The following is a 61,332-nucleotide window of genomic DNA, read 5'->3' on the forward strand; positions in this document are numbered from 1 at the left end:
TAAAAATTATGCAACCTGTAGCATAACCATGATGAGGGAAAGGGGGTAGACTGCAACTTGCACAGCTAATATTTAAATACTGCAGATCAAATAGGAGTAACAGCCGCATGTTCTCACAGTGTGATTGGTCATGGAGAGGTGGGCACAGTTTTCCGCCCCGCTATCACATGATAACAAAGTCACAGGCAGTTTTATTGCTTTTGAGCCATCTGCTTCTACATTGGCCTGTGTGACAGTTTCTCTTCCTGTAATAACCACAGTCGTCTTGATTTCTGGGGCATGCTGCAAGCAGAGAAAGGGCCTGTACACAGCATGCAGGCAAACCACGTGTGTCTATTGTCTATGTCATTGCCTGGCCCTTGTTAGTTTAAGGTTTGCCAGAAGCCAGGGTGAGGAGCAGGAGGAATGTCAGCAGGCCTGGTGCAGAAGTGCAGATGGGGGGGAGGGAAGTGGGACTGCACATGGGTACCTGAAAAGAGTGGAGTGAGAAAGCACATTCCTTGGGTGCAAGCATACAACAGACACCGTAAAGGCATACCCCAAGGAAAGAAAGAACTATGTCTCCCGCTGCTGCATGGACAAGGGGACAGGCATGACACAAGCCAGTAAATCCATCATGATGGTCATGCCAGCGGCAGTGGCGTTAGAGGAGGCTGTCGCATCCCAGAGAGGGTTAGCTGCAATAATTTTGGCATCACTAGCAGCAGATGTTCTTCTTTCTGGGATCTCCAACCTGAACCCTTGGTATTGAGCTCTGCTCTCTTCAGAGAACAGCCTACATTTACTACTCTGACTCTTGCCTGCATTAACCTATTTTTGCCTTTGCAACTGAGGAAAGTCGTCAGAGTTTATTTGTAATCACTAAGCAAAGATGCCAGATGTTTGGCAGCTTTATGCCACTGGAAAAAAGTTGAATAGCCTTTATATAACCCAGAATCAGCGTCGACATCTAAGCCAAGGAGTTTAGGTTGGTGCTGCCTCTGTGACCTGCTCCTGCTGGCAGGTGGATGGTGACTCACAGCAACAGCTCTGTTTGCGCATGTGCTCTTTGAGACAAGATACTCAAGGGGTAATGAAAAAATGCAGGCAATGCTATCACTAATCACAGCAAGAAAGGGGCGTCCATATTTATTCCTTTGCAGTTAACATCAATAACAAGTTCAGAGAAGAGCATTCCAAGTTTGGAGCAACTTGGGCGCCTGTGTTAAAACGTCTGTTAGCTCTAAGAGATACGGATATCTCCCAGCAGCAGCAATTCCTAAGGAGAAAGGTACAAAGAGCCAACCGTCTCTTAGGCGCAGGTGACTCACTGTCTCTAGGGTACCAATTACTATAGAGGCAACAGGGAAGTCTTGCTGTATTACTGTGCTAGCACCCCTTAGATCAGATCATCTCAAGGAACAGCAACAAGCACTTTTTGGTGGCTGTCTCCAGCCTGTTGATACAACAAAGCTAAGATCTGATATTTTTTCGCATGCGCTGCTTTTGCCCAGCTTTTTAAGAAAACTTTGCCGAGATTGATGAGCGTAAGGTAGGCTTCCACAGCTCATTCAAGTCAACTTTATAGCCCTAAATTTGCTTCTGTATTGATAATGTGCTTTGTCCTGGTTTGAGCAACACAGAACTAATTTATCTTTCAGTAATTTTATTTTTCAGTAAAGTATCTTCTAATGCTTGGGAAAACTGTACTTTCAGAAGACTGTAGTAGCTGAATTTGTGAAAATATTTACTTTGTAGCCAGCTATGGTGTGTGGGTTTCAAGGTCTCAATGTTTTCGAGTTAGCCAGGTGTAGGGATGAGAAGGAGCAAGACCTGAGCACTTGACCCAAGCTGGCCAACAGGACTATTTTATACCATGAAAGTCACATTCAATATAAATTAGAAAGTTTGCTGAGGAGTTCTCTCTCTTCCTTGATGGCTGCGATCCTGAGAACTTCTTGCCTTGGTGCCGGACCCCTGAGCCCTTCCCTTTCTCCTGAAGCTGTAGTGCTTGCAGTGTCCAACATTTACTGTCCACTGCTGTGAGTGCACAGCTTCCTACTGATAGAATTGCCTAAGTATAATCCTCATATATCTTACACTGGTATCGGGATCAATATTGGTTCCTTAGTATTATTAATGTTAATTATTTAGTCTTATTCTATTAAATCTGTTTACATTTCAACCCTCGGGTTTCCTTTTTTCCCCGATTCCCCTTCCCAGGTGGGTAGGGGTGATCGGGTGATAGAATAATTGTCTAAACAACAATAAATTGTTGTGAGTTCCTCAAACCATAACACGCTTGTATGCCCAAGGCCACACTGAGAGGAGCAAGGAGGAAAATTAGGATAGAAATCCATTGTTTTGCCTTGTTCGGCAGTTTTCAGGACTGCTTTTCAGGGCATTTCAAAAAACCAATCCTTAAATGCCATCTAGTGGTAAAAGTTACTTAATTTTTACATTTCTGCTTTACAGAGAAACACAACTGGAAAAGGAGCAGTGTGCAAATTCATGGTTACACCCGTTTGGATTTTCTGAGTTTCCTTCACATTCTTGTCCTTGAATGTAATAAGGTCAGAAGCAGGAACACTGGAAACATGTTCACAGGACTTAAGCTCTGCAGTGCCATGTACTGTGGTGTCTTGCTGTCAAGTTCCTTGACATGGGAACAGGATCCCTAGTTGCAAATGAGGAGCCTCTCCTTGCACTAGGACAACAGGTAGGTCTCCTACATGTAGTAGGTCTCCGTCTGAACCCAGAAGCATCAGGATGCTGGGAGGGGAGACAGGTACACATTATGCAGAGACAAAAGGAACCTCACATGCAGAAACTGTAAAGCCAAGATATGCTTTACCTTATTTTAAAACTGGTTCAAAGATACTGCAGCAAGACTGTTGCAAGCAGTACCAAGCAAAGTACCAAGACATAGTTCACTGATTCTATTTAAAATTCCTGTGCTGGCTCAAAACAAGCTATCAGCATTGGTTGAAACAGTCTACACAGCATGAATTCCAACTGAAATTACTGACCTCTTAGTGGTACCTTGCAGCCTTTTACAAACACTTCGTGGTCCTGCTTGACAAAAACCCTGCGCCTCAATGTCCTCCTTTTGATTTGATGCTGAGACAAAAGTTTCACAGAAAATAAGTCACCCCTTTCTATTCAGCAGTCCAAAAGCAGGCTGCAGAAGCATGGCTTCAACTTTGTGGCCTGTATCATGACATACTGCAAACTTTAAAGCCCTCATCCCTTTGGAGACTCTTTCAGCATAGCAAGAACCAGAAGTCAAAGAAAGGCCAAAATAAATAAAAAAGTTATATGAAATACATGTGAAATAAATATATATGGAACATATATAAGAAAATGTATGGAATATATATATGTGAAATATATACAACATTTCCTCCAAAAGTGAACACTTCCTCTAGAAGTGGTGCGTTATTCGGGACATATTTGCTAGCAGGAGTAGATGTCCATGTATGTAATCCAGTCACTATTGTCAGGCCTAAAAACCATAAGGCTATGACCTACTTTGATGTACTTCTTATTTCTGGAGCAAGGTGCAAAAGTGACAAAGGATATCATGTTTACAGTTTGTTAACAACTGAGAAGCGTTGTGCTCATCAGAGACAAAGCATACTTAAGAAAAAGAGGCCTGTGAGGTGAAGGTTTGAAAATTATCCTATTGAGATATGATGGGGGGAAACCCCAACACTCCTCTACAGCTGCCTCTAGAAATCCTAGCAGCAGAAATTTATACAGGACTGCAATACTGCAATTCGCAACACAGATATAACATATTAGCCTTGAAGATGGCTACAATTGCAATACTCTCCAGACAACGCAATTTCTAGCCAGGAGATGAAGCAGTTTGCCACAGTAAAGACTAAGAAATCTCAAGGTGGGGGGAGAGGGAAACCAGGCAAAACTGTGTTGTACTTTTTTAGAACAGCGTACGTCCCAGAATTACTTTTCACCCTGTCATGTGTTACAAGTGAAACCTTGGGGTACTCCAACACCAACACGCTCTCCCTGGCGCGACCAAGCACAGATGTGAACAGATTTCGCGCACTTGCAGCCCCGAGGCCGCCACATGCAGGTCCCGAGCTCAACACCCCGCTTCTCTTCGGGGGCCTCCGGTCATCCCTCCGCTTCTCTCCCACGCCGCCTCCCTGCCACTAACCGCACTGACTCCCAGCTAACGACTGACAATTCTCCCCCCGGCAGTTTCCCGCCCGCAGCTGGTTTTACCGAACCTGGGCCCTGCCCGCCCCACCGCGTCGCCTGGCAACCACAAGCTGGTGCGGTCCGCATGCGCAGTTCCCCCATCCCGTGTCACTTCCGGCCTGTCCCGGTCTCTTCCGGGTTGCGCCGCGTTCCCGCCCCGCGGGGAAACTTTTCCTCCAGCGGCGCCGGGGGAGAGGAGGAGACGCTCGCTCACTCGCTCGCTCCCTCGCTCGCTCCCTCGCGCGCGCGCGCGGGGTAGGGGGCTGGGGCGCGCGACCCCGCCACTGCTGCCCTCGCGCCCGCCCGGCCGGGCGCCATGGCCGGGGCCGGCGGGCGGGGCCGCCGCCGCCGCCACCACCACCGCTTTGTCCCAGGCGCCGGGTGGCGACGGGCGGGCGGGCGCTGAGGAGCGGGAGAGCATGGCCTCCCCGCCGGACGGCGAGCAGCGGGCTCTGCGGGAGCGGGTGGCGGCGCTGGAGGCGGACCTGGGCGCCTGCCGCAGGCAGCTGGAGCGGGCGCAGCGCCGGCTGCGCCGCAACGAACGCCTCTACCGCGAGGCGCGGGAGGGCAGCGAGGCGCTGAGGAGACAGGTAGGCCCCCGCCCCGGGAACCGGCTCCCCGGCCCTCTCTCCCCCTCCCGGCCCCAGCCCTGTCAGGCGTCCCCGCTGCCGTCACCACCACCGCCTCCCCCCGCCCCGGGTATCCCGCGACCCCCCCTGCAACGCGAACGTCTTCTCGACCGCAAAGTTGGTTTCGCAGTCGGAAGGAAAAACTACGTTTAGCAGAAGGAAAGCGGCTTAGGTGAGGTAAAGGAAGGGTGGAAGAACTGCCCCAGGGATGCTTATCCCGAAATAGGGAAGTTTTGTAAGTGCCGCAGTTTGTCACCGCAGAACAGTGGTTATTGCGTGACATTCAACTTTTCAGGATGGGCCTCTTAAAAATAACTGTGGTTGAGTTTTTCCTCCCAAGTGCTTGCCTTTATTGTTATACCCTCTATGAGCAGAAATTATGTTTTTCTTTATCCCAAGCGTTCGAGGAGAAAATTGTCTTGTGCAAAACGAAGATGTACATCTTCCCTGCTCTGGCAGGGGGGTGGGACTAGATGATCCACTAGGTGCTTTCCAACCCTGACCGTTCTGTGATTCTGTGATCAGCTGAAATAGCTATGATGCAGTTATGTTTTGTTTGAATTACAGAATGTAAAGTAGGCTGATATTCTTTTTTGATGTAGATCCCTAAAAAGCAGCATTATATTCTGTAACATGCTGGGTTTTTTTCAGGTTGAAGAGCTCACTAAGGAAATCCATAATAGGAAGGCAAAAGATACATCTGATGTAGAAGTACAGACAGAAGACTATGCTGCGTGGTCACAAGCAGGTAGAGAGGGTGGTGATTGCTTAAACAGACATCTACAACAGTATCTTATTTTGGATTTTTTTTTTAATATAAAATACATTTCAAGGCTGTATTCTTAGCTGCATTACAGTCAGTAACCTGACATTGTCTTTCAGACCATTTCCTAATGGTCTGTAGCAGAGCCATAGTATTCAGTTACATAGTAGTCTCATACATTACACATATACGTGTTTTACCAGGTTTTAGAGTATGCTAAAACAAGGCATAATTTGTTCAGTAAGAATAGAATAAATTTAAAGCGGAAACACTACCTAATAGTTTATTTTCATTAGACTGCTTATATGCATAGATTTCCGGTTTAAGATTTAGGATCTTTAAACTGCATTGTGTAAAATATCGCTTTGCTACTTGATGCAACTTCAACTTTTTTTTTCCACCCCCTGCAGATTATTACTACTATGAAAATTATTACAATCACGCTGATACTCAGGATTGTGCATCTGAACTGCCAGTGCAGCACAATCATGGCACTGAAGGCACTGAGCATAATTCCACAGAGGAATCGCTAACAGGTGCTAGTATTCCTTTAAGGACAGATAGCACTGAAGTTGCTGAAGGTGGAGAAGAGGAAAATTTCATCCAGAATTCACAGGTTATAGAACTGTTTGGGGTTTTACCAATTTTGAAGCTGGCACTCTATTAGTATTTCATTTCATTTAAAAGATGCACTTTTGGTCTTGATGTCATTATGTGAAATTATATGAAATTATTTTTTGTGATGGTGTGGTGCTGATGATAGCAGACAAACATCATTGTGCTTTGAAACTTGACTTTTTCTGTAGTATGTTCCAAGTGTAACATGGTCCTAGATTTGTTTCCAAAAAAAAAGCACATTCTAAAACATGTCCTATGTAGCCTGGACGCATAGTGGGTTTTTTATCAGCAGAATATGTTCAGTATGGCCATGCTGACTTTCCTAAAGTATACTTTTTTTTCTTTCCTCCATTGCTATAAGGAGGCAGCATATAAGGAGAAGAAAGTTGTTGGGGGCTTATATTTGTTTATTTCATTGTGTTTTTTTCCCTGCTATGCAGCCTTCTCTTAGATTACTCATCTCACTCTCTTCACTAATTTTGTGCCTTAGTATCTAGCAACTGAAATGGAGTGGAGAGCAGAAATCTATTTTAGAAATGTACTGAAAGATACTCGCTGTGTATATTTTTGACATGAACCACTTTTGAATGAAGTCTGGGGAAAACGAAAGGCACAGGATGAAGTCTTGGTCCCATTGAAATCAGTGGGAGTTTATCAGTAGACTACAGCTAGATTTTTGCCTTCTTGTTTAATAGTTCTTGAATCGATCCAAGTCCAGATTGGATTATTTTGTTTTATTTTAAATAGAGCATTGCAAAATGCTAAAGAGCCAAGGAGGTTCGTTTTGCAAGAAAATTTGGTTTCTTATTTTTTGTTGTCAGGAGGCAGAAGATACTTCAGTACCAGAGGGTTCTTTGGCAGAGAGCTTGAGAGCTGCTGCAGAAGCTGCTGTTTCACAAACCGGATTTATTTATGATGAAAATACAGGATTGTACTATGACCATAGCACTGGATTCTACTACAATTCGGTAAGGATCATTTTCAAAACCCTTGGCATTTTTTTCTCTCTTGCAAAGTTTTAGTAGTAAAAGTTGATGTGAGCAAAGAACTAAGATCCAGGCTGACTTTATAGAATCATAGAATGGTTTAGAGTTGGAAAGGACCTTGAAGATCATCGAGTTCCAACCCCCCTGCCATAGACAGGGACGCTTCCCACTAGACCAGGTTGCCCAAGTCCGTGTCCAGCCTGGCCTTGAACACCTCCAGGGATGGGGCATCAACAACCTCTCTGGACAACCTGTTCCAGTGCCTTACCACCCTCAAAGTAAAAAATTTCTTACTAATGTTTAATCTAAACCTGCCCTCTTCCAGTTTAAAGCCATTTCCCCCTGGTCCTATCACTATATGCCCCAGTAAAAAGTCCTTCCCCAGCTCTCCTGTAGGCCCCCTTTAGGTACTGGAAGGCCGCAATAAGATCTCCTGGAGCCTTCTCCAGGCTGAACAGCCCCAACTCTTTCAGCCTCTCCTCATAGGAGAGGTGCTCCAGCCCTCAGATCATCCTCGTGGCTCTCCTGGACACACTCCAGCAGGTCCATGTCCTTCTTATGTTGGGGACTCCAGAGCTGGATGCAGTACTCCAGGTGGGGTCTCACAAGAGTGGAGTAGAGGGGCAGAATCACCTCCTTTGACCTGCCGGCCGCACTTCTGATGCAGCCCAGGGTACGGTTGGCCTTCTGGGCTGCAGTCACACATTGCTGGTTCACGTTGAGCTTCTCATCAATCAGCACCCCCAGGTCCTTCTCCTCAGGGCTGCTCTCCAGCCATTCCCCACCAAGCCTGTATTTGTGCTTGGGATTGCCCCGACCCAGATGTAGGACCATGCACTTGGCCTTGTTGAACTGCATGAGGTTGGCTTGGGCCCACCTCTCCATCCTGTCCAGATTCCTCTGGATGGCATCCCTCCCCTCCAGCGTGTCTACCTCGCCAAACAACTTGGTGTCATTGGCAAACTTGCTGAGGGTGCACTCAACCCCACTGTCTGTGTCGCCGACAAAGATGTTGAACAGTACAGGTCCCAGTACCGACTTCTGAGGAACGCCACTTGTCACTGCTCTCCACTTGGACGTCAAGCTGTTGACTGACCGTCCAGCCAGTTCTTTATGATTTGAAAAACATGTTGCTGAAGACAAAGAGTAATGGAAGTTTGTTAATTAGTTGTTGAATTATTTCAGTCAAATTAAAGATAGCAGGCTAAGATAAAATTTGGATTTTCTTGCAGTTCTTTTTGATGATCTTTTTAAAGATTTCCTAGATCTTTAACTTGCTTGGCAGTGTAGAAATTTTGTGCTATAAAGCTGCTCTGTAACTTTCAAAATTAAAAGCTTGAGCTGAAAGATGATGTGCTTAGAAAAAGACAGATTGTTGAACTAAATCAGTGGCTTCTCCACAGTGAACAGCATGTTAATAGAAAATATACAAAATACTTGTACTTTTATGTGAGTACTGTTACCAACTAGTTTGATGTTTCGGAAACAAAAATACTTCTTTCAGAAAAAGATGTCAGACAGTGGATCAGAATTTCATAATGGTTAATTTCTGCTATACATTTTGTCATAAGAGAGCTTTTAGGGAAGTTTTCTTTTTGTCCTATGAGGTATGTGTATGCATACATGCATATATAGGTAGATACATACACTGCTACAAATCCTGGTGGAACTTCTGTGATGAAAACACAGGTTTTGTTTGCAGCATTACGTTCAACTTGATTAAAAAGAAAAGTGCATGTGGTACACAAAACTCCTTGTTTTGTTTTCAGGGGTGCTTCTGGACTTAATTTTTAAAGTCTTAAATGATACCATTGCTTTTGACATAGTTTGTGGATATAGTTAGATACATAAATATTTGGGGCTATAGATTACAGTTTGTGGAACAATTACACAAAAGAATATATTTTTTTTGTTCAGTAACTTTTATGAATTATAGGAAAAGTTCATGTATTGGATTTACTGGCAAGGTTTTGGTAGCGGGGCTGGGGGCTGCAGAGGCGGCCTGTGTGAGAGGAGGTCGGGGTCTGCCTGGACACGGCTGGTTCCACTGCAGGACACAGCTGAGCCCATCAGAGAAGCTGGTGGTGCCTCTCTGAAAGCATGTTTAAGAAAGGGCAAAATGCTGTACAGTGGAGTGTCTATGTGTTGGGGAGCGGGGTGAGAAAGTCAGGGACAGTGTGAGAAACAACCTTGCGAATGCCAGGGTCAAAGAAGAAGGGGCAGGAGGAGGTTCTCCAAGCACTGGAGCAGGCAATTCCCTGCAGTCTGTGGAAGAGGACCACGCTGGAGCGGGTGTCCACACTGCAGTCTGTAGAGGACACCACACTGGAGCAGCTTCTTAAGGCGCTGTGGCCCATGGAGAGCCCATGCCACAGCAGGTTCCCTTGGCTGTAGCTGTGGCCCATGGAGGACCGTGTGGCCGTTCTTGAAGGGCTGCAACCCATGGGAAGGACACAGGCTGGGCAGAAGAAAAGTGTGAAGAGGAAGGAGCAGCAGAGAGGAACTGTTATGAACTGGCTGCAGCACCCCCACTCCTCAGCTCCCTGCGCGCTTGGGCAGGGGGAAGAGAAGTAGAGGAGTTGGGAATGAAGGATTGAAGTAGAGCTTGGGAAAAAAGAGGCAGGGAGAGGACTGTCGTCTTTGTTTCTCATCTTCCAGCACTCTTTTAACTAGCAATAAATTAAATTTATTTTCACCAAATCAAATCTGGCTTGCTCATGATGGTAATCTCCCCATCTTTATCTTGACCCATGAGCTTTTTGTCTTATTTTCTTCCCCAGTCCTGAACAGGAGAGGGATTGAGAGAATGGCTGGGTATGCCAGCTAGGGTCACGCCACCACAGTTCTTTAGTTTGGGTATTTTTTTTTTAAACGTAGTATGTGCTTCTTTGTGTGCTTCTTTGAACAATGTATTTATTGAAGTAATGATAACATTGTTCTTTATGTTTCTTATAAAGGAAAATCAACTGTATTATGATCCAGCAACTGGAATTTATTACTACTGTGATGTGGAAAGTGGACGATACCAGTTTCATTCACGAGTGGATCTGCAGTCCTATCAGACCTCTGGTAGTCAGCACACCAAGGATAAAAAAGGGAAAAAGAAAAGAAAAGAACCAGAGCGGATTACTACAAATGAGTATAAGGTAACTTTAGAACTGGCAGACAGAAAATGCAAAATCTGTTTGGGTTTTTTTAATGATGATGCAATTTATGGGTTGTGGGGTTTGGTTTTATGTAGCGGATGTATGCGTATTTTCTGAAGGATTCATATATCTTTAAACTGTATATAGCAGGTTGCTAACATGTAGTTAGTGTTCAAATAATTTTCCCAGTGAATGATTAAGGATGAAACTTTAAACTTGGATTCCCTCACTTTTTCAATGTTACTTTATTACAATACAACTGTAGACAGCTAAAATTGAGTGTCAGTGAAGCCCTCTGATTAATAAGGCACACTAGAGTGAATTCAGGATACTGTGTGAACTGGATTTACATCGGAAATTCAGTGTTACCTTAGTGTCTTGATTTTAAGGTTTTGGCTTGTGGGTTTTTTTGTTGTTGGCTGTTGATTTTTTATTTTTTTTTTTAATTCATGTGATGAATCAAAAAATTACTGAAGGTTTTGAAAATGCATACACACACCACCCCTTCTCTGTGACTGTGTATTCCAAGGCTCATTCCGTTGACATTTTACTATCTCTCTGCCATCATTTGGGATTGATGAATTGCCTGTGAAGTTCTAATTCTTTGTATGTTATGCTCTCCTGTTGATATTTTATTTGGTCAATGCACTTTTGTTGCCCATAGTGTGTGGATAAGCTGTACATAGGAATATATATGCATGGTACTTAACTTGTATTTTAAGCTGTAGAAAACATAACTGCTTTTCTGTTGTTTTTCTGATTGCTGAGAAAGCATACCGTGTAGTACATAGTGACTGCCTTTGAAAAACATTACTCGCTCCTAAACACCAGTAGTTCTATTGGAACGCAGCTATTAAACCTCAAGAAGCATTTTCTTAATGAACACTATTATTGATGTTAAATCAAATTTGTATAGTCCTATTCTGCAATCCTGTTTTATTAAGATTTAGCTGAATGTATTGATTTCTTTAGTTTGCAGCTCTCATTAGTTTGCATTTTTTAAAGCTATTGCTTTAACCATTTGTCCTGGTTTGAGGTAAAAAGGACCAATTTTGTTCAGTAAATTTACTTCTTAGCTGGGCCTCTTCTAACTACTGAAATTAACAGCATATTGTGTTGACAGTGTTTGCTCTCAGAGTGATAAGACCTATGCTTATAGCTGATGCCAAGGTACGGTACGGAGAGGCTCTTGCATATTATAATTATTGCTATAACACCCAAGGGTAGATAACTTGGTTATGTGCCCCATTGGAGGGTCGGAAGCAGAAAAGTGTAGAGGCGTCCCACCTGCCGGGAGGAGTGGACAGGACAGGTGGCCCAAAACTGACCAACAGGGTATTCCATCCCATCTGCCTCATGCTCAGTATAAAAGCTGAGGGATCAAAGGGTCAGCTTCTTTCTTCAGTGGCCGACATCTGAGGAGGACTCTGTCTGTTCGTCTGCCTTTGATCCTGATCCTGAATGCAGATCTGTAATCCAGTTCCTGTCAGTCACTGAATTCAGTCTGGGACTTCCCCAGTGCCAGCCAGTGACGTGATTGTCATCCTGGGAGCTTGATACAGTTTTGTACATATTTAATTATTTTCTTTTTATTATTAATATTTCATTAAAATAGTTTAGTTCCTTCTAAACTCATAAGTGTCTCCCTCTCTCTCTTTGAAGGGGGGGGGGGGGGGGGGCATCTGTCGCTCGCCCAGTGGCCGGTTCCACCCAAGCCACAACACTGTTGTATAATTTCCTTATGTAGGCCTCAGTCAAGCTGATTGGTTGAAATCTGAAATAATTAAATAATTATGTTAGTGTACAGGTACTCTTACATAATAGTTACATAGCATCAGTACAGAGTTTAAAAATTTTGTATCAGGAGTGAGGTCTTCAGAAAGATTTGAAAATGGAAACTCTTTACCTTAAGAACCAGTGAAGGTAGGTTAAATGGATAGTGGTGGTTGATTGATTACAGATTTTATAAATAGGTTGTGGCTAATGTCGGGATTTCTGTTCTTTGAGAAAACTTCACGTGCACCATTCCATTTTGAAAGCTTGAGGTAGGTACTGAGCAATACTACATATAATGATCCTTCAGACTTAAGAAAAGCGAGCTAATGCAGTTCAAGCTAGTTTTACTAGCATCCAAGTTCTGGGCATGCTGTGTGCAGCTGCTGAATTAACATTCTGTCACTCTCAAAATGCATTCATACAGAACTTTGTTCATTATGTGTCAGGAAAGTATCATGGAAAGCTTGTATGAGTGAGCCTTTATCATATAGTGCAATTAGTAGATCTCTTAAATTTAGTTCTGTGATGAACTCTTACATATTGACTGAAATCCATAAGTGTGTGTATAAAAGTTCTGTGGCATATATAGCTCTGACCTAACAAATAATTTTGACTGCTTTTTGGGATCTCATCAGAATCTACTTCTGTCATCTGATTATACTACAAATAGCTGCTTGTGTTTAGCTTGTGTTATGTTGATAAAATATTTTTATATTAATGGTCTTGTTAATGAATCTTTTGTATGAGGCTTGCACAGTCACAAGGTAGGAGGTAAACATCCACTTTTTATGGTGTGTTTTATTGATAGTGAACTGAGTGCTTTGCTTTATTTGTGAATTAATTTGACCAACAAGATAACAGGAAAACAGATTCTATAGTGCACAGATCTTTGCAACTGTGAAGAGTAAGTGAGTGTCATAGTAAGAATCAAGGCCTTTTCTCTTAAAAAAAAAATAAAGGGGAGAATACAAAGTGAAACTTAAAACAATTACTCTCCACTTCAAAAAGAAAAGAATGCCTTTTTGTTGCTGCAAGTTTATGTAAATGCACTGTTAGATTTAGAAAAAACAAAGCACCTTACTGTCATATTTTACTTAGCTGAGTTAAAATACTTTACTCTTGCTGTGTGGCTCTTAATCATATAAGATTTGTTCATTAGTTAAAGTTATATTACAATGAAAGATAAAATTTATTAGGATAAAAGATTATAGATTTTTCTGTTATAAAATGTAAAAAATAGTTTATAAGCTGCACAATCCATAGTTTCCTGGTATTTCTTGGCAATATTATTGTTGTCCAGTTTGGTCTGGTATTCGTAAAGGCACTGATTAGTTCACGTTAGTTATTTACATCCTAAACCAAACCCAGAAACATCTGGTTTTAGGTAGAACTTTGTAGGTGAAGTGTTATCTATTGAAATGCTTTCCTACACACTTATACCCAGCTTTTTCCTTTTGTTCCCTGTTCCACTCTTGACAAAAAAAAAATACAAAGTTAAAATAAAACCTATCTCTGAATACTGATTAAATTATTATTACTGATTAAATTAAGTTGCAGCAATTTTGAAGATCAGTACTTCGTTACTGCTTTTCACAATTTGTTATTAAATTGTGCTGCTAGTCTGAAAAATGCCTCCAAACATTACCAAATTTCTTGATCAAAGTAGGTTTTATTTTACTTTCTTTTTCTAGAGCCAGTATGTGTAGGAGAATAGTTTGGTTTCTTGCCTGGTCTGTGGGCCACTAGTAGTTGTAAATAAAGCAATACCAGGGTCTAATTCTGGGACTATGTCATACACCCTCTAAACGTTATTATTATTCCTGGTGAAGATGAGGTGGCTTGTGAGGAATATGCATGTGAAGCGAGGAAAGACAGCGAGCAGTAGTTCTAGAATCTCAAGTACACGAAACACTTAAGCTTGTTTTCTCTGTTTTTCAATAAACAGATTAAATGTAAACAAGTATCGATGGTTATTTAGTATTACTTAAAAGTTGTCAAATACAAGAAATAAGGGAATTTAGCCGTTGCGTGAGTAGATAATCACAGCAAATACTTCTACATAGACAGTGCTGGTAGCTATATAGTCTTTACAAAAACTGCATGTGATTTTTCAATTATTTATTCTGTTTAAACCAAAGTTAATCTCTTTTAATCTAAAAAAGATTGTAACTGGGCCAATCTGTTAACTTTCTGGTCACAGGAGGATTTTTTTAGGTGCCGTTTAGTTTGTAGCTATTGTGAAGAATTTGATGTGCTCAGCTATCTTACATATAGTATCTACTCATAAGTAGTAAGTTGGAATGCTTAACAGTACAGAAATGGCAAGTGTACTTTCCACAAGTATTGCAGCATTCTTGCAAAATCAATATAAATCTGAGCATCTAAAGAATAAAATTAACCTGTTATTTACTTTATTTTTAACAAGTTGAGTTACCAAACAAGAAAATACTAGTGAGCATCTGCAAAAATGAATGTACTTCTAATTGCAAAAAAAAACCAACCAAACAAAAACAAACAAACAAACAAAAAACACAGTGGAGGGGAACTCATGTGCCTATTATCTCCTGAGGAATGTTCCTGATTTATACAAGAACTTTCCTTAAGGAGATTCATTCTTTTCAGTCACCAAACTTCTATATTACCAATAGTTTTCTTTTGACTTGTGAAAATAAGCATGCTGCCCACATGCTTGCTTTTAATAGACGATCAGGAATTGTATTTGCCAGGATGAAGTATTAGATAACTTCTGTGCAGCTTGTATAAAGTGGATGGGTGGAATACTTTGGAACTTTCAGGCATATAGTTCAGTTCTGCTATCTTTTTCTAGTCATGGGCCAAAACCAAAGTGGGGCAAGTAATACCATAATTACCTCCTGTACAAAAAAAAAAAAAAATTAAATAAATAAATTTGGAAAAGTTAAAAAAAAAAATAATCACAAGGTGGCAAAAATTATAATGTAATCCCGTGCCCGATGTCTAGATCCAGCGCTTCCATAGAGGTTGGAGAACAGACTGTGTGCAATAGTAGTTCTACTAGTTCTACTTGCTGGATGGGGGCCGTTACAAATAAGTAGCAAAATTTAGATGCACATATGCCATTTTTTTCCCAGAAATTATTTTTACAGTGTATTCTTAAGATACTCTCTTAATAAATTTTATTTCAACATGGTGCTCCAAATTAACTTCTGCCATGTTCTTTTCCATTGTAGATGCATCCTAGCTACCTCTGTAGGAGAGACAGGTCTTTGGTATTAGTATTTCCCATAGAAATCTTGAAGCAGTGATTTTTATTTATTTTTATCACGTGTAGTTTACTTTTTGCTGATATTCGTCCCATCTTTAGGTACGTCAGTTGACAGAAACCATGGCTAATCTGAAGATTTCTTCTTTTGGATTGGCAGCTTCTGGTGAAGGTAGAGTTGAGACACCAAACACATTAGTCCATGGATGTTTACCTTTAACCTTGATATTTTTATTAAAGGAAAAATAGTATCTAGCAGTTGATGTTTAGATACCTGTTTTCCTAAAGTAATTAAGTTTTTTAAGCTATTTGATCAAAATCAGTTCATCTACAAAGTAACTTTGAACTATATTTCAAATACTGTATAAGTAAAGCATCTGAAGAAAACTTTGATGGCATTCTAGAATATTTGGGAAGGAACATATTTAGGATCACTGTATTAACATAGGGTGTCCTGACTAAACAAGCTACACGTTCTTAATGTAAGGCAAATTGATGTTTCCTGTATTTCAGAGCTGTCCACCAGCATATAAAATGGTTTCTTTATGATATAGGAAGAGCTTTACTCTCTTTCTGGCTTTTTAATTAGATTTTTTGCATTGTAAATTTGAGTATCGTGTAGGGTGAAAGACAGTAACTGAAGTACTTGTGGAACAGTGCCTGCAAGTGAAAGCTTAGTCAAGTGAAAGAGCTATTTTAAACTCTTTGAAAATGTTTCTTTAGTAAAATACTGAATTTCAGATTAGTATTTCAAATTGAGAGAAGAGGTCCTAAAGATGTAATATATTCAGCCCTTTAGATGAAGGCATTATTCCATTAAGTCACCTACTGAACTTCTAGTAAACCAAGAAGCAACAGATTATACACTTCTGAAAAATTGTATTTGTACATATTTGTACATTTTGTATAACATAAATTGATTTAGAAAATAACACAGTTTAAACAGTGCATTAGAATTAAACTCATCACAAATTTTAAGGTCTAATTTGTAGGCATGCTGAAGAGTTGCATGAACGTGCATGTTGATCAGGTATAATACAGAAAAATTTGAAGTTTTGAAAGACAAATGCCTTGCTCTGTCACAGTAAAGCAAAAAGTATAGTTAAATGCTTAAAATATTTTGAATTTTTCTTTAAAAACACTTCAGTTACTATGATCATTCATATATAAATTGTAAATAGGCCAATCTGCACTTCAGAAAGTCGTTGTAATCAGTAGTTTGTGGCCTATCCTTTATGAAGGAAAACCATCAGTTCCAGTCACACAAACATGATTGGTAATTCTTATAAGATGACTCATCGTGGGATACGTAAAAATCCTGACTTCACTTTCACTTTTGGCTGTCTTTTTCAGGGATGCAGAAATATGAAATGATTCAACCCTGTAGTTAAGAAATAGTTTATTATGGATAAGACTTTACTCATCCTTAGTGAGAGAAAAGCCCATGATCATGTGGGAATACTTAGTAGATAAAAAGTTTTTCAAAGCTGAATCATGTAAACACAGTCCCCCAACATATGACTGTTGGGGTAGGTCTACTGACTGTTCAGATATATCAGGCAAAGCAACATACAAAGGAGTGTACGTGCCTACTATCATATAACAAACATGGTTATAATGAGCACGTACTTGCATACTTTGTGTGTTGTATCATGAGTTTGGGATGAAGAGTTAAATATCCTGCCAGTGAGAAATAAAGTGCATTGCTAGTATTTGATACGTCATTCAGGATGATGTTTACGAAATATTCTGTTTACCACTAGTTTCTGGTTTTTAAGCAGTGGCTATATGGACACAAGGTATTAGGCACTATTTGTGTAGTTACACTTTCATGCATGCTACATACTCTATGTTAGTACTAGTAGTCATATATGATGGAAAAGGATTTCTTCAGCACAAGTAACGCCCCCCTCAAATGCTTTAAGAATACATTCAGCATCCCTCTCAGGCCTAATGTTTAGACATCATCAAGATGTGCATTTTTAATACAGATCTGTGAAATCATAACGGGCCAGATTCATAGAATCCATATTCTTTAGGAATGCGGTTTTAAAATTCTCAATTTTGTACAGGGATTTCTAAATGCAAAGATTACATTTTTATCAGTACTTAAAACAACGATTTAGTTTATTTGCTTCCTTAATGGTTGTTGTAGTAGTAGTGGAAAAAATACAGAAAATACTGAGGACAGGCTTACTGGTCATATTGGCAAAATGTGTGTACAGAATCCTTATTCTGCCTATATGAGGGTTTTTTAAATTCCTGTTTTGAACCCAGAACAGAGATTCTGCTTTTTAGTAGCTAGGCTTTGAAACAGCACCTTTTTATTTTCTAATTTAGAATATCTGAAGTAATGCCAAAACAAGTATCACTGGCTTCACTGTGAAGAAAGAGCTGAGCAGTGGCAGCATTATACTTGGACATCAATGCGTCACAGTCATCTGTTGCTTTGCCTCAGTTGTGATTGAGCAGACCATTTAGTTTCTCTGTTTTCAGATTAGATTAGTAAAACTTTGGTAGCTCACAGTATTATGAGAAGAAATAAGTTTTGGATTGTAGGGCACCTGGGTATATCAGGTATCAATCTAATATCCATATCAAACATAAATATAGACAAAAATAAATATACTGGAAAAGATCATTCATAGTAGTGATAATCAGATTTACCAAAAAGGTTTCTAATGGAATTAATGTGTTTGACATGTATGAACTATGTAGTCTTACTTTTGGTGGGATTGCTACATCTCTTATTTTAAATAAACAACGTTACGCAGTGACCTGGTGATCCTGTTCCTTCCTAGTTCCAATACTTAGAGGATTCAGGGAGGAGGGCTAGTGCATTAGAGAGAAACCCTAAACAAACTGATAGTCCTTCAGTTAAAGCATGAAGTCTTTTAGAATTTGCTGATTATTCCTGTAAATCTGCTGTCTTATTGAAAATATTTCAAAAGTACACTGTAAAGTTCTATCCAACAGCTTGACTGCTGGGCTGAGAGGAATTCTTGTGTTTGTCTTACAGCCATGCCACTGATGAGTTACAATTCTGAAAAGTGAAAGTGTGTTAATTTCCATGATGTTAACATTCACATTAATTCACGTATCTTGAAATGTAAAATGCTCTATATGAAAACTTACTGAAAAAAATCAAGGATGCTTTTATTTTAACTGCTGTGTTGCAATATTTGGTACAATTCAGGGCAGTTGTGTGCATTCATTCTGAATGCAAGATGGCAAATTAGTTAAAATCTGATATTTTTTAAAATTTATCTTTTAAAGCCATTTGTTGTTTTTTGTCTAAGGTGGTTATCAGGGCTACTAGATTGAGAATTTTCAAGGTACTCTGCCAAAATTAATCTGCCACTTTAGATTTCTCAGTTAAAAAAAAGTCTTTTCTGCTGATGAAATCAAGTGGCAATGGAAGAACCTGCAATCATCTAATCTGTTTGGTATTCAATGCAGAAATTTGTTGCAGTAGAAAATGAATTCTTAGTAGAACTGTTCCACATAGCATAAATTAAACTGAAGTTCTCCACAGTATCTTGATTAAAGGCTTTGTAAAAGTTGTAATTTTGAAAGGAGGAAAAGCGGGTCATAGGTGAGCGTGTGTGGGCATTCCAGATATTCTGGACCATTGTGGAAAAAAGTGAGAAAACAATAACAGGACGAAGATATGATGAAGATCAATTAAAGAACTTTTAAACAAGTTGCAAGAATTGAGTAAGAGAGGGACAGAAGTAGGTGTCGTTAAAGCAAAACTGGGAAATATTCAAGATGCTGTTGTACAAGTTTGAAAGCGAGGACAAGGATCTTAAGTTTTGTGTGAGAAAAGAGGAAGGAATAAGTGAAGTTTAGAAGAGGAGTGCAGTCACACTTTCTCAAATAGAAGATGGTCTCAGTCGTGTCTAATAGGATGTGAAAATGTTTCTACTGAAATGTTATATTGACTGCATGCACTGAACTTTCTGGAAATTTAACCATTTCTTAATAGTTGTCAAAAGAATTCTTCCTAGTGAGGAATATGCTTCCAGGCTGATAGCAGACTTTAGAATAACTCAATCTCCAAAGAATGTAACATTCTATAACTCCCCTCCAGGATTTGGACTCAGAAGAGCAGAAATCATACAACAGTCTGAATTGCTTATCCACTACTGAGCAAGTAAGTTCTGCTGAAGAAGAGGAGTCTCCAAATGTAAGAAAGAAGACTAAAGTGGACACAAAACCACGAAGCAATCTAACAGCCAAAGAATCACTTGCTACAGACAGTGTAAATTCACATTCACGCAAAAGTACACCAGATACTGCAGCATATACAGATGACAGTAGAACAGCAGACACAGAGAGTGAGCCAGAAGAAGGTGAAATTACAGATTCTGAGTGCGAAGCCTACAGCAGTGAGGATGAAGTAACAAGCAAAGAAACTGCTGATTCAGAAGACTCAGAAGAAGAAGGTGAATTATTGTGGCTTTTATGTATGATACTACTGTATTTTTTCCAGTGGCCCATTAAGAACAAACTACAAGAAAACAGTTTGGGTAATTAAAATAAAAATAAAAACATGTGAATTGAGATACTTTGAATTAAAAAATGCTTTATGTTACCAGTATTTGTTTCCCTCTCTTTACTTGCACAGTATCCAGAAGTAAAAATTGGTGTTTTTGTAAAAGTTGTTTAGGGGTGCTTCTACCCCAATGGTAGAATAAGATTGTTCAGATTAGGATAGTGACAGGAGAAAAGAAAGTCTATCACTAAAATAGAGACTCCAGTACAGACCTCACAGTAATTCTGTGTGTTAACTCTCTTCAGTTAATGTATAGTATTTCTGATACTGTTCATGAGCAGTCATGTGATTCAATGTAAGGTGAATTCACTGTGGTGAAAAGGATGAACATGGAGTACTCAGTACTATTTGAAATCCTATTATGTTTGCATTCCAGTGGCAATGAGTAAGAAATGGGTATAGAGAGGAAACCTGTATGCTGGTTTGTACAAGAGGTGGTGTTCTCCTAGGTCCTTAAGACTTCCTCAAGAACTGAATGGTCTCTGGGGGAAACAAAAAAAAGTAACCTGTAAAAAGCTTAACGGAACCAATTGGAGCTACACATATGCAAAAGATATTCTAAATCACAACTAAATACAACTGTGCCCTGCTTACAGTTAAATAGCTTGTTCCTTCTGTTTCCATTACTTTACTTGCTCAGCTACTCAGATTCTGAGTGATTTATGCCATTCAAAATATGCTTGCTACCATCAGGCTTTCAAATTAAATTTCCTTCTCTTACTATTTGCTAATAATCAATTCTGCAGTGATGCTGAGGCAATGAAAACTGGAGATAGTTCTGTTGTCCTAGTACCTTTTGAGCTAGTGTCTTCCCATCTTACCATGGCTATTCCTAACTAAGATCATTGGAGACTGTTTCTGCAAGTGCATATCCAAGGAGAGAATTCATACGGCTGTTGGAATGTAATTACTTGACAGATACTTAGGCCAAAAAACATATGCATCTGTAGGCTCATCTATTATTTTTTCTTATCTGTATTGGTGCATAGCGCTAATAAGAGTAAAAACTAGTAAAAATACATTTGACATAGAAATTATTAAATATAAAGTTCTATATGCATTAGGTTTGTGATGTGGTGAACAAAAAGGTTCTGCCTTTTCTCAAAGTAAAATTGTATTCTAATCTGATATGACTACTGGTTCATAAATTTATAATATGCTACTACGTTCTGTGAATATATTTATATTTTGTTGCTGTAACTAAACAGTTGCGTATATGTGAATAACCAGAATTAGGCAAACATTTTTAATACTTAGTGTGCAGTGAGAAAGCCTTTGAAACAGTAGTCTCATCAAAGTTTTCTCTCAGATGTGCTTATACATTTCTTTTTCTGAAAGTTGCGTGGGAGTCAGCCAGGTAATGACTGAATGTATATCAGTTATTTGAAAGCTATGGACTATAGGGTTAAAACTGTAATTTCTTGGTAGTAACATTCTTTATTTTTTTTATAATTATAGATGAAGAAAAGATCTGGCCTCCTTGTATCCGAGTAATTGTCATAAGATCACCAGTTCTACAGACCGGATCACTTTATATTATCACAGCTGTGAAACCTGCTACAATTGGAAGGTAAAACTGAATGGAATTTTTTATGTATTTCTGAAACAGTATGTCACTTTGAAAACTGTGGAAGCCACTCAGGATTGCTTGGTGCTGCTCTTCATGGTTGTCCTCCTAGCGTGCAGCAGTTGTGAGGTACTCTGAGTTAGGTTAGCCCACAGTAAGAAATTTAAGTCATGTGACATAGCATTGTGCGTGCTGTGGTAATAGCATATGCAGTTGATGTAGCTCAGCAGTCATGAAAATTTGTTGGTGATAATTTAATCGTGTGTCTGAGTCCTAATGGCAGCATAGCCGCAAGTCATTCTTTCAAAATTTGTTTTCTAGAAAGTACGTAAACTTTTTTTCTGGGCCACTAATTGAACCTTTTCAGAAATGGAAGAACACACTTCAGAAATTGAGGATCACAAGGAAGCATATCCTGGACTTCCTTCCACATTCAAATTCCAGTAGAGCTGGTTCATAGTTTTTAAATAATAAGTTGGGTTTTGTGGTAGCCTGCATGCATTCTTCCAGTTCTAATATTAAAAAAAAAAAAAAAATCTGGTTTGTTCATTGTGGATGGTGAATTTAATGATGAATTAATGCTTTCTTCCATGCTTACTGAAAACCTCACCCTTTCAACTGCTTTTATCTAATGCTGATAGATGTGTTTTGATTTGCTCTTACAGCTGGAGCTTTCTAGGTACATTTATGTAAAGATCAACAGTTGACAATTCTGCTTGCAATTTGCATATAGGTCTTTTGCTAGCTGCATTGCTTCTTCATCCCCTAGCATAAGAAACTGATACACAAATCACTTCCTCCTATTGCCGTGTTTTTGACCAAAAAAAAAAAAAAGAAAAATCTATATGGATTACTCTTTCATTGCTTGTATTACCTACCTAATGCTACCAGAATTCAACTTCAGAATTGAAGACTGATGCCAAGATGCACTGAAGACCTTGAAGGATGCAAAGTTCAGACTGTTATTTACAGGCTTCATGAGTGTAAAAAGTTCCAATAGAAATGTCATGTTTGTAGCTAAGAATTTAAAGGTACAGCTTTATCATATATTAATTGCCTACTGTGTATAGTTTATAGATGGAAGGATGGATGTGAAGCAAGTCTTTACATTCTGTATCTTGCAACATGATGTTTTACATCTGTAAAGCTCCCTAGTAGCTCAGAAGAGAAACATGGTATTAAGGTTCAACTGAAATACATCTTTTGTAAGCCAGTTATTAGACCTGTTTCTATTTTGTCGTGACTTATATATCAACTTGCCTTTCCAGAGAAAAAGATGTTGGACACACACTTCAGATTCCTGAAGTTGGAGTCAGTAAGGTAATTCTTGTTTCTGTCTACTGAAAGGTAGATCAGCATATGAATGAAGCGTTAGATTTATGGCTTTAAATTTTGCAAAATCGTATGTTAACTTCTTTTAAAAGAACTTTTAGAGTGAGATGTGGGTTTAGCCACATTTGAAGTTAGAAAAGGAAAACATACAGTATTTACAGCAGTGTGATTTCAAAGTCTGGAAAAGCTAAGTATTTTTTTAGATTGTAGTTTTACTAACCCACAGTGTAATGCACAGTAAAAAAAAAATGCTATGAATCTTGAATTTCTTAGTTATTCAACTTGAGGAAAACATATTACTCTGTTAAGTATTAATGGTGTATAAAATATTGATGAGAACTAGTTGGAACTTTGTCATAAAGTACTCCAGTCCTCGCAGTTGAGCTCAGGGCAACAGGTTTTGTTTTATTTTTCTTTAAGGCAACTGTATAAATATGTAAGTGATGTACAGGGAGCTTGAGAATTTAAAAGAATTTCTTTCGGTGACAGATTGTGATGGAAAATTTTTCTTTTGGATAAGAAAGTTTAAAGATAAATTATGTGCTCTGTTTTGCTAACTACTTTAACACAGATCATAAATACAGCACTCAATAAAAGAAAATGTAGATTGACAAAGATATGTCATCCAAACAGGAAAAAAAAAATTGATAAAAACATCTGCAAATGAAAGTATCTGAAATACGCTTTACTATGTCTGTTCCAGATGATAGTTCTGATTAATCATCCATGTACTGCATTTCATGCTGAACAATTTCCAGAGCAAATCTTTCCCGCTATTAATGACTTTTTCAGGCATGTATTTGAAATCAGGTGTATAAAGAAGCCAAAAGGCTTTTATTTTTCTGTCATGTTACCATTTTAGTACTTTTCAGGTACCTAACTGTTTATATATAAGAAGTTATTTCACTTTGTAGATAAGGAGTCAAAAGGCAGGAAGATAAATGACATATCTGTAGAAACAAAAAGGTTGTTTTCCTCTTCATTCATAATTGATAGCTGTGGAAGACTGGCATTTGCTTTTCCTGAGTGTAAAGTGACATTTAAAAAAACACTACGCCCTGCAGATTTACTATCTTTAGAAGGAGTTTGGGTTCATCCTATTCAATAAAGCAGAGGTAGAAATTAAATTACCTATTGAATGAGCTAGTAAGTCTCCACTATTATGGAAGTATTCCTATTGTAAATGCTAGCCAGTCCACAAAATACTATTTTGATTTTTGTTACTGAATGTAGCAACTGCTATTGCTCAAAGATAGAAGAGATTTGGTTTTAAACGAACGCTTTCTTCCCATATTGGATCTAGGGTTTTTTTTCTCCACTATAGCAAAAGGGATGTTTCCTGGTCACATTTGAAACTGTCACTTTTTTAGACTTCTGGTTTTTACTGGGAGTCTTAGTTGGCTGTAGACATTGTTATTTGGTTTGCTTAGTGGCCGTTTTTGAAGGCAGTGTATGTCTCTGTGAGTTTGGCCAGGAGTTGTTTTTTCTATGTTCTGTGTGGGCTTGGGAGCAATACCTATATAGAATTGCAACAACAAAACAAACAAAAAAAAAATAATTACATTGTTAGTTGTAGTATCAGAAAGGAAATAAGACCAGCAAATGATGGCTAGTCATTGTGTCCTGGGCATTAAGATGCAGGTGAAGCTGAATTACATGAAATTTACAGAAGCATGGCATTTAGGGAGCTATTTCAGATGTGAAAGACCAAGCTGCAGAATTGTATCAGATTTTTTTTTTTAATTGAAAGAGAAAAATTGAGAATGTTATAACATACCTTGCAAGAAAAACAGCCTTTTGTTTATATTACTGTATCTTGTAGTCCTTTAAGTAAAGCATACATGACACATTGGAAGTATATACTTTTTCAGTACTGAATCAGTTTATGGTCAAAATAGTTACATTATTAGTAATGTACTTTAGCTTACGCTGTGGCCCATTCATTTATACTTCCCATGCATGAAATCATAAGGTGTGGAATATTCTCTTAACTTTGAGTACCACAGCTGCTCAGTTAAAAGGCCCCAAAATATATTCTGAAATCTTACTTTAAAATCGCATATAAATTGTGAAGTATTTGCTTAATAAGAACGTTTCACCTAGGCTTCTATTTGTCAGTTCCATGCAGAAGTATATTTTGACCACGATTTACAAAATTATGTTCTTGTGGATCAAGGCAGTCAGAATGGAACAGTTGTTAATGGAAATCAGATTCTCCAGGTGAGTACTTGTTGTTGTAGCGCTGTGTACATTGCAGAAAACTGTAGTCACGGGGTCATTTTAAATATGTCATGGCAAATCACTAACAACGTCATTGTGTGTCTTCTTTCAGACATTAGTCTTTCCCTTGGTTCCCTTCTGGTTTTATGGCCACTTACAATACTTAATGTTCGGTTTATCCACTATGGTTGCAGTTGCTACAGTGAAATACCCACTGTAGTTAAATACTTGCCTGTATTTGTGACACCAAACTGAATTCCTAAATTATGAGCAGTATTCATGAAATAGAGTTTGTGCCCTTCATTAATAACTGATTAACATAGCTGCCAAAACTTTCTTTTGCTGTAGCCTAAAACAAAATGTGATCCCTACATCTTGGAGCATGGAGATGAAGTGAAGATTGGTGAAACGGTGCTTTCTTTTCATATACATCCTGGCAGTGATACTTGTGATGGATGTGAACCAGGACAAGTCAGAGCACATCTCCGCTTGGACAGGAAAACAGAATCTTCTGGTTAGTCATGTTATGGGATATGATTTTTATTATAGCTCTTTACTTTATAATTATTACTTAGCTTTTGCTACAATTTTCTTGTCAACTGGGAATAGCTCTACAATACATGATGATGTGTTTTCTTCTTGGTATGTGTGTCTGTGTATAATAATGTTAGAACAAAAATTCTCAGTTGTCTTACATTTCAAAATATTGTTACATTATTAATTAGAAATTCAATCCTGTGTCCTTCCTTTTAGTTTGCCCAGCACTTAGCAAAGAAGAGAGAGAGTTAGTCAGAAGAAAAGCATTAAAACAAATACGGGTAAAATACGGTTTACAGGTAAGTTTACAGTAGAAGTTCATTCAGTGTTTGAAGTCTACATCTACTTTGTGATTCTTTATTAAGCCATAGACTTCAGTGAATAATGGAAGTTTTCAAATGCACTAAAACTTAAGCCTCGTAGTTTATCTCAAGCTTGGTTTTTGTACCCTAAGTAATAATTATTTACAAACCTATACAGAGAGATGATGGTAACAGGGCATGGAAGTTCTGTTAAAATTTTAGGAAAAGATGATCTGTTCCAATGTGTACAGGATTCCTTATTCTTTTGAGATTAAGATTTCTTAAGACACTTCTATTTTTGTTTCTGCAAATTAAGTTTGCACTAAGTTGAATTGCTGTCTTTTATTTGGAAAGCAAAAATAATGAGCAACTGAAAAAATGATGCAAGGAAAAGTGACATTTTTAAAGTTTTTATTTTAAGTCCACTTTGCCATAAAAGAATGCTGACATAAATGTACAGGTAATATATTATGTAAGTATTCGTTACTTGTGTTTTAGAGATTATTTTAACTATGGGGTTACATCTAGCACTTGTAATAAGTCTGTGTAAAAAACAATGCCATCGTTTCTTCCAAATTCTTCAGCTATCAAAATAGTATCGATACAGAATCTGTACACATGCTTAGTTCTGTCATCTACTCTGAAGAAAGAGTTGCTGAGGAACAGAGTTGATGTTTAAACAAAAAGCGAGTGGCGTGTCCGTATCATTTTCTGCTTCATATGGAGAGATTGATTCTTCATACCAAGAGAAGATTCAAGAGAATCTGTTAATTTATTTACTCTGTGAAACTAATGAATTTGGCAATATTACATTATTATGTCATGGTGGCAATAACATACCTTACAAGGTATGGCTGTAAAAAACTACTAAGTGACATCTATAGGTTTTTGCTATAAGATTTGAATTCATGAAATAGGCTGCAGCTGCCTTACTTTTGGAGAGAAGCAGTACAGTTACCAAAACTAAAGAATTTAAAGTCTGTTTTCTTTGTCTTGATGGAATTTCATCTGTTTATAAGAACACAGAGTATGAAGACAACAAAGCAGTGAAGAATCCAAAGTACAAAGATAGAGCAGGAAAACGCAGAGAGACCATTGGAAGTGAAGGAACTTTCCAAAGAGATGATAGTCCAGCTTCTGTTCATATGTAAGTTTGTTTGGGGGTAGAAAAATCCTCTGTGTCCTTCTCTAGTGAATCTTAAAAAATTATGATGAAGTAAGTACCAGTTACTTACTAGGATACAGTTTGTTAGGTTATGAATTACCTGTATATAATGCGTTAGGAGGGCTAGAAAATAGTAAGCTATTCTCACTTCCTAGTTCATATGTTCTTTTTGTTAACTCCTCACCTTCAATACAGAATTCAACTTGGCAGTAAGGATGCTTAGATCACTTTCTTACATACTCAGAAAACCAAGGAACTCCCCGGCTGCACTACTGACACTTTCAATAGTGTCTATTTTTCAAGTGTCTCAATTTCTGTTTTCCTTATCCAGTCCTAATAGTACACATGCAAATTTTCACCTGCAGTTTCTTTCATTGTCAATATCCAGCCTATCATAGGACATGCATTTTCATGCCTTTTAAATTACATTTACTTTAATCTTCATCTTTAATTATTCCTTTGTTTCTGTAGTGCTTTTTGGGGTGTCCTTTTTTTTTCCAAGAAACATGAACTTGTAGGTGCTTCTAAGTTAGTAAAAGGAAGTGTGACAGTGAAATATGTGCATTAGGATGATTTGGTGGCAAGGTAGCAATACAGTTTTTTGCCTAGTACAGCCAATCACCACCCACCCCATGCTGTATCTTTTAACTCCTAAAGTAAGCAAATAGTTCAAAAGGAGTTTTAAGACAGTTAGTATTGACTAGAGGCTTGGAATAGCTTTCGTAACCCAAAGATACTCATGGAAGAGTGTGCAAAAGGTAGCACTGGGGTCTTCTGGATAGCTCTTGATGGAAGCAGGAACAGCGTGGTAGTTCTGGTTTCTATAGCAGCATATGCACGCACATTTCCATCCTTCAGTATTTGAGTTGACAGCATACTCTTCGCATTAACTCTTGCATATCAGTTATCTTAAACTTTCTTCAAAGTGAAATCAGCAACAGCAACAAAGGACATAAAATGTTGGAGAAGATGGGATGGAAGAGAGGGGAAGGCCTGGGCAAAGATGGTGGTGGTATGAAGGATCCGGTAGGTCTCTTTGTTTTTTACTTTGAGCAAAAAGGAATAGAAACGTAGTTGCAGTGAAAAATGTCTAATTGTAAGTCACTATTCACTTGAAGCATTTCAAAATCCTGTTTAGGAAGGCATAATCTCAGTAGGACTAATCTCAAATAATTTTTTACTTGATTAATGAAGTATTTTGAAATTTTTCAATTATTTTGTCCCTTCAGTGGAAAATGCCAGTTTTGTCTGTGTTTGTTTGGAAACTAAGCAAGGGAGGACAGCCCGCTTCTAGCCATTGAATTGGTTATCTCATCTTTGAATACAAAGTCTGGAGGAAGATTGAAATCACTAAGTGGATGGGCTTATGGTGGAATCCTTCACTTTCTCTGAGGCTGATGGAACACAAAAATCAAGCTAGATGATGGGCCATGAGAGGGGAAAAGCTGTCTGAAGTCACTACAGCCACCCAGATCCGGGCCTCTGTGACAGCCATGTTAGCCCAACTTTTGTCACCAGAGATGTGTTGTCTTTTAGCACTAGTGCTGCTCAGAGCCACACCATACCTTCTGTTGTCAGCCTACCCAACCCAGGGACCATACGCTATTCACTCAGTGAAAAGTACTTCATAGTAGTATTAGCAGCACTCGTTCAGCACTCTAGATCATAGTTCTGGAGGTGGTGATTTGATGCATCATTTTAACAGTATTTTAGATGTCCGGGTATGATCTAAGTGTATTACAGCCCTGAAGAGAAGTGCATGGGGAGGGGTGGTGGAATTAGTATTGTAAAATATGATTTAAAGTATTTAGATTACCTAACTTGCAGTTGAAACAATATTTAATGTATTTGACAGATCCATCTTCAGGTACATAAGACACATGCAGGTTTGGGTACCAGCAGACCAGCCTCAATTGAAGATGTTCAGATTATCCAGAGCAAGAATAAAAAGAACTGGGATAAAGCAAGAGAAAGGTTTGCTGAAAACTTCCAAGAACCTAAATCACAAAGGGATACACCTAAGATTACGCCTTGGGTTAGAGGGACTGTAGAGTAAAGTATCTGGTCTCACAGCAGGGTAATTCCCGTGTGTAAATAGTTGGGAGAGAATTTATTTTTATTCTTTTGCTAAAGCAGGAGTTTGGTGATAATGTAAAATACAGTGTGGAAAAAATTATACAAAATTAACTCTATTATGTTAACTGGTTTTCTTTAGTCTTCATGCTTTTATAAAAACACATTTTTAATAAGAAATGAATTTAGAGGGATGTTCAAATTTCAGTACTTGAAAGTGATTCTCAGCAGCAGCAGGAAGTTTCTTCAGTTGTGTTTTTTACACCATTCTTCATGGAAAGTCAAACAAAAACATCTATTAAACTTAACTATGATACCTTTAACATTTGAACAGTGGTTTAAAAGCAAGCTGAAACAAACAAACAAAAAGAAAATCCCACGGACCCCTACTAACAGAGTATCATACTGCCTTTTCCTTTCTTATATGTTTATTCACAATTGCCATGAAATGCTCAGCAAGAGGTACACCACTCTTAAATTCATACAGTTCAGGACTAGTCACATGTCTCAGCTTACCTTAAGAGGGGAAAAAACTTGGTTTAAAATGATTCATCAGTACTGTTCAAAAATAAATACTGTACTCCATGAAATAAACTACCGGCATTGGTGAAGAAGAAAATGTTCAAAGACAGCTTGTAGCAAAATTTTCTTCTGTGAAGAACTTGCTTGAGATTTGTTTAGTAAATCTGTATCAGGCCTTTAAGAGAGGAGGTATGTTTAGAAAACTGCTGTCTGTGTGTATTATTTATTAACTTCTTGTTCTGATACATCCATTGCTGGCAATGGAAATTATGCCAGAAAAGAAACAACCAATTTTTGGTGGGGAAGGATTGCCAAACTGAAGCTAAAAGCTCGGTATTTATTGAATGTTCCCAAACACAATAAATCATTGTCAATTTAAGCAGTGTGCTTCTTGATACTGTCTTGTGTGTATGCCAGATAGGACTGCTCTTCTAAAATGAGAAAAACTTAATCCCATTTTAGTAAAGTTTAAGTTCTGGTACTTGTCCAAGTAAGGGAAACTTAGTAGTCTAACCATCCTATTGGATCATGCAGGCAACAGTCAAGCACTCTTGAGTAAAACCAGGACAAGTTGCTAGCTATTTATCTTAATATATCTTTAGACACATACAATATAAAGCAAAATATTCAATCTATGTTATTTAAATCATTAAAGCACACAGGTTTAACAACCTGAAGCACACCTTACTTCAGCAGTATAGAGTTGAAGATAGGAGTACTCTGAATGCCTGCAGCGGTATTGCTTAATTTAATTAAAATCAGTTCACTGTTAGTGTTTGTAAGCAGTCTCTTTTTTTTTTTTTTAACTATTTTAGTAATAGTTATGAATTACTGGATTACTTTGCTGTTGCATTCCTTTATATGGTCATCTTCATGTTTTCAGAGGCTACTTATTTCCAGCTGTGAAAAAAAATTGTTCAGTATGAAACAGCTGCATGTTAAGTTTTAGTTCACCATGTGCCTAAAAAGGCACTTCAGCCACTAGGAGGAAAAAAAAAACACCTGTACGCTTAAAGAAAGGTTTTGCCCCCTTTTTTTTTTTTTTTCTTCCTTACAGTAAATCAAACTACAAATCTTAATCTGAAGGGAGAGCAAGACAATTTACACATACCTCAGTAGGAACCTTACCTTCCCCTCTCCCCAATTATTCAAGTAACAGAAACTTCAAGAAAAGTCAATCGCTTGTTTATTGTTGCCTTGCAAAGAAGAAAGTTGAAAGGACTTAATTCAATTTGCATTTCATAAAGTTTTTGAAGAAAGACATAATTCACCTCTTGCGAGAGACATGGTCTCATGCAGTCAAGCATTGACTGCTTTCAGTACTGCTGCTTCCTCCTTAAACAAACAGTTCCATAAAATGGGTTGAAGTTTAGTCTCAGTTTAGCGTTGGTGTGACAAATCCTATTATCTCTTGATGCTGCCTAGAAAAAGTAGAAAAAACCATTAATACACATTGCTTTGTTAACAATGCTACTGAAAATAAGGTCTGACTAATCCTCATCAAGAAGTTGTGTGCCTTTATTGAGTAGGAAGACTTGTATTGAGCTAAACAGGGCTTTTCATCCCCTACCTTAGTGACCTCTTAGAAAGCTTTAAGTACAAATGAGATAGGTGAAAGCCACCAATGGTGTGCAAGCCTTATGTGCAAATGCAGTACTGCTTTCCCTCATGTCAGGAGGGGAACATGAGTTGCTATTGCATTATTATAATTTTGGAGGCTATAACCAGTAAGATACAGCATGAAGTTTAACTGTCTTACCTTCTCAGTCCTCCAACCATCCTGTTGTCTTTTCCAATTTATGATACTTAATCACTTAGACAAAGTTGTTTTTCTATACATCCAAAATTTCAGCATTTTACTGTGTGTATATATAAATATTGCCAGTGAAGACATATAATCTTAAAGCTGTTAATAATATTTTATATAAACAAAGCATTTTCTGTAGTCCTAATAGCAAATTCTGCAAAGCACCAACTTGCCAAACATTTCTGAAATTTAAGATAAACTAAGAAGAGCAGGTACATACCTATCTTCAGTGCTGAACAACCCAGCTGGCAAGTAAGAACAGGGAGCACGTTCATTATTTGTGAAAGCCACTGGACTAAACACCTATGCCAACAGGGGCTCTGAGCTCCTGTATACATACGAGATATTTTTACAAAACATACCATACATGAACTGGAATTCCTGTTTTAGCAGGAACAGCCCCTTTGCTGCTGCAATGGGTTGTATGAAGGGTACCTGACAGGGGCTTTCACCCACTAGATAACAAATCCATAGGAGTGGGAACAAATGTCAAAAATAGCATCCTGTTGCAAAGCAGATGTACTTAAACTGCATACCAACAAATTCTGTTCTATACGGACTTTTTATATCTTTGTGACCGCTGAACGTGGGGCTTTCCCTCTCATCCAGTTGCTGTCTTACAAATGTTTTTCACCTGTGTCTGGTTTCAATCCGGCAGTTCGCTTCTGTCGATGAACCTCCCTGCGTACGGGTTTCTGTAGCGCCGACCTCGCTGCAGCCCTGCAGGGCACTGCCCGCTCTCACCCGTTCGCGCTCCAGCGCTCCGCTGTTACTGCAGTACTGCAAACGGAGCACAGGCTGCTTCTTCGGCGGCTGCCCGGGTAAGCCCGGCGCGGGTGGGCGGGGGGAAACGCGGGTTACGGCCTGGCTGCCTCGCCGGCACGGCCTTTCCTGTGCCCACAAGCGGCTTTGTGCCGAGGGGGGCCGGGCAGCACCGCCGGCCCCTTCCCTCCCCATCCACCCCCGGCGCCGAGCCGCCCGCCGCGGAGCCCGGGGAGCCGCGCGGCCCCGTCGCCGGCCCGGCCCGCCACGAGCGGCCTTTACCTCGCTGCCCGACCCGCCGCCATCTTGTCTCGTCTCGTCCCCTCCGCCCAGTGGCCGCGGCGCGGCGCTCTCCCCGCGGCCGCAACGCGCGGGGGCGGCCGAGGGAGGAGCGCGGCCTGCCCAGCCCGCCGCCGCCGCCACCACCGACCGGCGTCGGCGCCTGCCGTTTGTCCTCGGAATTGCCTCTCCGCCTCCGCTTGCCCGTCTGCCTGCCTGCCGCCGGGGCCGAGCGCCGGCTGTCCAGCCTGGCCGTGGTCTGCCCAGCCTGGCCGTAGGCTCAGGAGCTCCGGGAAAAGCAGAGAATTGGGATGTGCCCCCGGGTTGGCAGCAGATGTGGCACCCTGCAGCTGGGGAGGAGCAGGAGGGGAGGGACAACATGACCAGAGGCAGAACAGCCACAAAAGAAAACGAGATCCACATATACTAGTTTAAAAAGACATCTACATGACTTTTTATGACCATTTAGGATCATAAATTATCTTTGGAAAGAATGAGCAGAGCTTCAGGAGTGATCCTGAGAAAGACATGCCAGGAGGAGCCAGCGCGACCCACCGGGGGAGCCGGCACAGCAGTAGCCTCAGCTGGATGGTGGGACAGCACAGCACATGGTCCCACCAAGAGCTGACTCTTAACCTGCCGTTCTCAGCCCTTCTGTTGTGAATGCCCTACAGCCCCTACTGTTCAGCCTCCCACTGCTCTCCCTCCGTGTTCCCTCCCTTTTCTACCCAAGGGCGATTAATGGTGGGCTGGCCTTGTCTTAGTAGGCTTAGGTCAAACCTGGTTGCCACTGCAGACAGCATGCTTTGGCCAAACCTCAGCTGTTGGGCTTTGTGAGACTAAAACGTCTGCACAGGTGGTGAGGATAGATTTTTTAGCACCTTGGGTCTTGCACTAACATCTGTTCATCTTCAACATTTTCTCCATGGAGCCCTTTACTTTCTTCTTCCCTTTTGTTTCCCCTAGCTGTTTTTTTTCTTCTAGATCATCAGTTTTCTTTGCTTAGCTACTTCCTACCCACTGAAAAAAAGATCAAAGTGCTGATTAAATAAAATGGTGATTCTTGCTTGAGTTAACAACTATCACACTGCTCACTGGATTGTCAGCCTGTACCACCATCAGGCAGGAATAGTCTCTAACTTTCCCAGCAATATTGAGTTAAGCCTTAGTGTGACTCAAAATCATAGTTGCAGTTCCTTGACTTTCTTGGCAAACCTCTGATCTTTCTGTTTGATCCTTTATCTGAACAATGGGAATAACAGTTGTTTTCATTCCCTCTTTAGAGATATTAAAAAACTGTCTAGACACGATCCTGGGCAACCGGTTCTAGGTGGCCCTGCTTGAGCAGGGGGTTTGGACAAGATGACATCCAAAGGTCCCTTTCAACTTCAACTGCTCTGCAATTCTGTGATTACCACAGAAGGTGTGGTGAGGAACCAACTGGCAGCTGGGTACTACAGGAGTGGAGGCCATAGACATGTCTAGGCATGCAGAAAGAAGTCTTGAACTAATGATAGCAAGAAACAAACAAAAAACCCAAGGAGAGTGGGCAGTTTAAGACTTAACGGAAAGAAGTAATCTGCTGTCCAGCCTGCCCTTCACCAGCTATCTTTGAGGTCAGGATTCATGACCCAGAAGAGGTGAAGCTGCAAAAACAGCAAGCACGTGATGAGTCTGGTAAATATTAGAAAGGAGTTTTGGAAAGTATGGAAGCAGCTATTCTTTAGTGTAAATGTCAGCCTGTGTTGGAAAGACTAGAACAAAACTCCATCAAACCTTACCTGAAGCAGTTGGTGCCACCATGGCAGCAGGTGCCGTAGGCCAACAGCCACCTCCAGCCTGGCAAGTCCAGTGTTTCTCTGTGCAGCACAACAAAGAAACAATATGTTAAAAAAAAAGTGATACAATACATGAGTAAGTGGCATGGTGCTGAGCCTTTTTGGCTTTTTGGAACATTGTCACATGCTTTATAAAGAGCAATTCTCTGTTGCATGACACTATGCAAAGTCCTGGTATTCCCAAACTTTTGCTTAGAAGGAGGTGTGGATAGGACTATTTATTTGTAGACAATTGCTCAGTGTTGTGTAGGTGGACTGATCCTCCACAAAGGCAGTGGCAGGGAAAACACTGCTGAGGTGTTTCTGAGGTATGTTTTCTGTTCAGAGATTTTTTTTGAGGGATTTTCTAATCTGTGTCAACCAAGAGGTGGGGTTTTTTTGGCTGTGATTGCTGTGGGAGCGCAGAGCTTCTTGGCAGGGTGGGTTGTTTGACCATGAGCAGTTGTTAAGCTTTCTACCAACGAAGTCAGTTTGACATGGAAAAGGTAACCAGGTAGCACTAGGGATGGCCTTCTTCTGTTTGTTCTGTTTGAGCACAAGATAATTAGGTGGACAAGGGCCCCGTCCAGCTTTTTAGAGCTTGTTTAAAGCATTCCATGAGAAGGAAAGCGTAGTTGGGATGTTCTTCAAAAGTGTGATTTTTTTTTTTTAAGACAGTAGTTCCATTTTTCATTTTACCATATAAATGCTTCATTTTAGACATCTGTCTGTAGACAGCAAAGACTCAACTTGGAAATTTCGCACAGTACACACCAGGAGGAAAATCACACATTCTTTAAAATAGCTTTGTCCACTACATGTCTTTAGTGTCAGATTTTGGAGGTACTTAAAGAAGGATGGCTCTTCTGGTGAATTTGCAATATTTGGGGTTTGTTATGGGATTGAGATATTCTGTGCATGTTTTGGCTTGATGGAGAAATAAGTCTGAAAGATGACCGTGAGTTCCAGCTGTGTGTGCTCTCCCACATGTCTGTACATGTGGCACCCTGTAGAGTCCCTGCCGCTGGGCTGATGGTTGAAATCTGCACCTTGTTTGCTCAAATATCCATTTACGTTGAATTTTGCCACAGCTAGAGTTGAGTGGAAACTGAATGTGGTTTTAAGCTTGTAATCATTCTCACGTTGGGTAGTCACTGCTTGTTTTTCCTCAGACCTTCTGCAAAAATCAAGGTTAGCTGGTTCTTCCAAGGCTGTAGATTTGGAGTTATTCAAGGGATGGTGGAACGTTGCAAAAATGTTTAAACAACTGTCTGCAAAATGTGACGTGAGCCTCACCTGTTTCCTCATTGTCCTGTGACCTGCATTCAGGAAAGTATTTCCTTTCCCCTAGACACTGCTGACACCTGGCTATGGTAATATTCAAATTCCCAGTATTCACCATTAAAACTAATGAGCTGTTGAAGCTTAGCTAAATCACTTTAGTCATTACAAATAAAGATTAAGAAGGCTTAACTGAGTGTAAGGCTCATTTTTAAATGCTGCAGTGGATGTGTTGTCAGGAGACCTTTAAGTTGAGATCTCAGTACACTTGAAGAGGCCTCCTGTAACAGCTGGCAGGATTATGAATAGCTGCCACAACTGATTTAAGTAAAGAATGTGTTTTCTTGGGGGATTTTAACTAATGAGTCATGTCATTTTGTTCACTTTAGTTTTTATTTGTTGCACTTTGAAAGGAAGAAGTTTTTGTTATGCAGACATGAATGCAGACAGTGTGCCTGGGTTTGAGAGCTCGAAAAAGCAGCCTACAAATTCTGGAATGTAAGAGCGGGAGTCTCAGCTGGGATGTCACCGTGTCTTCGGTCAGTGCATGGTAACCTGCATCAGCTGATGATCTGGCCCCAGATGCTCGTAGGCCAGTGTTAGTAAATAGATAACAGCGTGGGTGTTGGTACAGAAGTCTACACACATACACATATGCCCTAACTCTGGTGGAGTTAAGCTGGTGGAAAAATTAAAATATTTATGTCAGACATCGAAGGAACAACACAAACCCAAACTGAGAAATGTGTTCCTCTTTCACAGCACCATCCTCCTGCCAAACTGTATGTGTGGCGCTACAGCAATTAGCCAAGGAAGATCTTTCTATTGTCATTCATTTAGAAGCCCTGGTATGTTTGCTCACCTAACTGAAGCATTTACCCCCTGCTTGTATTCAGAATTTTGGGTGACAGCTGCACTAATAGTTGGCATAATCATAGTGCCAGCCAAATTGCAGCAATGTTACAGGTGTCAGGATGCTTACTTATTTTCAAAACACTGCACATTTCAGATTGCGCATTTCTCATTTGAATAATTACATGTTTTATGTTCTTTTACATGCCGTTAAATAGTCTAGAGCCTTAAAATCCATAACTCTTGACAGCTGCAGCAGCACAATTTTTACTGGCTTCAGTTGGAGTGACTCAATCATCTGACAATTAGCAAAGATTTTACAAAGCATATTTTGGAATCTACAAGGCTCATTTAGAGTAAAAAATCATTTTCTGCAAAGTGAAGATAGCAGTCTTCACTTTCGGCTTTCATAGTGGTATTTTTTGCCAGCTACTCACCACTGTAAGATTCTGTTTACGTCAGAATAGGATATCATTTCGTTGATGGCTTGCATCTATTTTTTTTTTTTTTATGACAGTACCTCTTTGGGTTCAATGCAGTTACTTGAAATTTACGCTAGTATTAATAAAAGGAGAAATAGGTCCCCAGCCCTAGATCCTCAGAATGGGAGGCAGTAACCAAAACATGGCTGAGCACACTGATAATATCCCACACAAAATCGACATGAAGAGTATGTTGTTAACATTGTAGTCAGGCCCTCAAGTGTTGCAGAAATGCAAGAACTACAGTTGCCTGAACATTTATCAGAATTTCCAGCTGTTGAATGCTTAACTGCATGATACTAACAGTGTTGTTTCAATGCAGTTTTCTTGCTTCATGATTTAATGTATAATTATATTCTCATGCCCTCTTTACTTCCAAAGTTCCTTTACAGCATTTATTGCACAGGAGGGAATGTGTTTAGCTAGCAAGCAACTGGATCATATGTTTTCTCCTCACTTTCCCTTTCACCACTCACAATTGCTCTTCACCTCTTCTGTCCTGCACCAAAAATTCCATGCTTTTCCTTGGACCATCCCTTCTTTTCATTATTAGGATACCCATGCTGCCCACACTGCACCATCCATGCTACAGCAGTGCAGTTACAACTAGTGCATGAACATGAGGCTGAAGAAGCTGCAGCTTCTTTTGTGACTTCAAAGTCACCTACTATTTTAAAGTCACAGAATCATAGAGTCATAGAATGGGTTGGGTTGGAAGGGACCTGAAAGATCATCTAGTTCCAACCCCTCTGCCATGAGCAGGGACAAGTTCCACTACACCAGGTTGCTCAAAGCCTGGCCCTGAACACCTCCAGGGATGGGGCCTCCACACCTTCCCTGGGCAAACTGTTCCTCACCACCCTCACAGTAAAGAATTTCTTCCTCATATCTAATCTAAATCTACCCTCTTTCAGTTTAAAATTGTTACCCCTCATCCTATCGCTACACTCCCTAATAAAGATGGTCCCTCTCCATCTTTCCTGTAGGCTCCCTTTGGACCCTTCTCTTCTGCAGGCTGAACAACCCCAACTCTCTCAGCCTTTCCTTATAGGGGAAGTGCTCCAGCCCTCTGATCATCTTCATGGCCCTCCTCTGGACCCACTTGAGCAGGTCCATGTATTTCTTATGCTGGAGGCCCCAGAGCTGAACACAGTTGTCCAGGTGGGGCCTCACCAGAGCAGAGTAGAGGGGGAAAATCACCTCCCTTGACCAGCTGGCCATGCTTCTTTTGATGCAGCCCAGCATGCGGTCAGCTTTCTGGGCTGCAAGGGCATATTGCTGGTTCATATTCAGTTTTTTATTCACCAGTACTCCCAAGTCCTTCTCGGCAGGGCTGCTCTCAATCCACTCATCACTCATCCTGTATCCATGTTTGGGATTGCCCCAACCCAGGTGCAGGACTTTGTACTTGGCCTTGTTGAACTTCATGAGGTTTGCATGGGCCCACCACCTCTCAAGCCCGTCAAGGTCTCTCTGGATGGCATCCCTTCCACACCACTTGGCTTGGTGTCATCCACAAACTTGCTGAGGGTGCACTCAATCCCACTGTCCACGCCACTGACAAAGATGTTAAATAATACTGGTCCCAGTATGGATCCCTGAGGGACACCATTCATCACTGCTCTCCACCCGGACATTGAGCCATTGATTACAAGTCTTTGAGTACGACCACCCTTATCCACCGAGTGGTCCATTCATCAAATTCATGTGTCTCCAATTTAGAGACAAGGATGTTGTGCAGGGACAGTATCAAATGCCCACACAAGTCCAGGTAGATGCCATCAATCACTCTTCCCTTATCCACCTATGTTGTAAACCCATTATAGGAGGCCACCAAATTTGTCAGGTGTGATTTGCCCTTAGTGAAGCCATGTTGGCTGTCCTGTTGGCTATTCATGTATTTAAAGCTAATCCACATGCTTTAGTGCTTTGATGTTCAAAACCATTCTTTGAAGGCTCTGAGCAGTACATGGCTAGTGTCTTACTCTGCTTCAGTCTTCCAGAAGAGGTGAAAACCCAAGATCTTAACTTCTTTGGCTGTTAAAGTTTCCATAATGTTTTCAGCACACATGGATGTATTTTTTTGAAAATTGCAACTCCATAAGGATAAATTCTCCCTGCTTTAAGTTTTCTCTACTCTCTTCATTGTTGCTTCATGTCAGAAGTGGTCACGCAGTAGCTATGCACTGGCATACAATTGCCTGGTTCCTGTAAGACAGCGGCACTGTTACCAGCAGTGCAAAAGGTGAAGACCATTTTATCATCTCCAGCATGGCCATATTAGTGGGGTTTACAATTAGAGCAATGGCACAGAGGAGTGCACCTGCACAACATCTCCCAGGTGCAAAAGAGATTTTTGCACTGGCTTGACATGGGCTGTTATGGGGAGTTGAGGCAGAGGTACACTGAGGGGGTGCAGAGAGTCTGTTGTCACCAATCTGGTGGCTTCAACAGCCTTTATAATTGCAGTCACAGCTGGAAATGCAGCTGCTTGTCTGGCTGATGATCAGGGGGACAAGAGAACTGGGTTTCCTCAGGTTGAAAGAGTGACTTATACATCTCTGCCCTCATGCTTCTGCAGAACAAAGCCCTTGTTCTGCATGTAGGAAGAGCTGTAGAAATTCTGCAAAGGCTGATTTCAGCAAGTGAGTGCCAGTGGTTTTCCCAATTATTTACAGCTTCATCCAAACAGCCTGAGCATTCATTTGGACTTCAGACACCCCCTTTTCTGTGCATCCCCACCACCCACCTTGTACAGTGCCAGAAGCTGGTAGTCTAGAGGACCATAGCAAGAATGACTAGAGGGTTGGAAAACATTGTTGGGAATTCGAGCTGAAGAATTTGGTTTATTTGTCCTAAAAAAAGAGAATAATGAGTAGACATGGACAGAGACTTTGGAGTCATGGATAGTAACCAGTTATATGCCAAATCTATGAGGGAAAGAACAATTATAACCGAGCCTATTATGCAGCAAAAGATGACTGGGTTTGGAGAACTTTCCCCTTCCATGGGCCAATGTCATGAAATCTCCAGGCAGAGTGCAAATTTATAACAGCAAGTTGGACAGCTGTCTCCAGTGGGTCCTCATCTTGTACCAGGTCCTGCCTCCAAGGTCGCAGCCAGGGTACATCTCACGGAGCTTCTTCCAGGCCTATTCTCCCTGCTGTTGCGTGCTGCAGGGAACGTGTACAGGAGCGACCTAGCAATGTTGTTGGATCACTCAGGTAAGGATCGGATTGTGCCTCAGGTAGGTGTCAGATCAGTTCACCTCTTGAAGTTCTCTCTGTCCTTATTGTCTTATAGTTAGAATCTTAGCCTTTTTTGTTAGCATTAAAGTTAGGCCTGCTAACTATTGGCATTAGCTGAACTTCTGATACAGGATACTGCATACGACCATTTTGTTATGTACTTGGCCAAATGGTCAGCCTTGGGAATGTTTCTTCACAAGTATCTGGGCTAATTAGTAAAGGAACTTTTTGAGACGTTCTAATGAATAATGAAAATTCTATCCTTGAGTTGTATGAGAAAGAACACCTAATCAAGGAAAGGAAGTATTGTTGTTGTTCTTTGAAGTGAAATGTCCTGGAGCATATGAACTTTGAAGATGCTACTAATCTACCATGTTTTGAAAGGCCTAGCCAACTTGGCAGAAAAGTGAAAATTCTGGGTGTCCTAAGCTGAACTACCTTCATTATAATACTAAAATCACGCCTATAGGCCAAGAAGACCCTTGCCCAGGTGGAAACCCTTCCCTTGCACAGGTGCAGTGACTGAAGAGAATGACACAGCAAATATTATAATCATGTGGAAATTACAACCAATCATTGTAACTGGAAGTGTACTACCCCGTAACTTTTGTGTATAAATGTGATGAGGAAACCAGCATTGGGTGTGCATGATTTGTGGAAACATTCCACTGTGCACTCTGGCCAAAATAAAGCAATGTCTCCCCTCTAAATACAGTCTCTGTGTTTCAGGAGAATTGGGACTTAAACCTTGTTTTCAGATAACACCCTCAACTGTAAACTTTAAAACACTTGTGTTTGTTTTTTTTTTTCACTCTGCGCTTCATCCTGTTGTTCGTACATCTCTCAGGCTTAACCGTTATAGCCATTTGCAAAAGCAACAGAAGCTTTTGCTTTTCTGAAGACTTTTTCAGAGTTAAATGAATTCATATGATTTCACTGGCTTCCATGCTGTGCAACCTTTGCATCTTGATGGAGTCAGACTCCCTGTTTTGCATTTCATTCTAGTTCATTCTGTGAGACTAACTAGAACTTACTAGGAATTGATTTTTTCTAAATTATTTTTCTAATTTATCTCCCTTGATCATGTTTTCCGTTTCTTCTCTGATTTCACATCTCTCCATGTTCTTGGTCTCCATTTTTCCTGCTGAGAGGTGCTAACTGTGTGCAGCATACGTTTTTCCTGTAGAAACAGAGCTAGAATGGTAAACCTTTCTCTTCAGTCTCCTCTTTGCATTAAGAGAAAAAAAAAAAAAAGCTCTGTCTTCATATTAATCAGGAGAGAACGTGTCCCCAACACCCTCTCTTCAATCTGAGCCTGACATAGAGGTTGATATAACAACTTGCAGTACTGATTTAAGTTCCGCATCTGTTGTTGAGAAATAAAAACCTAGTAAATGAGCATCCTTCCATGAAATGTTAACCCTTTGTAAAGACCTATTTATACATCAAAAACCCTAACGTCATTTTTAGCTGACGTAAATCAGCATAGGCCCAGCTATGCGGTTTTACACCACTTATTCTGTTTTACACCAAACACTCTCCTTCATATTGGCAATCTTACCTCTGGCTATGGAGAAGTATAAGCTCTAGATCTGTGGATTTGCACATGTGGACGTGGTCATGGAATCTTCAGCAGATCAAAGGCTCTGGAGCAAGATTTTCTTTTTAAGGCCTTTCTTCCTCGAGGCCTACCCTTTAACATTGCTCAGTTTTGATGATTTGTCTCTTAAGATTGCTCGGGATGAACAAATTGAACAAATTTATCTTCTAATAAAGCTGCCAGGACTTATGTTGCTGAGGTCCTACAAGAACCTAGTGTCCCTTTAGACTGTTTACAGAAAATTAGGAGGAAGTGAATTGCAAGCAGGGGTTCTGCACCGATGGTGGCCCAAAGTCCATCCCTTCTACAAGACCTGGGAGCAGATCCTGTCTGCCCATAATTGAGGTGAGGGGGTTGGAGCACTGTAAGCCTATATGCAGACCTTACTTTGGGCTGAGCAGTGTATTTCAGCATAAGCCTGTGCTTGTCTGACCTAAACCTAATGAAAATAAGCTGGGTTTAAACTAAGGGAAGACTGATTTTCACTGGTTTTTGCACTAAATAAGCTACATCAGGTTTTAAATCCCACTTTGAAAGAAGACCCTACAACTCTGCATGCAGGCAAGCCTTTAAGCTTCAATTTGTTTGTGTGATGTACAGACCAGAGAATACAAAGGGCATCGTTGTTCTCCCCCCAAGCTCTGATCCACGCATCTCTTTCTTGCTTCACTTGTTATTTTCTGCTGGACCCATGAGGTCATCTCTGTTTGACTGTTCATTTGTGACTGCAATAATAATTTTTTAGAGGATGTCACATGTGGTGAAAATACCTGTCCTGATACTCTTAACAGCATGGTGAAAGACAGGCTGATCTTCACGTGGCCGGGGCTGGAAGCAGACTCTGGAAGTGCTGTTTTCCTTATCTGGGACTGATTTCAGTCTCAAGCCTATTTGCCAGCATGACATGCCATCAGATTTCCAAAATACTCGGAGGAAGGATTTGCACTTACAGCTGCACATGATGAGTGCCCCCTCTGATTCCCCTCCCCCAGCTCATTAACATGCATGTCTTCCCTTATTAGTGTTCGTCATTATGTGAACAGCTGGTAACTGTTCTGTTTTCCTTCTCGTCAAAAAGAGGGCTTCACAGCCATGAGGAAAATTAGTATTAGGTACAAGCAATTTTTAATACTGACTCCAGGTCCATTAATTTTTTCATTATCGTTATCATCATCATCATGGCAAGGGTGGGCAGGTAGGCTGTGGGCCTGACTCTCATCTCACTCGGAGGAGTATAAAGGAGAGAAACTCCTCCAAAGGCAGCAAGGTTACACCAATGTAAACCAGGGTAAGTGCATATCAGGGTCTGACTCTCATTACATTTTTTTCATGGCTGCCTTTAAAATATGAGCAGTTTCTCTTCCAAATCCATTTTAACTGTAATTAACTGTAATGAAGATTTTTTTCCCTGCTTGTATTTCTCAAATACATGCTCCACCAAAGATTTTAAATGACCCTTCTGGCTGCATATCTTAGGATCAAGGTAAAATTATTTCTGTCACGTACGTAAGGAGAAGATGAAAAAGTAAGAGATAATTGGAAACTAGACATATTTGCTGGGGTCCTCACTTTGATTTTTCCCTCAGTAGATGACTGGTTAAGATGGGATATGCATTTTTAGTGGATCATGGCTGTATTCAGGACTCCGAGCAATAGTCAACTGTCTGAAATATTCCAGAATTTAGGTCTCCACCTTCCAGGTTGAAGCCAATTTTGGAGGGGGATTTTACCCTGGATTTTTTAGTTACTTAGGAGAGTAATTGTCTTCAGGGAGCCTTATATATGGTCTTGTCTTTCTCCAAGGAGCCTAGGCCCTACTGTAGGACTGATTTGATGCTCCAACGTGTTAAGCCTCCCCATAGTTACAGATAGCTGCTTTCCTTGAAGCTGTTCTCTTTGCGCCGGCTAGTGCTGCCATGGAGGAGGTCGCCCAGAGTCCCTGAGGTAGGAGAATATAAGAGCTGAAGTTTTGTCTGGAACCACCAGTTTGTTGCTGATGACAAGTGCAGACTGATGACCGTCTCCAGGAGTGATATCTGGTGGATCTAGGAATGTTTTAAGTACAGGAGGTTTCCACAGGAAGTCAGAGTTCTCATGCTATCTGGGATGAATGATTATTTTTTTTAAAGTAAAAATAATTCATAATTGTAGCACCATAGTCTTAGTAGCATACACTTCTTGTGTGTTGAACCAACTGATAACAGACCATAAGTCAAAATAAAAGTGGAAAAGAGCAAACATAAAGCATACTCTGTGCATATATAAAACTAAGTTTAAAATTTTCCTGAAAAATATTGAACTATAAAGCTGTGATGTGTTATCACTGCTTGATTAGACCAATCTCCATTACTTTTCCAGGTTAAATACAAGTGCAAAATAGTGAATAGCCTTGTCTTCAAATCAAATAGGTTTGGTATGTATCTGCAGTTAAGTTAAAATATACCTTGGTGCCACAGGGATTAAAAATCAGTTGGGTTGATTTCCCTTCCATCCATATTTTCCCTCTGTATCATTACACTGGCTTATTATTTTTCTTTTTACTCTAATCTCCCATTCCAAAGAAAATGAGTTTAAAACAAATTGATAGAAAACTTCTAAATGAACAGAAGCCTTTAACCAGACGGATGACGCAAAAATTAAGGAAATGCTGCGAACACGATGCCAGGAGATAAATAACGAAATTATTTTTGAATGTTGAGTTACTTTCCTGACTTCCAAATGGAAACACACATGCAGTGATTAATTGGCCAAACAAAGTCAAGGAGGCACTGCGTCTTCTGCTTATTTTTTTCACTGTGGGATCACATTTTCGTTTTTGGAGCTGTTTATTCTCAACCGTGTACCACTAGAGGGTGCTCAGACAGCAGTATTACTGGGAATTTATAAATCTTGGTTTCTGGGATTTTTGGCTTTGACACAGCTAGTTATGGCTTTAATTCTCATCTTCCTACTTACTCTGGCTGGTTTGTTTGTTTGCTTGTTTGTTTTCCCTCCATCTCTTTATTTAGAGTTTCTGCAAGCTGAGAGACTCTTGCTGAATGAGTTAGTAGTTCATCATCTTGATGCTATTTTAATGGCATTCGTCAGCACAGCACAAATAGTCTTACTGCGTTGCTCCTCACATCATGGCCAAACATGGCTTACTACACTGCAATTGTGAAACCAGCATTAAACAACAGCTTCCAAGTGATTAAAATAGATGTGGTAGAATCCTGGAATCCAGGACCATTTCAGGGTAAGCAAACCTGTAGCACTTGGTTCACTCCTTCCTCTGTCCCCTCCCAAAACTAAGGGTATTTGTCTTCTCCAGACTTGTCAGCTTCCATTTCCCATGCAAGGAGACATTCCATGTCCTAAAATTACTCTCTTTGTCACACATACTAAAAAGCCTGAGCAAATACACAGCACTTGCATAAGCCTCATGCCTGATAAGTGTTGCAACTCTTCCAGTAAATACATTCCACTGTACTATGTAACATCACTATCCCGTGTTAAAAAAACCTCTACCAGGTGGAAGTCTTTGTGGTGACTCTAAAAACCTTGCATCTAGACTGTTTACACACACTCCAGGGTCAAGGAGAGGAAATTTTCTGCTCCGGTCTGCAAGGTAGGTCGAGACAATGTAAAGAGCAAGTATTTAATTTAAGGTAGGTTTGAGACATTATAGCTGAAATAAAACAAGCCCACCTTTCGGGGATTTCCTGGAATTAATGAAGGAAAGAGAGCATCAGATGGACAAGAAGAAATGCATGTGTGACTCTAGGCTGTTCACAACATTCAGAGGTGGGTGGGTAAAAGGAGATAAAGTCTGTGTAAAGAAAAATGTGGATACAGAATTGGGTGCCTTTGCTGTATACAGTTCTGCAGGCACATTGTGGATGAAATTCATAGAATCATAGAGTGGTTTAAGTTGGAAGGGACCTTGAAGATCATCGATTTCCAAACCCCATGCCATAGGCAGGGACACCTTCCACTAGACCAGGTTGCCCAAGACCATGTCGAGCCTGGCTTTGAACACCTCGAGGGATGGGGCCTCAACAACCTCTCTGGGCAACCTGTTCCAGTGCCTCACCACCCTCAAAGTGAAAAATTTCTTACTAATGTTTAATCTAAACCTGCCCTCGTCCAGTTTAAAGCCATTCCCCCTGGTCCTATCACTATATGCCCGAGTAAAAAGTCCTTCCCCAGCTTTCCTGTTAGGCCCCTTTTAGGTACTGGAATACAGAATAAGATCAAATTGCTCAAGAGTAAGCCAGAGTTTTTACTTACTTGAGCGAAGAATGTAATCTTTCGGGGACAAAGACAAGGAGTTTTCTTAGGGTTTCAATGGAGTCACTCCCTTTGATGCCAGATTTTGCCTCTGATCCTCTTCTCCATTGTCTCTCTGTAGAAGAGGGTATCACATTTCTTCAGAGAGGTTTTGTTGACTTTCTGCTGAAACAAATGTATCATCTGTATAATGGTGGTCCTACTAACTACTAGCTGATGCTAAACTACTCCTTGTACAAAAGATGATGAGAAGTCAATCCATTTCCCTTCAGTATTTCCTATCAGTCTTATTTCAAACCCATATGAGTAAAAGAGCAGCAGTAGCTATAGATGATGACCTTCTCACAATGGACAGGGGTATCATATGAACACCTGTTATATTAATTTCAGTTTGATCGTCCTGCTACTCTTGGCCATGAGATAGGATAAGCATGTGATGATAGTCACAGATAGGAAGAGGCAGAACTGCTTTAGGATAGTGTTCACAGAATCACAGAATCATCAGAGTTGGAAGGGACCTCTAGAGATCATCTAGTCCAACTCCCCTGCTAAAGCAGGATTGCCCAGAGCACATTACTCAGGACTGCATCCAGGCGGGTCTTGAAAATCTCCAGGGAAGGGGACTCCACAACCTCCCTGGGCAGCCTGTGCCAGTGCTCTGTCACCCTCACCGTAAAGAACTGTTTCCGTGTATTTGAACAGAAGCCTCCTTGGTTGTATTTGATCATTCCTTATTTCCAGTTGATCTTTTGTGTATGCAGAATCATACTTCTGGTTGTGCTCAGGTGACCGAGCAATCCCAGTTACCCTGTGAATGAATGGCCACTGTTGCTATTTACTCTTCCAGCAATACAGAGGACTCAGATAGATGGAGAACATAATCATCCTTTGAAAAAACAATTTGGTGGAATAGAGAGAAAGCGTAAGCCAGAGACCTGCTTTAAGGAGTCACCATTTAGTTACAGGAAAATTAAGTATAGACAGCAAACAGTATAGTCCACAATCTTGTAGGTGAGAGAAGGGTGGTGAGAGAAGGTAGTAGTTTGAAAACCAGTTACTGCCAAGGAAAAGGGTTTTTGGAATGGAAAGCCAAGATGTATCCCTGTAGGCAGGTGGGGGGAAGGGGCAAAAACTGTAAGAGAGAAACCACTCCAAGAGAGAAGAGGAAAAAGGTACAAGAGAGGGAGGAGTAATAGGATGAATTTGGAAGTTTGAAGGGAAACTGATGCGGGATAGTCTCTGCAAAAGTACATCTCTTTTTTAATGATAATTAACTGGTACTGTCATAAGTCTAAGGCAACATGATTTTTTCCTGGAGTTTGTTTCTTTCTTTAGCTGAAGTTGTGGTACTCTTTATTATCTGAAATTACCCACTATGGAAAAATAATCACTCTCATACAATGCACGGAGAAACCCATTATGTCAGTTTAAAGGTCAGATTTTAAAATGGATTTGAACTTGGTTTATTGATATGAGCCTGGAAATATTGCACACACTGGTTTCTGACTAAAAATAAAGAATATTTTCCCTACCTGACTTGTGGGTGAAAATGGTCTGGGTCAGCAAACAAGTTGCAAATAGCTGTATATTGTTGCAAATGGCCTTGCACTCTACATTACAACAGAGAATGAAAAAGCCTGGTTTTTTCACATTTGGAGTTCATTACATTTTCTAGAAGGTGTTTTCCAGAAGTCAGTAGGACTGCTCTCTGACCTGCGATTTCAGGTGCTCGTTCTTGTACCAGAAAAGAGTTGGGGGGGGGTTGTAGCTTTCGTAGCCTTTGTCCTTATATTGGAAGCCTTCACTCAACTGAGTAGTGGCTTTGCCTTTGTCTGTGACTTCTGTCAAGAGTGCTCTGCTTTTGGAGATCTCACAGCCTGTGTGATATGACTCGCATATAACCTTTCCAGCCCAAGGGACCTGTGAGCATATCGGTCAGTCTCCCTCTCCTAAAGGAGGACCTGCAACTGCTGTAACCAGAGCCCAGGCTGCCCTGCCATCTTCCCAAGAAAGAAGCAGATATATACCTCTACTACACAGCCAAGGAGAGCACATGCAGCAATCCAGCACCACAGCAAAGAAGGAAGCAAGGTAGGTAGGAGCTTGTTGCCACCACTCCAGCAATTCATCCACATCCCTGTGGAGTCCACAGGCTCGATGACCTGAAGGCTGCCACCAGCCTGGGAGCCCTTGGCTTGTCACGACAGTTACGGATGTCACATTGCCAGTTCGTGGGTGAAACTGTTGGTATGCAGCCGTTCATTCACCTGCACCCCCCAGGTTTATGACTTTCGGGCTGCCTTCCAGACAGAGGGACCAAGGTGCTGTGCATCGGATGACTGCACCTCTTTGTTGCTGCACTTCCAGCATTGTGCCTTGAACCCATAGCAGCCTTTTATACTCTCATTTGCCCTGTGCGACAAACTTCTCTGCCCTTTGTACAGATATAATTTTTACACCCCTACTACCACAGCTGGGAAAGCTGTAGTGAAGACTCTTGGATGCTTCTTGGAGGGCAACACAAGTTATCTTCATTGCTTGTGGAAATGAGCAGATCGCAGCTGTTGTACCTCAGACAGGGCTGTGCAGCTCAGAGAAAAATGTGTAATTCTGCCACCATCTTCCTTCAGGAACTGGTATATTTTATTGTGATTTTTTTTTTTTTAAGTGTTGCTGCTTTTCTGTTCCTGCTATTGTTTTTCTCCAAGCTTTCCATAACTACATCTAACTTTGTAGACATCATGAGGCAAGCACAGGTACTATAATAAAGGATATACAATTTTATTGTGACATAAAATAGAACAGCTCAGTGATTTTTTTTCTGTCAAATGCTGAATCTAGAGGATCTTCACCACAAGGTTTTCTAAAATTAAAATGCTCTAGTTATTCATAGAGTAATGTAATGTTACTCTATATGCTTACACTAATTCATCCATGTGTATAATAGAAAGCAAAAGGGCCAAGAAGATGGTCAAACTTTCTAAACTGAGGCTGTTTGTAGATAGCCATGACTTGCAGATCTGAATACCAATATTTTGGTGCAATGTTCTTGGTTAGACACTGTGGCATGCAAAGAAAAGGATTCTTCTGCTGCATCTGTCTCCTTAGTTGTTCAGGAGTGATTGTGTTTGTGCAGGTTCATTGCATTATTGCAAAGAGATCAAAAAATAAGACTATTTCTATATGGTGAGCTGGGTAGTGGTTTCTCAGAGCTATAACACTGGAAAGGTTTCAAATGCATCTGTTAAAACATTTGTATTCTAGCAGCATCCATTTACAAACATCATATTAACACGTGTTTTGCACAGGCATGTTGTCTTTTGTCCCATAACCCCAATGAGCTTTACAAATGTTAATGACTCGTGTGAAGTTTGTATTCATCATAGCTGCCTTGGCATGAGCCCCGTGTACAGGTGTCGCACAAGTACGCAGTCTGTGATGTAATCATCTTTGACAAAGGATTGCTTACAACATAGTCCTGCTGTGGAGTGCTCTATAATAGTGGAATTCATTTTTGTGCATTTGAAGCGTTACCCTGAGAGTTTACAGGCACAAAATTATTCATGTTGCTTCCTTCTTTTGTGCCCTGGCCAAGTAAAAGGGTACTGCCAAGTATTGTAGCTCTTGAAAGCCATGCTCGTGTCTTTCCAGGAGGCAAGATAGCTTCAGTAAGTACACAGCCTGCCAAAATGAGTAGAAGAGGAATTTCCCTGCGATGGCTGAGATGAATACTTCTAATACTATTTTATAGCAAAATTGATGTCAGTGGATACTCAACAGCAAATCCCCGATGCTATTAATTAACGTTTGCGGGAGACAGTAAAAAGGGTAGAGAACTTTGCTTGAGCTACAGAAGATTTTTATTTCACGCTGCTTTTAATACAAGTTTGCTCTACAATGCCTTATTTCTTGAAGACACACCAGTGCAAGTCAAGAATTACTTGGTTACTTCAGAGTGTTTTCCAATTAGAGAATGTCTCCTTCATCTGGTTTTATTAGCAGCAGAGTTTATTGCAGAGTCAGGAGAGGACCATGTGATCCACCAAAGCCTTGTGTTCCCTAATGATGAAAGAACAAGACAGTGTCTTCATGTGAACTTCACTGACAAAAGGATCTGCCCTTAAGTGTCCTAAATATACTTGAGGGAGAGAAAATCTCTTCTGAAATCCGTGGTGAGGTGTATCTTCTGTGTTCTAGATAGAAATGGCTTAGTGTTCCTTAATTCTACTAGACTGGCTCCGAGTTGAGGGTTTCAGTATCTTTAGTTCTTCTTCACAGGGTGGTGTATTGTTCTCTTCTGATTTGTGGTAAGTCTGGAGAGGAGTGATAACCCTCATGAGTGTTTGCTTTGTGTGATGTTTGTGGCTTTCTGGCTTGTAGTTTACACATTTCCCTTGCTATTTTTAGACTATTTTTATATTTCATTACTTTTTATTTAATTTACTTCATAAGGACATAAAAGACCTCAATCAGACTATCAGTTGAGGACACATTTAACAATAAATTGATTACCTACCAACCAAATGAACCACTCCAAGGCAAGACAAGAAGCTACTGTACATATCAACTGATGCAATTTATAGCATCAGCTGATATGTACTAAAATATTATGGCATTGACTGCATACAAAGATTACACTGTGAAAGATTAACTAGGGCAAATTTAATAATTGATACACTCTGAAACCTATAGATAACAACAGGATTAATGAAGGATCCTGCAGCCTTTTACTCATGATAGCAGTCCCAGCAAAGTCAAAGGCTGTCAGGACTATCTAAAGCCTTCTGGAAACTCTTTGAACTGAGACCTCTCACTCTCAAGTGTCCAGTGACCATTTCATGCCATCTCCTTGTTTCTGCAGGTGAGGCTCGAGAAGCAGGACTGGAGTGACTCAACTCCCTTGTGCTTTTTTACCGTTGGTTTTGGTCAGAAAGTCCATGGAGATGTGTGGCAGTATGGGATAGAATTAGCCCTTCGTGTCCCCTGAAGGCTTTTCAGACAGCATTGATCACAGAATTATAGAATGGTTTGGGTTGGAAAGGACCTGAAAGATCATCTAGTTCCAACCCCTCTGCCACGGGTAGGGACACCTCCCACTAGACCGTGTTGCTCAAAGCCCCATCTAACCTGGCCCTGAATGCTTCCAGGGATGGGGCCTCCACACCTTCCCTGGGCAAAATATTCCAGTGTCTCACCACCCTCACAGTAAAGAATTTCTTCCTAAAATCTAATGTAAATCCACTGTCTTTCAGTTTCAAACTGTTACCTCTCATCCTATTGCTACACTCCCTGATAAAGAGCCCCTCTCTGTCTTTCCTGTAGGGTCCGTTTCAGTACTGGAAGGCTGCTAGAAGGTGTCCCTGGAGCCTTCTCTTCTCCAGGCTGAACAACCCCAACTCTCTCAGTCTGTCTTCATAGGAGAGGTGCTTCAGACCTCTGATCATCTTGGTGGCCCTCCTCTGGACTCTCCAACAGGTTCATGTCTTTCCTGTACTTTCCATACAGAGCTGGACGCAGTACTCCAGGTGGGGTGTCACTAAAGTGGAGCAGAGGAGCAGAATCACTTCCCTCAACCTGCCGGTCTGACCTGCTGGCAAGCCGGAAAAGTGCTTGGAAATACAATGTGTATCCAAGGACAAGGCACCTAAAATGCAACATAAAGCCCACAGTTTTGTCAACTTTATCTTTTATATAAAATGGCAATGAATTGTTCAGGAATGCAAATCTGTTACTACTGTGATTATTATTTATTGTAATTATGATCATCAAATTATTGAATTATTATTGAATGACACTTCCTTCTCTGAATAATGGTTCTTTCTTAGCCAGTGACAAAAGCAATGCTTTTTTGAGTACACATCACATGACACATCTCCGTCAGGCAGTGTTCTATTCACCCAGCTGTGCTCTGCCAGAGAGTATTGTTAGATATCTATTTGCCTCAGCTTGTAACGTCAACCTTTAATGATTTTTTTTCTGTTTGTCCTTGTGATGACCTGAAAACCTGAGGAGAGATTAAACCCAAGCTAGTGTATAAGGACTGGATAAAAAAAAAATAATGAAACTGTTTTGTGCTCCAATTTGGCTTGCAGTCTGGCAAATCATAGCCTTTTCAGGATTAATATTCTCATCAAACGTAGGTTATGTATGGTCAGAGATAAAAATTGTTTGTTCATTTTTAGCTGAGCTAAATTTAGATGATTTCTTATCCATTGAGATCTAGCAGCATTTTCAATGCTGGCCAAATATAAATGAAAAAGAAAAAGACTTCTTGTCTAAGTGGCAAAGACATCCTACTCCTGCCTACCATGAGATCAGAGGAGGAAATTCTGATGGCAGAGAAATGAGCGAGGATGCCATACATGGAACTGAGTCTGTCCGCAAGACCAGAAATATTTTATCGTGGGCTTTGCTAATGCCAAACAAACAGTCAAGTGCAAACTTAGTCTGAGCTCTGGAGTCTGCCTGAGCCTAGGAGGACCAAGCTCTGGTCTTTGCAGCTGGGGCAAGAAGGAGCATCTGGGCAAGCACGCCTCAGCCTGACCACCAGCAGGTACTTGGAACTTGTCTCTTCATAAACTACATGTGGATGCTGTGAGCTGCAGCTACAACCATGCTTCAGCCAGCTAAGGAGGCAGAAATGGATTGTGGACTTTGCTGTACCTAGACCTACTGGTCCACTGCTGGCATTTGTCATTTGCTTCCACAGACTGAGGAATTCACCCAACAGAAGCAATATCCTGGGTCTTATCTGTGACATGTTTTCGACACCTCTTTCAAAATTCCTATCCATGGAGTGGGCATTTCGCTTGCATAAGAAACATGAACTCTATTGCTGTCACAGTACAATTCGGGCATAGATGATGTACTTGGGGAAGTCCGCTCAAGAGGATACACAAATATGCACTTCCTTACTATTTGTGTGATTGCAATAACGTCTCAGGAACAGGCTCCTCACAAACAGGTTTGTAGATGAGAGCAATTTTAGTGGCAGATTTATGCACAGCAAAGAAAATCACAAAGGCCAAATGTTCAGAACCTAACTGTCTGTGTGCAAGAAAGAGCAAAGGGATCAGCACAGAAAAGAAATGAGGGACTTCTAGAGCGATAAAAATGTTGAGAATTACCTCCTTGATAACAGAAAAAAAGTCCCAGGAAATGAGCATGTAAATGCAACCTGAAGGAGAGTTGAAGTCTGTATACGCTGCCCACTAGGAGGCACAATGTTTGCATACTAGAATTTAAAGATGTTATTCAGGACGCCAGAGTGTACTTATGATGTTCTCAGAACACAGCAGAGAAAATTAAGAATGATGAAATAGATTAATAAAAAAGGGAATAAAAAGGCTATAAAGTTCAAATGGAGGGCTTAATTCCATCCCTATTAAAATATAAAGAGCCACATTTCCATTAAGTTCAGTGGAAGTAGTATACCAAGCCTTAAATGGGGCCCTTAGTGCATGCTAAAACCTACATGCATGCAAAATGTACTAAAAAAAGCAGACAATTTACTTTTTATTTTAATCTTACATCTAAAAGAAAAGTAGGCAGAATAATCCCCTACGTTTGGGCTGTTTCTCCAGAAACAAAGGCCGAGTTACTTTTTATCTTCTAAGGCGCTGCAGTTGGTGCCAGCAGGCCAGTCCCAAGTCACAGGTGAATAAAAAGTGAGTGGGTCCGTTCCTGTGCGCTGTGCTCAGAGAAAGCCTCACTTGGCAGCACAGTCGCTGTAGGAGGGTGTCTGCCTTTCAGACTGCACGCAAAATGCCGTTTGTCTGCCACACACAGAGTGTGTGGTTGTTATGATGGGGCTGAGCCTTTTGCGTTTCCCGTATCAGCTTCTCAGCGCTTGTGAAGAATTGACATTCTGGCTGGTCTCAGTGTTCCTCTAGTGGGTCTTCAAAAGCCTTGTCAGCTCGAAGGGGACAGTGCAAGGAGAATGCAGGGAAAGGCCTGTGTGAGAACTGCAAAAAGTCTGTGTGGCTGTATCCAAAACTTAGTGCTGTTTGCACTTCTGAGCCATTGTGTCCAGATGATCTCCTTTCCCTGGTTGTGATGCTGTGTCTGGGTGAGATCCTTCTTCTGGGTCATTGTTGGGGAGGCAGCCTGGCTGCACAGAATGGAAGGAGTAAGAGGCATGCTTTGATTAGTCCCTCATTTGTCCACCTAGGGAAAGCAAGGTCCCAGGGCAGGCTGTGATGCTTGTGTGTCTGACAATCCTTTGAAAGAACCGGGCAAAGCTGATTCTGAGGTTTGCAGTTAAATGCTGGCACTTGAGCACCTGGCACTTGTGCAGAGGTGCTCAAGAGGAAAGGTTATACCTCCTCTGAGACCATACCAGGGCTGCAGTCCCGGGTATCCAAGAACATGGCTGTGTGCAGCTGAGGCTGTAGCAAACCTCCCATCAACCTCATCCATGCAGGACCGGGACCTTTGAGAGAGTGCCAAGGACATGAGCTCCCAGACAACAGCTCTTGCAGATGTATGGCCAAAAAAGGGGGCATGTTCTGACGTGCTGTTGAGGACATTTCAATATGTGTGCTGTCTAAGGTTTCTGGGGAGCTCAAAGAGGATTGTGCTTGCTGACTGTGTGTCCTCTCCCCTAGAAGTAGGGCAGCTCTTCACAGTCCCTGGCCTCAATCTGACATAACTTGCTGACCCACGCTGGTTCAGCTTCTCCTCTCTAGAACTGATTTTCTATGCAGGTTCAGTGCTTTGGGTTTATTTTGTCTTGTGGTCTGTGGTTTTGTGGGTTTTTGGCTTAGCAGCTGCTGTGACTTGATCACTACTTGTCCCACAGCTCCCAGACATCTTTAATGTTGCTCTACTTTTGTGACATTCACGTGCTCCTGTGTGCAAGGTTTTGACTTTTTTGGGTAGGTATTGTTTTTTATTGTGTTTGCTGACTGTCTTGTACAACTGTCTCGTTGAGGCCTTGGGTACCACTACAGAGCAATGACAGTATTCACAACATTAATGAGCTCCCAAGAAACAGCAATAGTCTGTTCTTAAAGTGTGAAGGAGAGAGCAACAAAGGAAGGGAGTCAAGTCCAGTCAAGCCCAAAGATGTCATTCGCAACGTCATGTATTCTGCCTTCCCAATACTTGCTGCAAACTAGAGTATCTGAAAGATGAAAATAGGCTGTTTGAAATATGTCTCAGGTCCCACCTTTGGCAGTTGAGATTTGCTCCAGATCAGAGTCATGCTGCCCTCTCTCAACCCCAGGCAGTTTGTCTCCCTGCTCCTCGACTGTGAGGCTGGATTTTACCCGAGGATCCTGAAAAGCACCAGCGACGAGCTGTCTGCTCCGTGGGTGGATTTACCGCCCTCTCTACGGGATGTGTTTGCCTTTTCCCAAAGGCTGTGTAACTATCAGCATACCGAACCAAGCCAGGCTCAGGGCACCTGCTTCACCTTCCTTTCCCCGGGCGGTTTTCCCCATTACTAAATATTCCCGGTCAGGGCAGAAAATTATGTGTACGGGGCACGGGCAGGGGTAGGCGTCGGGACAACTCGGGGAAGCCGTTTCGCCCTCCTGCCCCGGTGGAGCCCCGGAGGCCAAACTTATTTCCCTGCGGCGCTTCCAGCCCGGCGGGGCCGGGCGGGGGAGCGGCGGGGGAGCCGGCCCGGCCCCGGGGGAGGTGGCGGCGGCGGCGGCGGGGCCCGCCCCGCTCACCTGGGCAGCCGTGCCGGAGCGCCGGTCCCGGTCCCGGTCCCGGTCCCTTCCGCTCCTCGGAGGATGAACGGGACGGGGAGGAAGGTAAGGGGAGGCCGGGCGGGTTGTGGGGGCGATCCCGAGGGGCTCCCCTCTGCTTCAGGGGGGTCGCAGAGCCGGGTCGCAGCGGCGTCGGGTGCTGACGCTCTCCCTGTGATCTCCCCCCGCCGGGAGGCATCCCGGGGGCTGGCGGAGATGTGTCCGACGGCGGGTGCTTCCAGAGCGGCTGCCTGACCCCGCTTAACAGGGCTGGGGGCTCCGGGGGCTGTGTTTGGAGCGCAGAGCCAAAGGCTTCCCGTGAACACAATGACCGCTCGAGAGGGATTTTCTGGGCAAATACTCCCGCAGGAGAATAAATCAAGGGAGAAGAGTTGTGTTGTTAAAGTAGTAACGAGCAAAGAACAAGCTTCTCCTGAGGAAACGGCCACTGAAGTCTTGCTGGAGGACTTTTCAGTGCTCGTAGGAGAACCACAGGTGCTTTTCTTAACTTTGAGTGCTCAAGAAGTACTTGATTCGATCCCAGTCAAAGGCAAACCAAAGGTGGCGAGCAGAAGTCTAAGCCTTTCAAATGTAATGTGATCACTGTTGTCCTAGAATGTTTGCTTATAACTAGAATGATCTGGCCACTTTCCTGCCAAATGTTGAGCTCCTCCGGGGGAATAGTGCTAAGACATAATGCTACTGCTGGTGGCTGAAGCCTGTAGTTACTATGTATTTCTATATGTTACTCTGCCTCTTCAAAGCAGTATAGTGAAGAATTTCTGTGTCTCTTAAGGATGTGCTGATACGAAGGACAGTGCCAAGTTGGCCCATCCTAGGGAAAACAACCGCAGGTGTCTGTTCCCCAGGAGAAAATCTGCATCCCTGGGGCAGCTCATCACCTGTCAGTAGCAAGGAGCAAAAGCCCAGGACTGCGTCTTCTCCTGCCCCTGGGGAAAGAGAAACAGCTGCAGGCACAGGAGGGCAGGAAGCGCAGCTCTTCCTTGCTGGCACACGAAGGGGTGGAGAAGGTGGAGGGTGGAGGAAAGCCCCGGCCCCTCCACGCGCCCTGAGCACACTTTGTGCCTTACAGCATTTACAGCAGTATGGACTGCTAGCAGAAAAGGAACCAGAGTTCCCTCTTCAGCTCTGCTCCCTTAGGACTGAGCTTGGAACCTGGCTTCTCTGTGACTCAGTTTCCCCGCTTCCAAAATACCCGTAGTGCAAAGTATTTTATGAACTTCTAGGCAAAATGGGGCTGGCTGGCATTGTCCAAGCCAGTCAAAATCTAACTGCAAAAGAAGGCCAAAGTCAGGTTTTATGGTGTGATTAGCAAGGAATCCCAGCAAACCCATTTGGCCTGAGCAATACTTACCTGAGGGTATCTTATTGTAGAGTGTTGCCATTGGGAGATTGTTATTCACAGCACTCACAGAATTTAGTATGCAAACACAGAATGACAAACCCATGGTAAACTAAAACACGGTTTTGCTGCAATGAATGATTTTTCAAAGCTATGAAATGAAAGGAGTTTTGAGCAGCGAAAAAAAGTAGGACTTGAGTTTGCTTTTTGGTTGAGTTTGAGAAAGGTCATTGCTTTCAGTGAAGTTACTCTTGACTACAGTGGTGAGGGAGTCATTGGTTTTGTGGGCTGAAAAGTACATTCTGTTCTTCCTCAGGCAAGAGAAATAACCTTCACCTCTTGTATTTAATATCTTACTGTTTTCCAAGCACCATCATTGCTTGTATTGTTGATGAGTAAAAGCATGAGGTTAGCATTTGATAATCTATTATAGATTATCAAATTACTGTAGACGTGGGTTTTTTTAACAAATAGAAGTATACAGAGAACAGTTCTGTTCTATCTGCCATGATTGTTATTTTCCTCATATCTATTTTAAGTTAAAAACACAGCACGTAGTCTGGATAATTTAAATCTTTTTTAGGTATTTACTTTGCTCTAATCTGTGTATGCAGCATGTTAGTTTTTACTGTAGTTTAGAAATCTGTGGGACCAATATGAAAGGACTGAGAAACTGTTGAGCCTCCTAAAAGCCTAGTAACTTTTTTTTTTTTTTTTGTACAGGCTTATTTATACATTCTTAAGCTGGTTTTACAGTAAATGAACCATGAATAGAGGTAACTGTCTTCAGTAGCTGGTTGTCAAGTACCAGATTTTTAAGTCTCTGTTATACGTGACCTCTGAAGTAGTATATTCTTACTGCAATGACCTGGGATTTACAGATGTTACTTCCAATAATGCCAACATAAATTTACCAACTTACTCATAGCATAGAGTCTTAATATTAAGGTCAGAGTGAAGCCTATGACTGGCTTTGGAAGGGATATAAAGTTTGGAGGAGTATATTTTCCTCATTGCAGAGGGATTTGCAGGTGTAAACACCATAAAGAATGTATATCCACTGCTTTTTACTGGAAAAAAAGAACAGGTGCTTCAGAGTTCCAATGATGGTTTCCAGAATCACTCATATGCTCAAATTCATCATGCTGAAATTAGTCATGTGTAAGAAATCAGTTTCCTGTGAACATAAAATTTTTTAGGATTTATACACTTGCAACTAAAGCCAGTGAAGGCTCTTCAGTAGTGGAAAACTGGTGCATGTGGATATCTTCCAGTGGTCAGATGCACTGACTTATTTCTGGGGCCATACTAAATGTGTGCTTCTGAGGGCAGAGTCTGCTTCAGTACATCAACTGTCCCTCCTCTAAGTCCCTGGTTGAATTAGTACGTGCTGCTCACAGCAAAGCCTTCCATTTTAGTGGGCATCAGTGAGGGCAGACTGCAGCAAGATGACTGCAGGAGCATGACGTGAGTATGCCATAAGAGGTGGTGCAAGTGTGCATGAATGTGTTTTAAATATTCCCTCTTCCGCACCTGTCCAGTAAATCCATGTTGTCTTCTCACAGGCAAGACACAGGAAGAGTTACTGATGTCAGGAAAAGGAATCCTTAACTTTCCATTTCTTCACTTCCTATTTCAGCGGCAGACGGTCATCCTTCACCTCTGCACCCACTCACTCTCCCCTACTCCAGCCTCTGCTCATGATAGTCATCACTTGCTTGTTCTGTCTCTCTGAGTTCCTTCTGAGCACCATGCATATCAGGAGAGGCTGAGAGAGGTGGGACTGTTTTGCCTGGAGAAGGGAAGGCTCAGGGGGAATCTCATCAATGTATATAAATACTTGAAGGGAGAATGTGAAGAGGACAGAGCCAGGCTCTATACAGTGGTGCCCAGTGACAGGTCCAGAGGCAATGGGCACAAACTGAAACATGGGAGATTCCCTCTGCACATCAGGATGGAACTGTGAGGGTGACTGAGCACTGGAATACGTTGCCCAGAGCAGTGGTGGAGTCTCCATCCTTGGACATACTCAAAAAACATCCAGATATGCCTATTCTGAGCAACTGGCTCTAGGAGTCCCTTCTTGAGCAGAGGGGTTGGACCAGATGACCTTTCCAACCTCAACCATCCTTTGATTCTGCTCTCAGACAAAGCATTAAGTTACTCTCGCCCCTTTCTGTTGTATTTTGGCAGCCTGTGAAGTTCCCAATCCTACAGCCTTCACTCCTCTCAAGCAGTGTGACAGTTTGCACTGGCAGGCTTATCCTTTTCAGTGGTGATCCTTCATCGTTACCCCAAAATCAGCAGCATAGGGAGAGCTATGTGAGAGCTACATTTAGCTACTTGTTCTCTGACAACAACTCAAATGCTATACCCAAGCAAGGGAAATCCATGTGAGAATCAGCAGAAATTGATAGTGAAGTTGTCACAGAATTCAGTAGGAACAGGGCAAAAACCCACCCGAGTACTGGCATGCTAAGGAAACCTAGGTGTTGGCTGACTAATGAAATAGCTTATCACTGACACCAATTCAGAAAAATGGACTGTGGATAGCTAGCAACACAGTTTAGGGTGTGGCATGACATTTCCACCAATCTCAGCCTGCAAAGTCAAAATAAGGTTTACAGTCACGTCCTGTATTAAAATTCTAGATGCTATTTGTGCCTGGGGTGGGTAAATTCCTATGAACAAAGTCTCAAACTAGTCAACGACTCTTAGAGGTCTTTCAGGGCAATGCCATTTACAGCAATGTATGGGTCTGACTGGCATTCCTGAGCTCCTGGCTCTGCTGCAAATCTCAGATGTGGTCTAGGGCAGGTAACTCAAATCCCCAACTTTAGTTTCGCAACTGCTAACAGAGATGAAGAGGACTTGAAAATATTGCAAGGAATACATACAACTGGTGGCTCTTTTGTTATTAAACACAGCTTTAGGACACGTTCATCTGCAACTAAGTGTGTTAAGCTCTGGGAGACTGGAAGGTCTCATCCAGAACAGCAGCCTAGGCAGCAACAAAGGGTGCATGGTTGGGTGATGAAGCATGGTCTGCTTCATTTCGCTCACACTTAGTGGTGGTCCTCAAAGACAGCCATCAGCAGAAAGCATGGCAGCATGCAAACATGCAGCATATGCAGGATATGAGCCACAACTTGGTTTGTGAACATTGACAAGTAGTGGGGAAAAAAATTTCCCGGAGAAATTTGACTACTAGGGCCAACACATATTCTCTCTGGTGACTGGAAAACCATAGTTTGTGAAATAGGTTGGTGATCTCAGTCCAGTTCTTGATGGATGAGTGAATGTCCATATTGCCATAATTACAGTGATCCATGGACTGCCTCAGCATAGACAGAGGCTGAAGGCTCAAACAGTCTCTCTAAACTGCAGCATTTTAGCTGTGAAGCCATCACTTTTGAATAAACTGGTTTCTAATCCATGAAAGCGCTTCAGGAGTATGAGGAGCCAAAATAACATGTTCAGAGCACTTTGTTGTTCAGCATCACAATCCTTGGACCAACTGTGCTTGACGTTTCTAGTATTTTTACATCACTCACTAAAAACTAGAGGGAGAAACAGCGATCAAACATCAGGTAACACTCCAAGGAGAAGAAAAGTGTATACACAAGTATTCATTGGTAACTGGGTGTCAGATAAATGCTTTATTAGGCAGGGAGCATACCGCTTGGATGACATTACCAATTCTTGAAGGATTTATAACGTGCCATTGAAAACAGAGAAAATCTTGCAAAGGCTTAAAACCCACATGTTTAGATTTACACCTCATAAGTAGTTTCACTGACTTCAATGAAACTATTCACTGTGGAAAGCTAAGAAGGTGCGTAACTCTCTACAGCATTAAACATGTTGCTTGATTATCTCCCCAGGGACTGGAAACAGGGATTGGCAGCTATCAGACATATAGGCTAAAATAGCAATTTGTGTCTTTCCGTATTGGCTTAATTGAAAAACAGCATGAAAAATTGTGGAATGATCCTGGCCTTTTTTTCCAACCTCGCAGTGGGTGCTGTGTGGCTCCAAACTCCTCCCTGCTGCCCCCCAAAAATTGAGATTTGCTTACCAATGGCTAAGAAAAGTAGGTGCGTTTTGACTGTCAAAATAAGTATTTTTAAGTATTTTAAATAATAAGAAAAAAAAATTGTCACGACGCGGGGGAAGGTGGGGGTGGGGTGTCCATGTTGTACGTACGGAAGGCTCGAAAGCAGACCCTCTGCCACG

General features: G+C 41.3%; 1 protein-coding gene and 2 long non-coding RNA genes across 5 annotated transcripts; 2 read left to right on the forward strand and 1 right to left on the reverse strand.

Moving 5' to 3' along the window:
* The first annotated feature begins 4,619 nt into the window (after positions 1 to 4,619).
* On the forward strand, positions 4,620 to 30,025 carry AGGF1 (angiogenic factor with G-patch and FHA domains 1). Of its 2 annotated transcripts, none has more exons than XM_082497135.1 (14): positions 4,620 to 4,796; positions 5,487 to 5,583; positions 6,009 to 6,214; positions 7,038 to 7,184; positions 10,160 to 10,348; positions 15,468 to 15,537; positions 21,382 to 21,493; positions 22,759 to 22,810; positions 24,941 to 25,042; positions 25,391 to 25,556; positions 25,796 to 25,878; positions 26,901 to 27,028; positions 27,973 to 28,072; positions 28,902 to 30,025. In XM_082497135.1, exons 1-14 carry the CDS (start codon positions 4,626 to 4,628, stop codon positions 29,100 to 29,102), a joined length of 1,824 nt encoding a protein of 607 aa, XP_082353261.1. In that variant the 5' UTR covers positions 4,620 to 4,625; the 3' UTR covers positions 29,103 to 30,025. The 2 variants fall into 2 exon arrangements, with proteins under 2 accessions (XP_082353261.1, XP_082353260.1); XM_082497134.1 differs by lacking the exon at positions 15,468 to 15,537 and adding an exon at positions 19,459 to 19,813 and having other exon boundaries at positions 28,902 to 29,998.
* A 465-nt stretch (positions 30,026 to 30,490) lies between these two features.
* LOC309682955 lies at positions 30,491 to 32,535 on the reverse strand. 2 transcript variants are annotated; one of them, XR_014270174.1, is made up of 3 exons: positions 32,493 to 32,526; positions 32,083 to 32,339; positions 30,491 to 31,062 (listed from the first exon to the last, which is right to left on the reverse strand). It is a non-coding gene; the product is annotated as an uncharacterized lncRNA (long non-coding RNA). The 2 variants fall into 2 exon arrangements; XR_014270175.1 differs by having other exon boundaries at positions 30,508 to 31,062; positions 32,083 to 32,261; positions 32,493 to 32,535.
* On the forward strand, positions 32,231 to 40,050 carry LOC309682956. Its single transcript, XR_014270176.1, has 3 exons — positions 32,231 to 32,269; positions 36,005 to 36,085; positions 40,020 to 40,050. It is a non-coding gene; the product is annotated as an uncharacterized lncRNA (long non-coding RNA).
* Positions 40,051 to 61,332: the final 21,282 nt, after the last annotated feature.

This window comes from Vanellus vanellus (assembly GCF_965231255.1).
Source record: "Vanellus vanellus genome assembly, chromosome: Z".
Taxonomy (NCBI): Eukaryota; Metazoa; Chordata; class Aves; order Charadriiformes; family Charadriidae; genus Vanellus; species Vanellus vanellus.

Coding starts and splice junctions, on each gene's coding strand:
- AGGF1 (XM_082497134.1), top strand. CDS start 4,626: ATGGCCTCCCCGCCGGACGGCGAGCAGCGGGCTCTGCGGGAGCGGGTG. Junction 5,584..6,008: donor TGCTGCGTGGTCACAAGCAG/GTAGAGAGGGTG, acceptor CACCCCCTGCAG/ATTATTACTACTATGAAAAT. Junction 22,811..24,940: donor CTGAAGTTGGAGTCAGTAAG/GTAATTCTTGTT, acceptor TCTATTTGTCAG/TTCCATGCAGAAGTATATTT.